The following is a 71004-nucleotide window of genomic DNA, read 5'->3' on the forward strand; positions in this document are numbered from 1 at the left end:
AAAGGTATTTTGAGTCTTTCACCATTTAAGAGTTTATTTCTTTTTAATTTATTAAAGGAGCATGCTGACTCTTATGGAACTGACAGTCCTTTCACCTTCCTCTAAGCGAGCATTTTTGGTTTTGTCTAGCTGTACTCAGGGAAGTGAAGTAGTAGACTTTTAAAAGTAGGATCTTTATTTAATGTGACTTTTGGGGGGTGTTTTGGTTTGTTTTAGAGCAGGACCTGAGTCTGTGTTGTTGATCAGGCAGCTTGAACAGAGGGAAACATTAACGTGCAGGACAGAATCATAAAGGAATCAAATTCTTTCATGTTACAGGCTTTGATGTACATGTGTTAGTGGACCAAAGTAAAGCTGTACATACACCTGGAATGTCACTGTGCTCTTATTTGGTTCAGCCAGGTCAAGGGACAACAACCCCGTGGGGCTGGAGAGCTGGAAAAGGCCCTGGGGGTGCTGCTGACAGGGGCTGGACACGAGCCCAGGGGTGCCCAGGTGGGCAGGAGGCCCCTGGCAGCTGGGCTGGATGAGGAATTGTGTGTCCAGCAGGAGCAGGGCAGGGATTGTCCCTCTGTGCTGGGGTCCCTCAGGGCTGGGGTCCCTCAGGGCTGGGTCCAGTTCTGCTCCTGCAGGAGAGCCCTGGAGGGGCTGGAGCGTGTCCAGGGCAGGGAAGGGAGCTGGGAAGGGGCTGGAGCCCCAGCAGGGGCTGAGGGAGCTGGGAAGGGGCTGAGCCTGGAGCAAAGGAGGCTCAGGGGGCCCTTGTGGCTCTGCACAAGTCCCTGCCAGGAGGGGACAGCCGGGGGGGTCCCAGGGAACAGGGACAGGATAAAACGGCATCGAGGTCAGGCATAAAATAAACATGCTAAACATGCTGTGGAGTTTCTTTATTCTTGTTCTCACTATTTGCCAACTCTTCTGCACCCCCAGCCAGTCCTGTTCCCACCTCGGGGTGCGCAGTGGGGATTCTCCTGTCTGACCATCACCAAGTCCATTTCCAGCACTGAAACTCCACCTGGGAGCCACGGAAAACCACTGGGCAGAAACCCAGGGTGGACAGGATGACACACGGACAAGGTAACACCAACATACGTGGGAATGTGGCACTGTCTGCAAATCCACTCAAAACACCCAGTGCCTGCAAGTTTGTCTCTAATTGTCAGATTATTTAACTTCTGACAGCGTTAAACTGTTGGGTCAAGCCTGGGGAGGTTTAAATGGGATATCTTGATGATTTTCTTCACTGAAAGGATGGGTAATCCTTGGAAGAAACTGCCCAGGGCTGCGATGGAGTCACCATCTCTGCGAGCGTTCCAGAGCTGCCCGGACGCGGCCCAGGGTGTGAGGCCGCGCGGTCCCGAGGGGCGCCGGGCGCTGCCGCCGCCTCTCCCCCTCAGAGCCGCCGGGGCCTCCCGCGCCTGCTCCGGCGCTGAGGGCGGGGCCGCGCAGGCGCGGGCGGCGACCATGGCGACCTTCTTCGGGGAGGTGGTGGTGGCCCCGTCCCGGGCCGGCCTGGACGAGGAGGAGGAGGCGCGGGAGGAGACGCCCGAGGACCGGGAGATCCGCAGGGAGATCGAGAAGAAAAGGTACCGGCAGCGCGGGAAGCTCAGGCTGGAGATCAGGGCAAGGTTGTTACCCCAGAGGGTGCTGGCACTGCCCAGGGAATGGGCACGGCCCCGAGGCTGCCAGAGCTCCTTTGGCCAGCCCTGCCAGGGATGCCCAGGGTGGGATTGTTGAGGGATCTATGCAGGGCCAGGAGCTGGGTTTGGATGGCCCTTGTGGGTCCCTCCCATCCCGGGTTGTTCTGTGTTTCTTTTCCCAGGGAGATCGAAGTCCTGTGGAGCTGTGCCGCGGAGCCCCTGGTGTGCTCCAGGTTCATCGTGGCCATCGGGAGGAACGCTGCGGGTGCGTGCAGAGCCAGAGCTGCATGGTTCGGGGCATAAATGTGGGGAGGCAGAAGGTAACAGGGAGGTGTAAATGTGCCAGGACATTCCCTGCTCCAAGCCCCAATGTCCAGCCTGGCCTTGAGCAGTTCGAGGGATCCACGGGCAGCCACAGATGCTCTGGGCACCCCCACCCTCACAGGCAGCAATTCCTTCCCAAAATGCCATCCAATCCTGCCCTCCTTGAGTTGAGTTCATTCCCCCTTGTCCTGTCATCCCATTACCTTTTGAGAAGTCCCCCTTCAGCCTTCTTTAAGCCCCTCTATTTACTGAATGTGCAGCTCCTCATTTAGCAGCAGAGGTTAAACCTGGAGGCAGCCGAGTTGTCCCAGAGAAAGCAGAAGTTCCTCTGTGCATGTAAAGCACAGTTATTGTTACAGCTGTTTGCTCCTCTTGAAAATGGATGTATTTTCAGTTGAACAGGAAAAGTGAAGTATGTTTTAGTTTGGGATTTTAGTTAGGACAATCTCCCTTTTCCTTTACCTGGCTTTTATTTGGTAAACTCTCTGGGATTGTTTTATTAATTGGCAAAAGTTTTGATCTAATAGTACCCAGAAGTCTTGCTTGCATGTAAGTGACACTTAGGTGGCATTTAGATTTGACCAAAATTAACTTTGTTAATTTATTTGAGTTTTGTTCAGTTTTTTCTTAGAAAAATAGTAATAGGTATTTTGGATCTGTCTTCTGTAGCTTTTGACAGGAATCTGATTTATGAACATTTTTGCTACACTCTTGCCTCTGTTTTTTCTAGAATCAGTGTAATGGCTCTGCCTTGCTGCTTCAGTGATTTTTGTTTTTCATCTGCTATGTCAGAAAGTATCAAGAGACTTAATATCTCACATCCTTAATTAATACTAAAGAAGTTGAAGTTGATTGTAATGCTATAATTCCTAAGAATAAGTGATTTTTGTGTTAGGGATCTGTATATGTTGAATATCTCTTCATCTTTTTAAATTTGAGTACAGCAGGGCTAATCACATTGCTGATGTTTCTTAGATTTGGTCAGTAAATCTAAGTTGATAAAAATAAGTTATTCGTCCTTCAAATTGCAAAGGAATAATCTAATTTAGTCCAGCTATTTATTTGTAAAACAGAGGTTTTATTCTTTATAAATTAACAGTATTTTAATGGGTTTTGCAGCTTTCCTGTCATCGTTTATCCTGGATTCTGTGTGCTGGGAAGTGATTGGAGTTGTGAAGCTGTGGAATGAGTGGTGCAGAACATCCAGCACCACAAATGTCCTGCCCACAGACTCTTTCTGTTTGTTCTACAGATTGATAGCAGACCCCACAGTAAGTGACTTGAGCATTAATTCCTCTGTGGTTTGGCTTTCTGAAAAAGAGAGCTTTCATCCACCCCCAGACAAGGCACTGCAGGATCATGGCTTAATCTCATAAATGATCTGAAGGGTTAATTCTCAGTAAAACTGTGTGAAGTTCTGTCTGGAGCTCAGCACAGTGATGTCGCAGCCTCGTGGCTTCACTACATTTGTGAGCAAAAAATCCTCATTGATACAGAGTTAAAGAAACCCAAAATAACTGAACAAATTATTGCTTGCACCCACATCACCCTTACAGGTGATGCTGAGCTGCTGTTGTGCCCTTTAAACCACTTGCTTACACAAGATTTTGCTTTTTTTTAGGTTTTATTGTGCCAGTGTAGTTGCTACGTGGCTGAGGATCAACAGTTCCAGTGGCTTGAGAAGGTAAAAGTGGCAAGAAAATAAATGGAGTAATAAAACCTTGAGGGTGGGAATCTTCCTCTCTGATACTTTAACCATGACAGTGTTAAATAAGTTTCCCCCGTGGTTTTCTTTTATAAAATATTCAAAAATGGATAAATTTACTCTCTGCAGGATCAGTGAAATCCCTTTTTAGATGCTGCCAGCTGTATCTGCTGTAAGCTCTCAGCTGAGTGCAGTCACTCCTGGACAGTTTCAGTTTTGTTGGCTCTTAACCACTTCCCAAACCTTTTTCCTGCTTGCTTTTCGTTTCCCATGGATTCTTTCAGCTGCATTTCACCTCTGGGAGAATCTTTCCTTTAAAAAACCAACAGCAATTTGTCCAGCTGCCAAAGGATCACCAGACAAACCAGTTGTGGAGCTCCTGGTGGATGATGTCAGCTGCTGGGTGTGTTCTGTGCCTTTCCCAGGAGGGAACTGGAGGGGAAGGTGCCTCCTAAGCAGCATTTGTCCCATTTCTTCCCAGATTTAACATTCCCAGGGCCTCACCCAGCATCATCCAGGTGTACAGGAGCACTGCTGGCCCAGGGAAGTCCCTCCAAATATCATCATTTTGATTTTAATAAGATAAAGCCAAGGGGTGAATGTTCCTCCTCTTGATTTTCCTGATGGATTTGGGTCACTGCTTTGCCTGCAGGAAGTGTGGCTTTTTTTGTCTTGCTGTCTGTCTGCTCTCTCACTGCCTGCCTTTAAATCTGCTCAGCTGATGGACCAGCAGGGATTCTAAAGCTGAGCTTAGAGATAAGTACAGCTTTGCTGGGGGATCATGGCTCATTTGGAAGTTTAAAAACCCTGAAACCTCAGATGTTTTGCTGTATTCCACACATTGCTGCACTTCATTTCAAGTGGGATTGCAGAAGTAGGATGGCTGGGGGTTGTTGTCTTCCCTAGTTGTTTGTGGATATGTGTCATTTCCAGCGTGGGTGTTCCTGAACAGCAGGAGTGTGGTTGTACCCAGTCAATGTTCCTGAGTATTTTTAGATTTTTTGGTTATTAGTATTTTTAAGTGTGCAGCAGAAACAACGTGCTGCCAATCTTTCTGCTTTTCATGTGAGTGGCAGCCCTGTTCTGTGTGTAAATCCTGATTTACTGAGCATCTCCTATCTCCCCAAGTCAGAGCTTTACATCTGGGTGGGTTTTATCTCTAAGGATCACTGACACACCAGAACACACAGGTTGGAGTTATGCAGCCATGAATTCCAGCCTGTGTTCCCAACAAAGCAAGTGGAAAATTTGTGGGCTTCTGAATATTTCTGTCAGATTTCTGTCACGGTGGGAGGGCACAGGCAGCTTCTCTCCTGGGATTGGTACACAGACAGAAAAAGGCAAGTTTCTGCCACAGTTTCCAAATTATCTATTTCCTTTTTTCCTGTTGGTATTTTGTGATGGTCAGAAGGTTTTGTACTTCAAAACTCTGTTCTTTGAATATGAGAAAGAGAAGCCTAAATTTTCTTTCTCAATTCAACCTAAATGAAATAAAATCTGTGTATTTAAAATAAAGTCTCTTACAATATTGGAGGACATCTGGGGAGCACAGTTTTAATTTCAAATGTTATTCAGCTCAGTGAACTGCTTGTTTTTATTTGGAATCCTTTTTCTTCTTACAATCAACATTAATTAAAGCAGTAAATCTTATTCTATTGAATACAAAGTGCTGAAAACCTAAAACCTCTCCAGAAGAGCACTTGACTTGGTAAATATGTCAGCTGTTATTTTGGGGTTTTTATCTCCATCCCAGGAGCAACGCCTGACAAATTTCTACGTGAAGGCTGTGATTCAAACTGGTTTTGGTCCTGCAAACCTGAGTTCAAGTGCCCTTTGCTTTGAAATTGAAATGATTCCTTGATGTTCCTCTGCTTTTATTGTGAGAACTTTTGCTGATGTATATTTTTTAATTCCAGGTTTTTGGCTCCATGCAGAAGAAAGGCTTGCAAGTCACCATCCTTTCCACATGTCCTGTAGCTGATTATAAAACTCAGGAATCCACTCTGACACTTGTATCTCCATTCCTGAAAGCCTTGAAGACCAAAGAATTCCAGGAGCAGGTCTGCTGCCCGCTGCTGGAGCAGCCCAACATTGTGAGGGACCTTCCTGCTGCTGGTACTTGGCAATTTCCATTATTTACACAATTCCCCTGAGCAGCATCCCTCTGCAATTAGTATTTTTGCTTAATTGTGGGAACTGGCTGAAAATTCAGCTTTTTAAAAATTAATTACTGACAGATTCACATCTTGCACATTGCCCTGGAAAATAGGGACAATTTTCCAAAGCAGCCACAAATCATTTTACCAGTTATGTGTGGGACAGAAGTACTGGGAAATTCTTCAGTAGAGCCTTACAAAGCATATTCTACAGTGGGGTTTTTTAGGAATTTTACTTAGCAATTAAGTAAGTTTTTTAAGAATTATTTTCAACTGAGCATCCAGAATAAAAGCTCATTAAGTCCTTTCTGTATCTAACAGGTAGGGAATCTTGCACAGGTCTACTGATCAACCTCATGGAAAAATGAGGTTCAGTTTTATTATGTAATTTAATAAAAACCTTGAGTTTTTCATTCTAGAATCCCTAATGGAAAAGCTTATCTGGCAGGAGCTAAAAGTGGATTATTTTCTCTTGTTCACATTCCTTTTTATTGGTTTTTGGAGGTTTGTGGGGTTTTTTGCAGATGTTGCTATTATTTTTATGTATTTTATGTTTTAATTAAACATTTAATAAATTTTAAAAAATATTTGTATGTACAGCTTCCAAGTAAGGTATATGCCAGGAAAAAACATCTGCATTTAACTAATTTTTGATTTTAACTAATTTTCCTTGTGTAGCTGGGGGATGAGGAGTGGCTGCTCCAGCAGTCAGCATCCTGAGCTAGTAATTAAAGTCCCATGGGTTTAAAATTCTGATTTTTATGCACAGAAGAGAGAGATTCCTTCTGTGCTGAGTTTAACAGAGGTTTCCTTTTGCCCTGTGTCAGTTCTGAGTTACTGCCAAGTGTGGGGGATCCCTGCAGTGCTGTACCAGTGTTACACTGATGTCATCAAGCTGGACACTGTGACCATTGAAGCCTTCAAACCTCTGCTCTCTTCTAAACTCCTGAAGAGTTTAGCCAAGGTAAAATTCCATCAGTAAAATTCATGGGAGCTTTTGTCTGGTTTCCTGTGGGGATTGCATCTGAAAAGGCAGAAAAATGCAGATTTTAATGTCAGTGCTTTGTACCTGCGGTAACATCTGTGTGGCTTAGAAATAATGAATCTACAGCTTCCTTCAAAACTTCATTTTGAATTTTCAGGCTCTTCTAATGGTATGAATATATCAGGGAGGGGTTTCTTGTGCTTGTGCAAGCTGCAGTTTCCTTTGGAGTTGCCTCATTTAAAACTTTTAAGCTTTTTGTTGTGTGGTTTTTTTATTATTTTTACATTTTATATTCATATACCAGATGGCTCTGTTCTAGCTCTGTATCTGCCTCTCTTCTGGCATACAGGAAAGTTTCTTAAAATAACCCATTTTGACCTCTAACTTCTTTTTGGAGCTAAAAGGCCAAATTTCTGAAGAAATTTTTACACTAATCCAGCAGCTGTAAAATCCAGCCTGGCCTTGAAAACTTCCAGGGATGGGACAGCCACAATTTCTGTGTGCCCCCACCCTCCCAGTAAATCCCATTGCTTCCATAAATTCTCATTGCAGCTCCTAAAATGAATGTTTTACTCTTTCTGAAATGTTTTTAATTCCATTTTTTAGTTGGTTGGGAGCACTTTGAACCCAGACTTAAATGCCCGAAGAGGTCTGTGTGTACTGAGGTGTTTATTTCAGTTCTAAAATCAGTTTTCAGTGCAGCTTATTCTTTTCTGCTGAATAAGTCTGAGTAAGACATAAATATTTCAACTCTGAAGGAGAACAATGACAGAAACTCTTCCCCTCATGTCCAGGCAAGGAGGAATGCAAAATAATAAATCCCATTGTCTTGCTGCACTGCAGATTCCTGTGGATAACTTCATTCAGAAGACCTGAGTTTTGCTCAGTTAATATCTTAATAAAAGTGATGTTAATCTTTAATTAATCTAATTAAATAATAGATAATTATTTCCTTATAATACCTAATAAAAGTTAGTTAATATCTTAATTAAAAGTGATGTTTAGAGTAATGAAAATGGGGCCAGAGGCCAGTGGGGCTCTTGCTTTGTTCCCAGCACTGTGGGTGATGCTGATCCTCTCTTCCTTTCCCCAGGATGCCTCTGAGAGCACAAAGATTTTGAAGAAGTTCTTGACAACCAGTGAAACTCACAATAATATCTACATCTGACAAGGACAGTTCTGCTGCACTTTTGTAAACTCCAGTTTCTTCTCTAGAGGACTCCTGGGATTTTTTTTTTTTTTCCTTTAAAAGTAGAATAAATTCCAGTAGATTTTTACTTTGCCACTCATTTTTGTTGCTTTTGACTTCATCACTGAACACCCTTCTGCATGGCTTGGAAGACTTTCTTCTGGAGTGATTTTAGGAAAGATCTTGGATATGAAAAGCAGCTCCTTTTTCTCCTGCTGCAGGGATTGTCTTACCTGAAAGAATTCCTTTTATATTTCAAAGGGGAAAATACAGATAAGGGATTCTGTCTGTATCTAACAAGACCTCTCGCTTTTTTACTTTATTTTGAGATCTGAAGATTTTTTAATATTTGATGCTCTTCATAGCTGTGATCAAGAGAATGCACTCTTTGTCCTTTTCCATCCACAGAGAATTTTGCTTATGTTTATTTATGGCTCCACATGCCCTTTTTAATGTATATATTGATACAAAATGCAATAATTAAAGTGTGGTAAATGCCTTTAAAACTTTCTAGTGAAAAATAACCTCTCCTGGTCAAAGGGGCTGGCAGGATCACAGACTGCTTCAGCTGGATTTGCCAGGGCAAGCTGATGTAATCCACTTTAAAACACCAACATTTGGGCAATGGTGGGAATAATAAAAGATCTCTTAGGCAGAGCATGTGATTTTTAGAGGGAAGCAAAAGGTTTTAAAGTGTCTCAGAAAATTCTCTGGAAGCTGGTAACAATTTCAGCAGTTTATTTCAAGTATTAGCTAGGATTGAGGTGCAGTTCTGAGCTGTACTCTGTTTAATTTAACATTTTGTTTAAGAAAATGGTGTTAAAGTATTAATTTGCTCCCAGGTAATGCTGTTCTCTGCTGGGTGCAGCTTTGATTTACACTGGATGCTCAGTGGATATTTCTGAGCAGTGTTTTCCTTCACAGAACTGTCACTGATTTAAATTTCAGTTCAGGTCATTACAGATGAGCACATCTTGCCTAAAGTGGTGCTGGATTTTGAAACTGGATTGTGGAACAAATGATGAAGCTTTGTTGGGGTTTTTTCCCCTATTTCTGTCCATCCTTTTAATTCAAAAATTGGTTTTATGTGTGATCTGAACTGAGAATTCTGCTGTTTTGCAAGTTGGCTGCACCATTTTCTTATTTTTACATGTTTGGTTCATAATAAATAAAGCAGATAACAAGAAATCTCTTTAATAGTAAATTTTGCAGACCCTCAGAGGAATTGTGAATGTATTTCTGGTATTGGTGTGGTCACCCAGGCAGTTTGCAGTGTTTCAAAACTGTTAATATATTTAATTCAGTTTTTACTGCCTGGCTTTATGCTGGGGTGTGAGAATGCTCCTAAACACCTTGAATAAAAGTGGCAAACAAAACCATGGCAGCTTGGGAGATGAAAACAGACTGAAACCTGATGTTCTGGCAGAATTCCTCAAGGGTTCACTATTCTTGCTTGAAAGCTCTCCATAGCAGGAAATGTTTGGGTAGGATGTAGTGGGGAACTACTGTAGGGCAGTGAAATAAGAGATCTTAATTTAAAATTTGCCTTTTCCCATAATTTGATGGAGGAAGCAGCTTATATTCAGCCCTTAAATATTCTGAAAGCCTCAGAACTAATGATAAACTGTGTCTCTCATCAGATGTGAGTGTTGACTGAAGATTTTTTTCCACATTTGAATGTTGCTGCCTTTTTTCATTTTCCCTACTGTGCTCTCCAGTATCTACCAGGAGCCTGCAGTGAGGCTTTCTTGTTTCCCAACAGCTGCTGGGTGTAATCCTTGTAGGAGTTCACAAACTTCAGACTTGTCAAATGTGGCAGATGGCTTCAGAGCTTTGGGGGGAGAAGTTTGAAATGAGATTGTGTAAGATTTGGTTTCCTGAGGTATTTTCTAAATGCAGTTTGTGAAACCAGAGTAAACTGTGAGACTGGAAGAGGGGTATTTTCCCCCACTTTTTAAAGACATTTAAGTCATTTATTACCTTTTTTTAGATAAGACTGATGTGTCTTTTGCTGAATGCCTTCCAAACCAAGGGCTCTTCTCAAGTCCACTCTGCTTTGTCACACTGCAGAATTTATCTGGTGGACAGAGGTGTTTTCCCATTCCTGAAGGCTCTGACTCCTTGGTGATGTGCCTGACCTAAAAGTCCTGGATTCAAGGTGCATTTTATGGAGGCTCCTTTGCTTTTGCCTTGGAAGCTGTTGGAGTCTGTGCAGTGCAGGCCACAGGTGTGAGAGCAGGGCTGTACAGAGGTAAAGTCCAAGCCAGGTTTGGGCTGGGAGGAACCTTAAAAATCATTCATCCCATCCCTGCCATGGGACACCTCCCACTGTCCCAGGCTGCTCTGGGCCCCAGTGTCCAGCCTGGCCTTGGGCACTGCCAAGGACCCAGGGACAGCCCCAGCTGCTCTGGGCACCCTGTGCCAGGGTCTCCTTATCCTCACAGTCAAAAATTTCATCCCAAGATCCCACCCAGCCCTGCCCTCTGGCACTGGGAGCCATTCCCTGGCTGCTGTCCCTGCATCCCCTGGGAATTGTCTCTCTCCAGCTTTCCTGGGGCTCCTCCAGGCCCTGCAAGGCCACCCTGAGCTCAGCCCAAAGCTTCTCCTGTGCAGGTGAGCAATGCCAGCTGTGCCAGCCTTTCCTCCCAGCAGAGCTGCTCCAGCCCTCTGCCCATCCTGGAGCCTCCTCTGGGCTCTCTGCAGCAGCTCCAGCTCCTCCAGGGCTGGGCCAGGGCTGGGTCAGCTCTGCAGGTGGGAAATCACCTGAGGGGCACAGGGACAACAATCCCAATCCCTCTCCTGCTGCCCACCCTGCTGTGGATGCAGACAGGGTTCACATCATTCCCATTCCTCATCTCACTGCACAGCTCCAGGAAACAATTTAATTTTTTCTGGATTCCATGCTCACATTGGTTCTACTCTGCAAAGTGCTTTGTTGCCAAAGCTGCAGAGGAAGGACATCACTTCTGACACGTAATTCTACAATTTTTGTGCCAAAAGAAATGAAAAAGGCAAGTATTTTGTTCTACGTTGTTCTTTCTGATTTGTTTAATATTTTGGTTTCTGTCTAAAACATTGACACATCTAAATGAGCTAAAAATAAAATGAAAGTCATATTCATTATTTTACTTTTTTTTTGCTGCCATCAGATCTGCACTTTTTTTTCCCCTTTAAATATTTTGGACTGAAAGTTTTGACAGCTGCTGCACATAGCAGCAACCAGCACCTACAGGCACCTCCTTGAGCCAAGTGAGATCACAGCTCTGACTGAGGTCAGGCTTTTTACTTCAGAGAAAACACTGAGATCCTGTTGAGAGCTCTCCCAGAATGGCTGATGAGCAGAGGTACCTGAGAATTCCATGCAGTAAATACTGCAGGAAACCTTTCACTCACATGGATAAAAATGCAAAGCACTCGTTTCACTTTGCTATCAAGGCATCCTGAGATGAGGCAGGGCCACAGAATTCAAATTGTGTGTGTGGAAAAAGGTTAAAGTCAAGTTTTTTCCTTTCAAACAGTTGTATAACAATGTTTAAATGTTCTTTGGATGGGAAATTTGGGCTGTTGCTTTGAAGTAGGAAATGTTTCATGAGAATAGTGATTCACCTTCAAAGGACAATTTCCATAAAGCATTTATTGAGGAGAACACAGGTTCTTCCCCTGTGTTTGAGTCAGAGAATTCCAGCATGCTTTCATTCACTGAAAACCATATTTCATGTTCAGCATTGATATTTTAATTCTTCTTTTAGGTTTGACTTGGATCCCTTTTCATTCAAATAAAAGCAGCCTTTTTTTTCTGTCAGTTCCAGAAACTTTAAAGCTGCTTCATGGGGAATTAACAAAAGGGGAGATGAAAAATAATAATAATTAATAGAGTCACAGTCACTGAAGGCAGCAGTTTGATTACTGAACAGATGAACAGAAAATGTACAGCCTCAATTTAAAGAAAAAAAAAAAAAACCCAAAGCAAACCTGTGGGAGGAAAGGTTGGATGAGAACAGCCACTACGGAAAGGTGAGAGCACAGCAGAGAAAACCTCAGCATCCATCATCCTGTAAAATTAGAGTTTGAAAGGGTTGTGGTGGAGCCAAAGCAGGTTGGGAGGTGGGTTTGCTGTTCCCTTTGTGCTGCCCCACTGAACTCACTTCCAAACAGGGATTATAAAGATATTTTTGTGCAGGATAAGCACAGTGGGAAGTACAGAATGCTCTGCCTGACTATTTCCTCCCTGTCCTGGTTTGAACAGACATGTGCCTGCTAAGGAAGGCAGGAGCCTCCCTGAAATGGAGAAAATGAACCCCCCACCCCCCTCCAAATTGCTATAAATTTTAAATTAAGAGGCTCTCAGACAACAAAAAATAAAAGTTCTTTAATAAGAAAGAAATTAAAAAGAAAATAAACAATGCAGTAAATCAAACCAACACCACCAGAGTCAGAGCACACCTGACACCTGTGGGTCAGGGTGCTGGCACAGTCCCTGTGGAATTGTGGCTCAGCCCTCCTGCAGTGTCAGGGCTGGCTCTGCTGGAGCAGGGATCCTGCAGAAAGGTGTATTCTCCCTCTCAGATCCAGTGGGAGAGGCAGCTGCTGTTCCTCTGGGAATCTAGTGGAGAAGCTGTGCTGGTGTTCCAGAATCTCCAGATTCTATCCAGGCAGGAATGCTTGGCTCCTCCCTCTGGGCTCACATCTCCCAGTGGATGCTGCAGTTCTTATCAGCCATGCAGGGACATTCAATGGCCTCTTATCAGCAGGTGTGTCCCCAGAGGGAGGAGTGGGTGTGGAAGAGATAAGGAAAACTGCCCACTTGACAAAAGCCAACTGCCACACAGGTGGTGACAGAACACATCTTGCCTTGCAGTCTGGAACACATCCTTAAACCCTGGAGGACACTCGCAAGAACCCCTGTGGGTGCTGTCAGAAACAAGCCAGTCTTTTCTTCCTTCCTTAGAAGGTGCTGGTGCAGAACTGTTCCACCTGAATCTGGAATTAAGGCAGCCCAGTGGAGCTCCATCAGGGTGCTGTGGGGTTTTTCCAGGTGGCAGCAAATAATTTGGGATCACCTGGTAATGCCATGTGTAAGGAAATGCTCTGCTACAGAGGATTCAGTGCCAGCCCTTTGAATTTCTCCTTCTTTGTGTTCTTCCCCTTCCCTATCAGAGTTTGTGTATAGAGGAAGATTTACTTTTAACAACTATGAAAATCTAGTAGGGTTTTTATAAATAACCTTATTCCCAGGTATTGTGGGAGGCACATTTCTTATCTTTATGGACAGGAACCATCTCCTAAAGATCTCTACACCTCCTGCAAGGCTTGTGGTAGAGATCTTTGGATTTAAACCCAAATAAGAATCCCCACACTCCCCAGCTGACACCCTGCCTGGCAAGGAAAGGAATTCTGGAGGTGCAGGTTTGTCTGAGCATAAAGTTCAGTGAAGATTTTGTTGGTTCTAGCAATTCCTGCAAGAATTTCATCACAGAAGAGGTTGTTAAATATTGTCAGGGGCTGCCCAGAGAGGTTTGGAGTCCCTGGAGGTGTCCAAGGATAACCTGGATGTGGCACTCGGTGCTCTGGGCTGGGGACAAGGTGGGGATGGGGCACAGCTTGGCCTCCATGGTCTTGGAGGTCTTTTCCAACCTAAATCATTCTGTGGATGTTCTGTTTTGTGTCCTACTGGACAATAATCCTTTTATTTGCTTTCCTGAGCATCCCAGTACAGAGCTGACTGAGGTCAGGCACTCAAAGCTGCAGCTTGGTTTGCCCTGTGGTGCCCATTTGAGGCCATGAGGCTTTCCAAGGCTCATGTAAATTTTAATTTTTTCACTAATTTTTTCAGTTTAATAATTGTCTGAGAAAAATCTGGGCAAAAATATTTCCTCCTGTCAGTGCTGGAGGTCAAATTTGGTATCAGCTCAGTTTTGAGATGGGTTTTGAATCTATTCTGATTCAGGCTCAGCTGTTTCTGGAAGTTATTCAAATTAAAGCAGTAAATCTTGTACTTCACAGAATCACAGAATAGTTTGGGCTGGAAGGGACCTCAAAGCCCATCCCAGTGCCACCCCTGCCATGGCAGGGACACCTCCCACTGTGCCAGGCTGCTCCAGCCCCAGTGTCCAACCTGGCCTTGGGCACTGCCAGGGATCCAGGGATGGAATTCCATCCCAGCCCTGCCCACCCTGCCAGGGAACAATTCCTCATTGCCAAGATCCCACCCAGCCCTGCCCTCTGGCACTGGGAGCCATTCCCTGGCTGCTGTCCCTGCATCCCCTGGGAATTGTCTCTCTCCAGCTTTCCTGGGGCTCCTCCAGGCCCTGCAAGGCCACCCTGAGCTCAGCCCAAAGCTTCTCCTGTGCAGGTGAGCAATGCCAGCTGTGCCAGCCTTTCCTGCCAGCAGAGCTGCTCCAGCCCTCTGCCCATCCTGGAGCCTTCTCAGACCTGAGGAGCTCAGGTGGTGCTTTAGGTGCTTCTTGAAGTAGTGGCATCCCTCTCTACTCCATGGGACAGAGGGAATTGCTGCAGGAACTTCTCCCTTGCAGCAACACAGCGAGTGCTTCCCTTAAATAATAAGAGTTTCTGTGCTAAATCCCACTTTCTGTGCTCTCCAGAGCAGCCCAGCAGAACCACAGGCTGCAGAAATGGGTTTTCCTGCTGCCTGTCCATGTCCTTCCCTCCAGCTGGGACCCAAATTCCCAGAGCTCTGCACCACTGAGCACTGCAGGCAAGAGGTTCCCCTGCATTCCTGACAAAACACCTCAAAACAGGAGTAAATACTGAGGGTTAACAGTGAAAAGCAAGCAGGGCTTTTAAATATCATTTTTATTTCATTTTCCCTCGTTTAATTTTCACTTTTTGAACAAAGACACAGCACCAGCTGTTTGGCTCTGTGTGCCTCAGCCTTCACTCTGCACTGCAGTGAGTGCTCCGAGCCAGATGTGAAAATTCAGCTCACTTGGAGGAGGTCTTGACTTAATCAGAGTGGGGTAGAGAAAGTAATGCTGTAATGCTGATAGAAAAGGTCACTTGTCTGAGAGGAGAGCAGCCTGCCCTGGCTTTTCCATCCCCTCCACCCTGGGGGTGCTGTGGCTGCAGCTGGCTGGGCTGTAATGTTTGGGAAGTGCCTTTGATTTTGGGACTTCCAGGGAGCCAGCCTGGTGTTCTCTGGTGCTGACATGTGGCTTCCAGACCCTCAAATCCAATGCTCGTTATGAAAATGAATGAGTGTTGGATTTAAACCATATTTTAATAATTTGGCCACCTGCACAATATCCTAATAACCTTAGGAGAACTTGAGATGCTCTGTAAAATTATTTATAGCAGATGTTAAATCTTTGGTGTATTCTACACATTTACACACTGGGGGACAGACACTAAACATTGCCCTTACCAAAATAACCCCAAAGATATTTATTTCAAAGAATTAGAGTGGGTCATAGCAGGAAGTGGATGCAGGAAGCTCCATCCATTGTTGTGGTTTGTTTTAAAGGTGTGCTCCGAGTGAGAGGATTTTAAAAAGTTTTGGTTTTTACTACAGTTGGACAAAATTATTTGAGTGTTTAAAAGATAAAAAGCCTTTTATTATATACATTTTGTTCCAGTAAGTTTCTCAGCTGCTATTTTTCTGGCCCAGCTTTCTTTTTTTTTTTTTTTTTTTTTTTTTTTTTTTGTTTCTTTTAGTACACTGTAACTCCCCAGCTTTAAAGATGTCATTACAGGGCACTAAATCCTAAGTGCCAAACCTGTTCTCTAATGATTGAAAAATTACCCTTTTGATCAGAATTTGAGAGCCAGAAATGCAAAACCTGCTTGAAAGGGGTAAAAGTCCTCCTCTGATGTGACTGGGCAACAAATCTCTTTAAGCAGCCAAGTGAATTAGTTTTTAAAGGGCTTTTAAAGATGAAAACATTGCTGGCAAGCAAATGCATATATAGATATATAAATATATATATATAATATATGTATATATATATATGTTTTTATAGATATAAAAATATAATCTCCATTGGTGTAGGTAGCTCCAAGTGTAAGTAGCTGTGAGTTGATTTTAGAATCAATTTTTTTAAAATTGAGTACAGTTTGGGGTGGTTTTAGTTGCCTCCTGAGGTTTTTATTTACCCTGTAACTATGAGGGCTGGATTTTCGTTGTGATGAAAAGTTCTGGCCAAGTCATAGAGTCACAGTCTCAGAATGGTTTGGGTTGGAAGGGATCTTAAAGATCATCTATTCCCACTCCCCTGCCATAGCAGGGACACCTCCCACTGTCCCAGGCTGCTCCAACCTGGCCTTGGGCACTGCCAGGGATCCAGGGGCAGCCCCAGCTGCTCTGGGAATTCCATCCCAGCCCCTGCCCACCCTCCCAGGGAGGAATTTCTTCCTAAAGTCACCAAATTTTTAAGAAATGGTTGTAGAGGCTTTAATGTTATTTCTCCAAAGACAGTTTGGTGATAACTTGTGGCCAGCCTGGGTCTGACTGTGCTGTCTCACCTGCCTCAGCCTGAGGAACTGCACTCGATGGTTGGAGTGGGTCCTTCCAACTCTGAACACCCTGTGACTCTGTGAACTAAACCAGAAGGGGGAAGTGAAAAGGCAGGTGCTCAGCCTTGGCCCAGAGCTGTGTTTTCCTTAAAGAACAGACTGGAATCTGGGCTAATCAAAACGAGGAGTTTTGTTACATTTCCTGAGCACAATTGAGGAGCATCACTCAGGGAACTCCTTCCTGGTGTGTTTAGGGGTTGCCATTAAAAAAGTGGTTGAGGGAGTGAAAAGTGTGAGTTCCTCTGCTGCTGGAGCTCATAAAGACACACCTGGCTGGCTTTTCCAGGTGTAGTGTCAGCCTGGATGTGACCTCTCTGTTTCTGCAGGAGAACAGATCATGGGAGTTCAGCAAGGGAAAAAAAATATCTAATATCTGCAGCTGTAGACAGGGATGGGGTCCTGTCCTCATTTTCCTCTTTTATCATAAATCAATGCAAAACTTTTGTGATGATTAGAATAAAACAGCATCATCCTGTAGCTTTGTGGTGCATGAGGTGCTGTTGAAATGAGTGATGCCCACTGCTTTATCCTGAAATAAGCTAAAACTCATCCCAATGGCTGTTTAGTTTTGTTCCAGATGATGGCTGTATGTGTATATGTGGACTTAAATAACCTCTCAGAAAATTTTGACATGCAAATATTGATTTACTGAGTTGCTGAGATCGTATCAAGAGGCCTTTAGACACTGACAGCTTCTGATCTTTTGGTGAAATAAAGGTTATTTTTCATTTGAAGGCTGGTTTATTTAGCCAGGTAGAGCATCACAAGCAATGACTGAGGTGTCTATTTTGATTTCCTGGCTATGTAGCTCAGCATTAAAGTTATTTCTTAGGACTTGGCATTAAAGATTCCTGAAGAAGAAAAGGCTTTGGGAACACCCAGCTTTGGCCTTCCACAGTCAGAAGGAGATGACAAGAGAGATGGAGAGGGACTTTTTCCAGGAGTCTGAAGTGACAGGACAAGGGGGAATGTCTTCAAACTGACACAGGGCAAGGATGGGATGGGGTTTTGGAAAGGAATTGTTCCCTGGCAGGGTGGGCAGGCCCTGGCACAGGGTGCCCAGAGCAGCTGGGGCTGCCCCTGGATCTCTGGCAGTGCCCAAGGTCAGGCTGGACATTGGGGCTTGGAGCAGCCTGGGACAGTGGGAGGTGTCCCTGCCATGGCAGGGGTGGCACTGGATGGACTGAAAGATCCTTCCCAGCCCAAACCATGACTCCAAAGACCATTCCATGACCCAAGCATTCAGGAGTGACTCCATCTCTGATAAGTGTGTGGTTAGTTTGGGTTTCTCTGCCCATCTCTCTTCTCCCTTCTACTCTGTTTTCCCTTAAATATTCTGGATTTGGTGCTCAAACCCTCCAAGCAGGGCACTCACAGGCACTTGTGTCCTGACACTCATGGGTCCAAAAGGACAGGCCATGAAATTCTCCCAGAGTCAGCTCTGGGTGAAGCTAGTGTTTTTAGGAGCACCAGCCTCAGGAGCAGAACCAGGAAGGATGTGGGGTAGGAGCACCCTGGACTCTGCCAGGGACACTGACCCAAGTCTCAGTTTGGGGCTGCCCAAAGCTGTCATGCAATAAATTCCTGTTCCAAGAGGATTTTCCTCAGAATCTCTGTAAACACTGTTGGTTTCTGTGGGCTTTGGAACGTCCCCCCTTGTGCATAAGTCAAGCATGAATTTAATAAACACCAAACCACTGCTTTGGTCTCACAGTGACTGAGGACATGCAGTGAACGTGGAGAACTGCAACGGAGCAGTGAAACACTTCCCACACTGTCACCCACCACTGGCAAAGCTGTAAATCCTGAGCAGTTAATGTGGAAAAGCTGATGCCTTTTCCACGGAAAATGGCTTAAAAATCCCTGCTCCCTGTTTCTTTCAAGTCATAAAATCAAGAAATGAAAAGTTAGTAGCCCCTGAGGTGAGAAAACAGACTGTAGCAGCATAACCTTTGTTTAGTCATGGGCTCTGACTCGCTGGATGCTGCTTTTCCACAAAATGCTCCTGTTCTGGAAGCATTTCAGCAGCTAATGAGCAGTGGGGAACATGGCTGTGGTCACTGTCAGGTTCCTGGATGGACTGTGCTTTGACATGGTCAATTATTTCCTTCTTTTTCTGCCCTTGGACTCAAAGCAGTGTGGATAGTTCTTATTTTCCCCTTCACTGACTGAAGCAAAACATCCTCAGAAAAAATGGCTATTCTAGATCTGGGAAAACATGACTAAAAATCTCAACAAAATAAAAAGGAAAAATGGAATTTTCAGGGTTTGTGTTTTGGTTTTGTTTTTGTTTTTAATTGACTGAGAAGTTTAATTTGTTTTCAGACTAAGAGTTCATTTTCAAAATTGGTTGAGTTTGGCTTTTCTTTTAATTTCATTTTTTAAATCCAGACAAACTTGTCCTTATTTTTTTGTAAGCCATCATCAAAACCCTGCTGTTTAAAAAAAATAGAAATATAAAGGTGTGAGCGCATCCCAGTCTAAAATATCCAAAAAGTGGAGGGAGAAGGTTGGTGTCTCCTTGTTCTTCCATCAAGACAATGGATAAATTTGTGCTAAATCTGGGAATTCAGGGAATTCTGTTGGCTTCATTCCTGTGTGATTATGTGCCACAGCCTCCCCTGGGTGGTGTCACTTGTGGGTGGGGCTGAGCCACCTGGGTGGGGCTGTGTGGGTGGAGCTCTGATGGGTGTGGCACTAGGGGATTTTCCCTTTTCCAGGGTTTTATAGTCCCTCAGATCCATGGGACCAGCTGCCAGGCTGAGCTGGGAGAGCTCTGCCCATGACAACGATGACCATCGCTTCCCTGTCTCCAGTGGTGTTTTCCCTCCCTGCCTCCCACATCATCCCAGCCCTTCTGGAATGTTCTCCATGGCAGCCATTTACCAGCAGTTTGCTGTTGTGGTTGGCCCAGGTTTCATCCAGGGGAAAAGTGAAGCTCTGCCTTCCCCGCCGGTGCCGCGCTCGCGGATCCTGCCCCATCCCGCCACCATCTGCTTTCCATATGGGAACATGCTGCTCTCGTTAGCCACCTTCGGAGCCGCCCGGCAGCCAGGGCCCTGCTCTGAAACAAATAAATTGTCTGCTGTCTACTGGATTTCCTTTCAGGCCACGCTCCCCACTTTAAACTTGGCAGTGTTTCAGAGCAATCAAAATCCAATCAGCGGCCGTGCTAACTCCGTGTGTTTTATTTCCAGCAGGGCAGAGGAAGCTGGGGCTGGTTTGGGCCGAGGGGGACACGCCACAGACCTTGTGCACGTTCCTCCCTGCCTGGTACCCAGAGCCCTGCTCGGGTTTCCTGCAGAAAACCCAAGCTCTGTGGATCCAATTAGCTTTCCTGGAAAGTGGAGCAGCTCTGATGGAGAGTGAAGCGAATGTAAACTACAATTAGCTCGATGTGTTGGAAATTCGCCGGAGTCCTCCGGGGCGAGCCTCAAAATATAAGCAAACTTGACAGGTTGCCTTTCTTTAAATGGTGTTTGGGACGTGGTGATTAGCCCTGTCATGGGGCTGCTGGTGTGCTCTGCAGGGCTGTGTGCTGGGGTCTGTGAGAAATAGCTACTCTTCATAGTTTAGGAAGGTTTATTAAACCTTATCAGAAATACAACAGAAGACTGAATAAAGAAAAAAGGTTGCGGCGCCAAGAGCAAAAGATTTTCCCTGCCATGTGCTCAGCTCCCCCACAATGGAGGGTTTTTTTTCCTTTTTAACCCTTTAACCCTTCCCAAAGTTTTGTCCATCAACTCCTTGTTTGCTGTCCAGTGGTGGAGATCTCCTCAAATCCTGACTGGAGGTCAGGTGTTCCATAGTGACAAGCCAACCCTCCCAGATGTCCCAACCCCAGCTGTCCCTTGATAACCATGCGAGGGGGTACAACAAAACTATAAATCTATAAACTTTTCTTAACCTATATACATGACATTTATCCATTAATTGTGAGAATCAATCATCACATTACTCATCTATCACAAGTCCATCAGTCAGGCTCCTTCTGCCTCTGAGAATGCTGCAGCCTGTGTCTGAATATAAAACACGAGTCAGGAGGAAATGTGTGTGAAGGAGTTTCTCCAGCAGAGCTGCCTGGAATCCTCTGGGATCAGGTTTCTCCCTGTGCCTTTCATAGAATCACAGAACCACAGAATGGTTTGGGTTGGAAAGGACCTTAAAGATTATCAGAACCCAGGAAATTCCTCTGGCTGCCCTGGAGGACTTGAGCCCCTGCCCAGGGGGCTCAGAGACCTCGGCACAGAGCCCAAGACCCCTGTGCCTTTGATTTAGCCCTTGGAAAAAACAATTACCAACCTTTATATGAAGGATTACAAGTCAAGAGACATTAAGTAGAATGATAGTGAATTTATCACGGGGTGAAAAAATAGATTTTTGGGATTTTAGAATGGGGGTTCAGGGGGCAAGATGGAGGAATCTGGGCATGTCCAGCCTTTCTCCTTCTTCTTCTTGGCCTCCATCTTCTGGGTGATGTTGGCACTTTTAGATTGGTTTAGAGTAGAAGCTCACTGTCTAACATAGGTGATGGGTATTGAGAAGTAATTGTAAATATTGTACATATAGTTTTAGTATAAAGATAACACTGCCATGGGGGCAGGCAGAGTGCCTCTGACTGTCCTGCTGAGCGGACCTCAGCAGGCCAGGAGAAAGAATTTTATAGATAACAAACAATAAACAACCTTGAGACCGAGAAATGAAGAGCTCTGACTCCTTCTTCAAGCACTGGGAAAAGGGACTTTCTGACATAGGTGACTCTGAGCAGCTCCAGTCTCGAAAAAAGATCATCTCATTCCACCCCCTGCTTTAGGCAAGGAATCTTCCAGGATCCCACAGTTGGATGGAGCTTCTCAGAGCTCCATCCAACCTGTCCTTGAGCACCTCCAGGGAAGGAGCAGCCCCCTCTTAGCCCAGATCAGGGCAGAATTTATTTTGCCCTGATCTGAGCTAAGAGTTGGACCCAGACACTCAGCCCTGACAACTGCAGGGCTGAGTGTCTGGGTCCTGTTGGTGCCCGTGGTCTTGCAGCTCCCCTCCCCAGAGATGGCTTTGGTCCTCCACGAGGCTCCTGACCCTGCAAGGAGGGATGCAGAGCTGAGGAAATTCCTTGATGGAAAGCTGGCAGGAGGTGCAAGGTGGTGTTGGGACTTGTGCTCAAGTCTCTGGAGCACACAGACCTGGAGCCACTTCTCAGAAATTATTCCTGCTCAGAGAAACACTCATGTTATGGGAGAAAAGGTCAAGTGAACCCTGGAAGGTAAGGCAAAATCATCCTGCACACAGGAAAACCAGTCCTGATCCCAAAGGGATCACAGCTCTCACTTAGGGGAGTGCAGGGAGAAGAGGAAACCAAAACTCATGAGAGAGTGGGTTTGGGTTGATAGCAATGTGAGCACAAGTTTTTCCCTGGGCCAGCCATGCAAGTCAGGAGTTACAAACTGATTTCCCAGAGGTTGAAAAGCAGCAGCAGCCTCATCTCCCAGCCTGTGATCCTGTTGTGCTGCTCCATTTCCCTCTGGCTGTGTGTTGAGAGTAGAACAAAGGCCTCCATTTTCGGATTTTTTAGTGAGAGCTGTTGCCCCTTCCACGAGCATTCCGTGGTGGGGAGAGCTCTCTGCCAAAGTGCAGGAAGCACCAGCAGAGCTGCTGAAGGTTAATCCAATATTTAACATTCAGTGGGTTGCCAGGAGTTATAAAACCCTTCATATGGTTTGATGGCTGTGTACAGCTTTCCATGGTTACTTTACATGTGCCTTGGAGAGTGATGGATTTGAAAGCACCACCAGGATGTCTCAGGGAACACTGTGAGGCCTTAGGATGGGCAATAAACCAAGATTTGTCATTGTCAGGGAGCTGGCTTGAAGGATGCTTTGAAAAAAGCTCTCTGCATGACCTGAGAGTGCAGAACAAAGCCAAGCTGCAGGGCATCAAAGCAAGGCCACATGTCAGGAAAAGCCAACAGGTATGGGAAGCCTGGAAGGTGACAGCCAGCATGGGGCAAATGTGCAGATCAGTGCTGGGGAAGTGAGCAGGAATGTGTTGGTAGCTTTTCCACAGGACAGGACTGCTGGGAGATGTTCCTTGAGCTTTATTGCAGCATCAGCCTCATGACATGGCTGAGACAATTGACAACAGCTCACGTCCTGCCAGCAGCAGCCCAAGATTTCTTTGTTACAGAGCATTTGAAAAGCATTCTAGCCAGTGGCATATTGATAGAGCTCACAGGTAATTGCTCTGGCCAATCACTAAAAGCACACAATGCTGGCTTGTCTTCTTTCTATAAACAATACACAATACTCCATCATCAAGCTTAAAACTTTCTACTGTCTTGCTACGAATGTTTTTCTGTAGTCTTAAGGTCTCTCTTAAAACTCAAGCTATTGTTTCCTGTCCTTGCTTGCTGTACTTTTGCAGCTTTTCTACTTTCAGACTTTGCAGCTGCAGCCAGCTCAGAGTTTTCTGTTATTTCTGTTTCTAAGGCCTGCTTTTGCAGCTTTCTGGAAGTTTTCTTACCTTTGCTGTTTCCCACACAGCAATATTCCAGTGAAAACAGATGTGGTACCATTGTTCTGTGGAGTTGATGCAAAATTTGGCTGAGTGTGGGGGAAGCACCTCACCAGCAAAACTCCCAGATCTCCCAGGTTGGGAAGGATGAAAGTTTGACAAGAAAGTCTCACAGATATGTGTGCTTGGCAGAAAGATTTTTAAATGTAGAGTCTGATGAAGGAATAGAGATGGAAACTCTATTGTTTTGATATAGAAAAAAAGAATTGCTGAGCCAGTCTTACTGGATAACCAAGGAGGCAAAGGGTGTGTTAGTTAGAAGGGGTTTTTATGGCTTAGAGCAAAGGATAAACCCACCTCAAACAAGAAGATGTTCTTACCAAGCAGGAAGAGAGCACAGGCAAACAAGGCAGCAAATGTGGCAAGTAGAAAAAAGGTCTCAGAATTTTCCACTGCAAGAAAACTGAAAAACATCTTCTAGCTCAAACTGTAATGTACTGACTGTGAGTGACTGGAGAACAGTGACATGAATATGGTAATTACAGCAGTTATGACAGGCTATAGGTAAAAGTTAAGGTATAGATTGATTCTGTTGTATTAAGGTGCTCAGCAAAGAAAAGTATAAAATGCAATGTAACCTAAACTCAGGGTGTCCAGGCCTGCCTGCAGCTGTCAGCTCTCCCAGACCCCACTCCTCTGGAAGGGAAACAGGGTGCTGCACACACACCTTTCCTGATGGGAGATGGGAGATGGGAGATGGATGGAGGATGGTGCAGGAGCTGTTGGTGCTGACACACCTGGAAGGTGTACGAGGAGGAGCCCATGGGCTCTGTGTTGATTCCTGACCAAAAAAAGCTCTGGGTCAGGTCAGAGGTGAGGGAGAGTGAAGAAATATAAGGTGGAGTTGGCAGTTTGGGGATCCACAAATTCAGAAAGCCACAAGGGCTCCAACAGGGCTTGTGCCTAGAGCTGCTGCTGCAAATTATTTTTCTTCCTTTGGAAGAAGAAACTTCCTTCCAAAGGGATCAGCACACAGCCAGTTTTTAGGAGGGAAACCTTTACCTTTGAAGTGTGAAGGTGTATGGGACAACTTTCAAAGGAGGACAGAAGTCCAGGGAAGTTTGGGGCACGTGAGCACCTGGGACTTGGGTTTGTCAGCAGCAGTACCCAGAGCCTGATTTAGGGGAACATGGAAACAAAGGGATTTATTTCCTTGTAAACCCCTTTTTTTCTCATTTTGTTACTCAGTCTTGTTCACCTCCTGGGTTCAATAAGCCTTTGCAAGCTTTCTTTTTTCCCAGCACCTTTTGAGTCTTTCCAATGTTTTCTAAATCCTGGCCCAGGCCCTCTCTTTGTGGAGATTTTTCTGTTCCTTCCTCATTACTGCTGTTATTTGTTTTTCTCAATTGCCTTGCAAGCTGCTCCTTCCTTCCCTCCAGTTTTCCTGGTTTATTTGCACATCTCAGATTGTTTTTCTTTCTGGAAGGAGGAAACCACAGAGGCTCAAGTAAAGTGTGACACAGAATCAAAGGCTTCCATCATCATCTTTGCAGCATCAGAAATCACAGAATCACAGAATGGTTTGGGTTGGAAGGGACCTTAAAGATCATGTCATTCCACCCCTAGCCATGAGCAGGGACATGTCCCATTAGACCAGGTGAGTCAGTAATTAACTTCTTCATCAGATGCTTAATTAACCCTCTGGGCCATCCTGTGCTCAGGGATGTGCAGGGAGCAAGAGGTGTCCTCTCCTCTCTTCCTCACTTTCCTCAGTGGCTTTGTTGGCCCAGGACAAGTATTTCAATGGGAGCAGGTAGGAACAGGTCATGGGGATTAATATTTTAATTTAATTCTGATTTATTTTAAAATTTACATTATTTTATTTTAGATTTTAATCTGGCCAGGGTTAGAGAATTGCATCTTTCCCTCTCTGCTGTCCCTAAAAACAGAATGCAGAAAGAACAAAATTAGTCTAATGCAACAATCCATTTCCCCTATACTTTCAATATTTTCCATTATGTTTAATCTAATGAAAAGAACGGATAGAAACCATTTTTATTTGTGGGGGAGGAGAGGTGTCAATCTCCTCTGCCGTGTCCCAAGGGAAAGGAGGAGAGGAAATGGCCCCAAATGGCACCAGGGAAGGCTCAGGTTGGAGACTGGGACAGAAAATGTCCCTGGCAGAGTGGTCAGGCCTTGGGCTGAGCTGCCCAGGGAGGTTTGGAGTCCCTGGAATTGTCCCAGAGCAGTCTGGATGTGGCCTTGGGGACAGGGTTTGGGGTGATGCTGCTGGGGCTGGGGAGGGCACTGGATGGTCCTGGAGGGCTCTTCCCACCTTGATGATTCTGTACTCCTGTGCTTAATTATAATAATTTACTATTTTCTTTTTAGTTACTTTTAGTCATTAATTCACTTATTAAGTGCTAAGCTTAGGTATAAAGCCTGAAGCTGAAGCCAGAAATCAAACAGTGGATTTTGAGGTGATTTTTACAGCTCTGTGTTTTCCCCCTGAGAAAACCACAAAATTAAAGGTTTGAGCTTTTATCACCCTCTTTTCCCTGAGGAGCTGTGTCTGTACCGCCTGCACAAGTTGATTTGAAGAGATTGAAACAAACACAGAGCAAATCCCTGACTCTTTTGTGGTGGGGGAAGCTGCTGGGACATCTCTCAGCTCCGTGTGTTGAGCAGAGCAGAGGGCAGAGATGTCTTGGAAGCAGGAGGGCAGTGTTGCCACGCTGAACGAGTTTTACTGTTCTGCATTTGAGTTTCACTGCTCTGCATTTGAGTTTCACTGCTCTGCATTGGAGTTCACTGCTGTGCATTTGAGTTTCAGTGCTCTCCATTTGAGTTTCACTGCTCTGCATTGGAGATTCACTGCTCTGCATTTGAGTTTCAGTGCTCTGCATTTGAGTTTCACTGCTCTGGATTGGAGTTTCACTGCTCTGCATTGGAGTTTCACTGCTCTGCATTATTCGGCTTGATTGGAGATCACTGTCTGCATTGGAGTTTCACTGCTCTGCATTGGAGTTTCAGTGCTCTGCATTTGAGTTTCAGTGCTCTGGATTGGAGTTTCAGTGCTCTGCATTGGAGTTTCAGTGCTTTGCATTGGAGTTTCACTGCTCTGCATTGGAGTTTCAGTGCTCTGCATTGGAGTTTCAGTGCTTTGCATTGGAGTTTCACTGCTCTGCATTTGAGTTTCACTGCTCTGCATTGGAGTTTCACTGCTCTGCATTGGAGTTTCAGTGCTCTCCATTTGAGTTTCAGTGCTCTGCATTTGAGTTTCAGTGCTCTGAGACCCCTCAGAGCCCTGTGATGGGGACACCATGGAGCAAAGCCCCAGAGCTCCCAGTTCAGCCTCAGATCCCTGCTGGGATCTTTGTGAAATAAAATCGTGGTTCATCACTCACCTCCACCACTCACAGCTTTTCTTTCTGGCAGCATTTGGAAACGGGGCCGTATTTTGTTTTTGTCTCTAGTACAAAATGACATTTTTTTAGTCAATAATTTTGTTCACATTGAATTCTTTGTTTTACAAATTATGCTTTTGAGAAACACTGCTGTTACCATGAGTGTGCTCTTTCCTGTTGTTTCCAAAATGAATTCCACAGAATCCCAGAATGGTTTAGCTTGGAATGAACCTTAAAAATCATCTCATTCCAACCCCCTGCCACGGACAGGGACACTTTCCACTATCCCAGATTGCTCCAAGCCCCATCCAACCTGGCCTTGGACATTTCCAGGGATGATTTAATGCAGAAAATACATGTGAAATAGAATAGGATCTACTTCATTTATATGATTTTGCCAGAGGTTTCATTTGGGGAGAAAAAATAAATAACCTGCTGTTCAGTGACAGCATTTTAGCTCACTTTAAAAATAATACAGGAATTCAGCTAGCAGACCTCCAGCCCGAGTGCAGACACATATCTAAGCACATACCTGCTATGCCAAGGCATATTAACCTGATTTATTGAATTATTTTGTTATTTTTTTGCTGGCTGCAAAGTGTCAATTTTAAAATGATTCACTTCCTAGAGAAACAGAGAGCCAATATTTGAAATTATTGTTGCTGTCTTCCTGCCTCGATTCCCCTCGGTGAAATCAGGAAGAATTTCTGTTTGCCCCCATGATCTGGGGTTGGGCACTCAGAGATCCCATGGACCTGGCTATAATTTCCTCACGCCACACAGGCAGACCAGTCCTGCACCTGCTGAGTGAATTTTGTGGTGGGCATGAAGAATGAACTCGGAGTTGAGGTGGCAAAAGGTAATTTTAAGTTTGGAGTGACTGGCCTGGCAGCCAGGGGCTGTGAGCAGAGACCACTGGGGGCTGTGGCAGAATAAAACTGTCTGAGGAACTGGGAAATTTATACACAGGATACTGAGAGAGACCAAAGTCCATTAAAATCCCAGGGTGCAGAGAGAGCAGGGGAGAGAGGGGGAGAGGCAGCACAGCAGCTGGATTTCACAGAATCACAGAATCTTTAGGTTGGGAGGGACCTTTGGGAAGGAGAATTTCTGGGCAGGATAATTTCAGGCCAGAAGAAGATGCAGTGGGAAGGGCAGGGGTGCTGGAGAGTGTGCAGAAAAGGGAATGGAGCTGGGGAAGGGGCTGGAATTTGTGAGTTATGAGGAATGGCTGAGGGAGCTGGGAAGGGGCTGAGCCTGGAGAAAAGGGGGCTCAGGGGGGACCTCGTGGCTCTGCACAAGTCCCTGCCAGGAGGGGCAGTGAGGGGGGGTCGGGCTCTGCTGCTGTGTCCCAAGGGAAAGGAGGAGAGGAAATGGCCCCAAATGGCACCAGGGGAGGCTCAAGTTGGAGATTGGGAAAGAAAATGTCCCTGGCAGAGTGGTCAGGCCTTGGGCTGAGCTGCCCAGGGAGGTTTGGAGTCACTGTCTGTTCAGGAGCAGTCTGGATGTGACCCTTGGGGACAGGGTTTGGGGTGATGCTGGTGGGACTGGGTGAGTTTGAAGGTCTTTTCCAGTCCTGATGATTCTTGTAATTCACTCTTTGTGCTGCAGGCACTGCCTTTCCCACAGGCCCTCAGACAAGTGTGTTCATTCTCCTCTGCTTGTGTCTCACAGGTTTGAAGGTCTCAGTGTCTGTGGTAACCCCAGCATCCCTCATTCCCCAAGGTTCCCCTTCCCTTCCCCCTTGGCTGCTGTTTGATGTAAGCACAGTCTGAACCCTTCCCTGATCTGGGACCTTGCCCTGCTGGAGATGATGGGTGGCTCCACTGAGTGTCCCTGCAGGGCTGATCAAATCCCACCATCCCATGGGAGATGCTGCGCCCAGGGGAGGAGCCAAGCATTCCTACCTGGATCCAATCTGCCCTGGGAACAGCCCAGCAGCCTTTGCCCCCTGCATTCCCAGAGGAGCAGCTTTCTGCTGCCCTGCATTCCCAGAGGGAGAGCAGGCCCATCTCCAGCAGCCCTGGAGCTGCAGAGGAAAACTCCCCCTTGTGCAGGATCCCTGCTCCAGCAGAACCACAGCTGGCACTGCAGGAGGGCTGAGCCCCCCTGGGATGGGACTGTGCCACCACCCTGAGCCCCCCAGGGATGGGACTGTGCCACCACCCTGAGCCCCCTGGGATGGGACTGTGCCACCACCCTGAGCCCCCTGGGATGGGACTGTGCCACCACCCTGAGCCCTCCTGGGATGGGACTGTGCCACCAGCCTGACACAGAGGGGACAGGGCATGCTCTGACTCTGGCAGTGATGTTTTGTATTACTGCTTTTTAATTTTATTTTTATTTTTTCCCTAATAAAGAACTGCTTTTCCTACTCCCATATCTTTGCCTGACAGTCTCTTAATTTCAGAATTATAATAATTTGAAGGGAGGGAGTTTGCATTTTCCATTTCAGGTGAGGCTCCTGCCTTCCTTAGCAGACGCCTGTCCTTTCAAACCAAGACAGCAGCCCTTCCTTGTTGGCGATGGAGAGAAATGAGGAGACTGCTGGTGATCAGGATCTGATTTTTTTGTGGGATACAAACACTTGCATACTATTTAGGGAGACTAGTAATGTGTACTACAATGATTAGGTTACAATAACACACACAAATTTTTGCAAATAACAACATCTCTTGCTTGCAGAGTTTAATGGGATTTTCTTTTTCCAGTAAACCTGGCTGACTGAATCTTCTTGCACTTCAGGTCTAATTTTCAAAGTTCCCTTTGCTTCTGCCAAGGAATACTTTATCAAATCTCTGATGTTACCCAGGTCCAAAGTCCATCATCTGTCTTATGTCCCCAAACATTCCAACACTTCCTTATTCTGCACCCTGAAGTAAAACACAAATTCTGTGTCTCTTTCCCATGAGGACCATGCCAACAATTAATGCCCAGAGCAGCTGTGGCTGCCCCTGGATCCCTGGCAGTGCCCAAGGCCAGGTTGGACACTGGGGCTGGGAGCACCTGGGACAGTGGGAGGTGTCCCTGCCATGGCAGGGGCTGGAGCCCTGGCTCCTCTGTAGGAGCTCACAGCCTCTCTGATGGCTTTACTGTATTTTTGTGTGTGTTCTTTTTGGTGTGACCAGCATTGTGCCCATGGGCTGTAAAAAAATATCATGGAAATAATGTATTCCACACTGCTAGTTATTACATTTTGGTGCCTAACATCCCCTGCTTTGAATAGCTGTGGTATTTTTGAAAGTGTGTCTAAAGAAGGGTGGGGAGACACCTCATTTTAGATCTGCAAATTTGACTTTCTCTATAGAAAGAACAAACAGCTCCACCTTGCAGCTGTGGAGGATGGGACGTGCTGTGCAGTGAGGTTTGGACTGATGGGATGTGGATGGACAGGAGGACATGAGGAAGGCAGCTGGGAGAGTTTGTGAGTGCTGCTGCTGGCTGAAACCCAATCTGGGGACCCTGCACAGTGTTTTGCTGCCTCAGTGTTCCCAGTGAGGGTGGTGGGACTGGTCATGCAGATCACTACTCATCTGTGATCACATTTCTCTGCTTTTTGGTACTTTCCCAAAAAAATTGTGAATGCCCCATCCCTGAAAGTGTCCAAAGCCAGGCTGGATGAGGCTCTGAGCAGCCTGGGATAGTGGAAGATGTCCCTGCCTCTGGGAGGGGGTTGGAATTTTAAGATCCCTTCCAACCCAAACCCTTCTGGGATTCTGGGAAATGGACAAGATGTCCAAAGGGCTTCATCATCCAGAAACAGGAAAAAACACACCATAAGAAAATGAAAGAGAAAAGCAAGCTGTTAATTTGTTTAATTAATATAAAATATTATCTATAAAATCATAGAATCACAGAATGGAGGCTGATGAATGGGTTTTAAATTCTAATTCATCATCCTAAAATTCAACCTGTGCTTCCAGGGCAAAGTTTTATATTTTACTGGTAGATCTTGTCAGTCAAGTGTTTCAGAGGCCCTACACCAAACCAAGGTGAGGGACTGAGTTATTTCTTTTCACAGTTGCCATTTTTCTCAGTTATGTAGTATTTTATTGGGCTTTGTGAAAACTCCAGTTCTAATTCCCAATTATTCTAAAGCCTGACCTCATCTTGTGCTTCTGCAAAGTCATAGAAACAGCATAAAATTCACAAAATCACAGAATCATTTAGGTTGGAGCAGCCCTCCCAGCCCATGGAGTGCCAGCTGTGCCCCATGGCCACCTTGTCCCCAGCCCAGAGCACTCAGTGCCACCTCCAGGGGACACCTGCAGGGATGGGCACTGCAGAGCTCCCTGGGCAGCTCCGTCCAATGCTTGCCCACCCTAAAATTGTTCCAAATTCTGTCAAAATCAGTCTCCAAAAGGGAGAGGTTGTGCCACCAATCCTCCTGCCTTTGAATTGTTAATAAATCACTTCTTGGGTGTTATTTTAGGAGACTCAGTGTTTGGGTACACGCTGGAAGAACAGAATCTGCCGTGCAAGCACAAACGCTGAGGGAGGGAGAAAATAACGTGCTGTAGACTGGCTGATTATTTGTCACACAAGCAAATCTGTATTTAGAGAGCTCCATAAAAAATATAGTTTCCATAGTGAAAAGTGAGAACACCCACCAGCGTTAGGCAGTTGGGAACAACCATTTTATGTGCAAGGAGGAGAAACATAAAGAATACCCTTCAGTTTTCCTAACCACTGTTTTCCTTGGACCATGAGGCAGGCTGAATGTTCCTGGGAAAACTGGAAATTTTTGTGCTGGAGGATTCAGATCCACATCTTTCATTGTCACTGGCTGAGTGCACGTATTTACTCACAGGGCACTTTTATACAGTGTGATGGAGACATCAAGCTGGAGCCTGGGCCAGTGTTCTCGAAATAACTCACCATTTGGGAGGAGAATAAAGGGTGTTAATCTCAGCTCCTTGGCTGGAACTCCCAGTAAAGTTTTTACTTCTCCTCTCCCCAAGAATAGGAGCAGTGTTCCACAAGAAATAATTCATATTCAGAGTGTTACTCCATATATAAAATTTCAGTGCACCAGCACACAACTAATCCTTAGAAGGGAAGGCTGCCCTCAAAAATCCAGCCAGTTCCATGGTGCTTAATGCACATGGACTTGAATGATGGGCAAAATGTTGAAAGAATTAAGTTAAATGTATTTCAAGGGGGGGAAAAAAACATTAGGAAAACTCTTGGGCAAATCTTTTGCAGATGGCAGACGGCTTAATTGCTGTGGTAAACTTGTCTGAGATTTCTGGAAAAATTTGGGTGCTGCAGTAATCCATGGAACCCAACAGACCCAGGTTCCAGCAGCTCAGAGCAAAGATGTGCACGTCTTCATCTTGCTTAAATTTCACCCAGGGGAAATTTGGGGGCGGGTTTTTCCTGCCTTTATTTTTTTTTTTTTTTTCCATTTAACTCCTTTTAACCAATTAAAAAAGTTGTGTTTGTATTTTTTGGGTAGGGAAGAAACAGTGGGCTTGAGTGAAGCAAACAAGGTTATGGGATTCCTCTCTCCCAAATGTCTCCCTGGAAAGCTTTGTGCTGTCCACAGCTGGACAAAAATAGGAAAAAAACTCTTGTTTTCTCATTGTGCAGGACACAACAGCAACCAGAGAAGCAGACTGGGGGAAGTGGAAAGGGTCTTGTGTGACTTCTTAGTTCACACTCACCAGTTTGGAGACCAACTTGGCATCAAATACCATTCATGTCATTCCCATAATCTCCCTACAGGGAAATGGTTACACCCCCAAGGCTGCCAGACTTCAAGAACAGTTTGGACAATGCTGTCAGGCACAGGATGGGATTTTGGGTCTGTCCTCTGCAGGCAGGAGTGGGACTCGATGTCCTTTGAGGGTCCCTAGCTCTCAAAAAAAGAAGCAACTCTTGTTTTTTGTTTCTCTCAGACATGTGTGGCTTTCAAAAGCTGATCAAGTGGTGGGGATGATGTTCTTTTACAGGTGGGTCCTGTCTGGTCTCTCTCACTTCACGTTCTTCCCCTTTAAGGACAGTCTTCCTGGAAATGAGCAGTTCCCTAAAGGGTAATATGATGTCAAGACAAAAATAAACTATTCAGGGGGCTGGGACAGGGTTATAAAGCAGTGTTATTCCTCAAAGTATATTAAAAAAAAGCCAGTCCTTGAATATTTAATGAACTATCCAGGCAGATCCCCTAGGAGGTGGCATTTTTTGGGTTTTCCCCTGCAGGATGAGCAACTGGCACTGCTTGTTTGCAGGTCAGTGCCCCCACAGGCCATCAAAGCACAGGAATTTTCAGCATCAAAGGTGAATGCTGCATCCCAGAGAAGGGGGATTGATGCTAGGGCACCTCAGGAAAAGGTCTGTGCTGCTTTATGATTTCCTTTATGAAGCTTTGCAGGAGGGCAGCAGAGCTGGCCAGGGATGTGCCAGCCAAAACCCATTATCCTGGGGGCCAGGAAAGGGGAAATCCCACTGTGGGGTGGGCTCAGGAGCTTTGGGGGGTCAGGCTGAGGAAGAAAAAGGGCTCCCCAAGGGGACCCTGTGTGGTGTTTTTGGGGTCCCCTGTCACTGGGAGGAATGATAAATCTGACTCCATGTTCTTAGGAGGCTATAGGTATGTTATGTTATGTTATGTTATGTTATGTTATGTTATGTTATGTTATGTTATGTTATGTTATGTTATGTTATGTTATGTTATGATGTTATGTTATGTTATGTTATATATTACATTACATTACATTATCTTATGCTATACTAAAGAATACAGAAAGGACACTTACACAATGCTAAAAAGATAATAATGAAAACTCGTAACTCTCTCCAGAGCCCTGACACAGTTGGCTGTGATTGGTCATTAAGTTAAAACAATTCACATGAAACCAATGAAACAATGACCAGTTGGTGAACAATGTCCAAACACATTCCAAAGCAGCCAAACACAGGAGAAGCAAATGACATAATATTGTTTTCATTTTTCTCTGAGGCTTCTCAGCTTCCCAGGAGAAAAATCCTGGCGAAGGGATTTTTCAGAAGATGTGACAGTGCCAACCCTGCTCTGTTTCTGGAAGGGACAAAGGTGGCTCACCTTCCCCGTGTGCACCACATAGAGTGAGGGACTAAACTGCCAGAGAGAGGTGAGCTGGATGATGGTTCCCCCAACACCAGCACTGGGAAGGGTCGTTTTCCCACCAGAATCCATGATTGTCCCAAGGAAATCCCTCTGAGGTGACACTGCTTTGGTTGTGGTGGAGCCTGAGCTCTGCTGATGTACCTGTGACATTTGTCTTTAAAAAGCCAAGCAAATAAACAAAAAAACCCCAAACAATGGTTCAAGACAGGTGCTGCCAGCAGGTGCTTTGTGGCTGAAGTAGGAGCAGAATAGGAGAAGCTTTTGCTGTCTCCCCTCTCTTTCCCTGCCTCTGCACTCCCACTCTGCTGCCAAAGGAGAGGAGAATAAAGGGTTTGAACCTGGCTTTCCCCACAGAGTGCACCTGCAGGAGGCAGAGGATTGTGTCTGCCAAGTTCATTGCAGCTCGTGGGCTTCAGCAGTGAAGTTACTTGTCTCTTTATGAACAATCTCAAATAACCAGCACCTTTCTGGGTGTGTTTTTCAACCACCTCAGCAGCCTGCTCATACATCTGCTCATCTGTTTCCAAATGCTCTCTGCCAGGCTGCCCCTGCTAATGAGTTGCAGCTCCAGTGAGAAGAACAGCCCTGGAGATTTTTGTGGTTCTGTGGGAAACAGGTGTTTCTGTTTGAAAATGTCCCTTCTTTGTTGTTGTTGTTTGCCTTTTATCCCTGAACACAAAGCACAGCCTTCTGCAGAGCAGCTGACATGTGAGCCCAGGCACCTGGAATATCTGCTCCTGCTGGAATTTTCCCACTGCCAGAGGGAGGTGTGTCTCTCCAGAAGAAACTGGGATTTCTGCATGCTGATTCTTTCGCTTCTTTTTTGCCAAGGTCGGGATTAAATGTGTGAGAGGGTATTTCTTGCTGGGACTCAGATGTTTATTAGTTATTATCTCTGTTACAGTCTCACAAACCCTGAGTTCTGCAGCACTTTAACAAACTAAAAATGGAGCCCCATCTCTGTCTCCAAGGCCTTTGAAGGATAAACTGTCCAATTCAGGAATGACACCTCAATTATTTTCACTTTAACCCAATACCCAACCACCCATGCCCTCAATGGGGACTTTTTTATCCAATGACACAAAACCACCCAAACCCATGGAGAAGGAGGAGAAGGAGGAGAAGAAGAAGAAGGTGAAGAATGTGAAGAAGAAGGAGCAGCCTCCACCCTAAAACCTCCATCTTGCTTTCTATCTATTACTGTATTCTAAACCCTCAAACTCTGAGTTTCCCACCCTGTGATATCACACACTTCTATTCAAACTGCACACCTGTAATCTCAGTTTTATTATTGAATTCTGGAAGCTTCTCCAGGCCCTCAGGTCACTGCAGTGATCTCTGGGGGTCAGTGCCTGGCAGCACAGAAAGCCCAAAATTCTCAATAACCAGGGCTCCAACACCTGCACAGTTGTTGTGGTCAGCTGCAGCCCTGTCTGCCTGAAAAAGGCAGCAAGACTAAGCTGTGTGAGGGCAGCAAGCATTTCTTGTGCTCCTCTTGCTTTTCCTCCCTCAGGATCTCTACACAAGGATGGAGGAGCTCTCTTGGTTGGCATCTCTGTCCTTTCCCTGCATGCCAAAAGCCAGCTGAGCTCATGGGTGGTGTAAGCACCACAGAGCCTGCCCTGAGAGGAAATTCTGGGGAGAGTGGGGTGGGAAGTGCCAATTTTACCCAAAAAAGGATGAGGAAAGTGCCTCTCTGGCTACCAGGAACTGCTTGATGAGCAACTCTGACTCAGCTGGAGCCCCACAGGGGCTGAAGCTTTCCCCAGCTTTCCCCACTGGGGGAAGCCCTCTCTGATCACCACATTACTCAGGAATTTTGGTCATGTCTGCAATGGGACTGTGCTGTCACAGCAAAAGGCTGCTGTGATGCCTCACATGAAACCCCCTCTCTACTCAATGGAGAGGGACAGAAACTTCCAGAGAGTGATCCCCAGCCCATGGTAGGGGGGTTGGAACTAGATTTTCTTTCATGTCCTCCCAACCCAGCCCACTTTATTATTCTGAATTTCTAACAGCAAGGAAGCCATGACATTATTTGTTCTGAAATCTAAAACAACTTACCCATGTTTAAGGCCTTGTGGGAGAGCAATCATTCTTTACTTTTGTGTATCTGAGGTGAATTTGATTTAATAGTGAGCAGATTATGGACAGGTGGAAACCAGCACATGATCTATTGTAATATCCAAGTAAAAATACAAATATTGTGTTCTTCATTTGTCAGGGGAGGCCAAAATAGCACATCTCTGGATGTGTGTCTGTTGCAGGGCCTCTTAAAGGAAGAAACAATTGATGGGAAACCAGACCTGAAACGTCACAGATGCAGAAGCACTTTGGGAATTCCAGGGCATTTGGGGTCACAGTCACTGCTGCAGCCGAGGTCTGCTGGGGCTGGGGCTGCCAGGAAGCCAATTAGGAAGGATTTTTGTCTGGTTGCAGCAGCCTGGGGATTGCTTTAACCTGAGCTCAGCTGGCTCTGCCTCTCCAGGGAGAGCATTCCTGCTCTGGATAGTGCCAGCACACGTGTGCTGCCCATCCTCCTCCTCACCTGGCTGCTCACAGCTGGCTGCAGGGGCTCCAAGAGCCTCAGGCAGGGAGAGGGAATGGGTTTGCTCAAACAAGGAATTTTCTGGCTCTGTTTGCCACAGAGAGTCAGACTGGCTCTGATGTGTGTCCTGGTTTTACCAAATCCTCCACAATTGTTGGGATAAACCCTCTAAAATCAGCTTTTAAGTGTTAAAGAGCAGGCCTGACTTCATTCTGGGCCAGGGTTTGTGTCTGTCCTCCACACAGATGTAGACACAAAACTTTTTAATTTATCCATTAATAGCAAACAAGGAAATTAATGCTCCTGCTTCTAAATAACTGTGATGCTTTTTTAGGGCCTGGTTTTTGATAGTGGGGGCCCCACAGAGGAGGCAGAAGCTGCTGGAAGCTCCTGCCATGTCCAGCAGAGCCAATCCCTGGTGGCTCTGGAGATGGACAAGCTGCTGGCCAAGGCTGGGCCAAAGAGAGTGGTGGGGAACTCCTCTGTTATAAGGTATTGAAGAAGGAAATCACAACAAAGTGGGGCACACACAGAGCTGTTTCCTAGCCAGAGAAGAGGAGGAGGTGAGAACATGTGAGGGAAACCACATGGAGACACCAGGGTCAGTGGAGAAGGAGGGGCAGGAGGAGCTCCAGGTGCTGGAGCTGCGATTCCTCTGCAGGCCATGGTGACCACCGTGGTGAAGGAGCTGAGCCCCTGCAGCTTTGCATCTCATCCTCCTATGATTTTAAGGCTCAAGGTGTGGGGAACAGCCTGTCCTACATGGACTGATAACAACACAAATAAAAACAACTTATTGGACTGTTCTCAACTACCATGAATTCAATACCATGTCTCATAATCTCTTGGTTTATCACTGATCTTTTTTTTTATTACTTATATGTGTTACATAAGCTGAAACAACAGCAGGTGCTTCTTCTCCATTTCAATAATAGATACAATTTCTGTCGAATAAACAGTGCACTTTAGGAAAACAATGTGTATCAAAGCATCTCCATGACCCCCTCCGGGATTCCTTCAGCAGCTCCACATCCTGATGTTGATCCAGGTGCTGGATGCAGCTCTGCAGGTGGGGGCTGATGAAATCACAGAATCATTTAGGCTGGAAAACCCTTGGAGATCCATCCCAACTATTCCCAGCACTGCCAGGGCGACCCCTGATCCAGGTTCCTTCAAATCCACATGGATTTGAAATCCCTCCAGGAATGGGAGCTCCACCACTGCCCTGGGCTGGAAAACCTTTTCCAGGCTCAGATTGTTCCCAGTTCCTTTGCCTGGCACAGCTGGAGGCCTTTCCCTCTCATGCCATCCCTCGTTCCCTGGGAGCAGAGGCCAATCCCAGATGGCTCCAGCCTTTCTGGGCTCCCACAGGGGCTGGGGCTGAGCAGTCGCTGCTCCCAGGGCACTCCCTGAGAATGAAGTGGAAAATCCATCAATGGCTCGGAGAGAGGAGAAGGAAATCTGGAGACTCTGCCCTTGTGCATCACAAATTCAATTGGAAAATAGAAATTATTTGCTCATTTCACTTATTTACTAGATTTTAGCTTCATTTATGGCATTCTAAATCATCCTTCATATTCTCACTATTCTGCTTCTTCTTTTCTTCTTCTACATATTTTCACATTCTACTTATCATTATTCCTCTTCTCCTATGGATTATAAAATTCTTATTCTTATTACTCTTCTTCTGTGGATTCTAAAATTATTGTTCTTGTTACTATTCTTCTTCTATAGCTTTTAAAATTCATATTCCTCTCCTTCTATGGATTTTAAAACTCTTACTCCTATTCCTCTTCTCATTCTTCTATACAATGCTAAATTCTTATTCCTATCACTATTCTTATTCTTCTATGTATCTTTAGGTTATTCTTTGTTATCTTTGTCACCATTTTCACCTTTTTCTTGTACATCTTCATTCTTTGTTGACTTCTTTGTCTTCATCATCTTCATCTTCGTCTTTGCCTTCGTTGTCTTTGTTTTCTTCATCTCATCATCCCTCTGTCAGGGGGGCAGGTGAGGCACAGAGCATCTCTGTGCATGCATTAGAAAAGACAGCAGAGGTCTGTGAGAGAGTGGCCTGGTCTGATTTCAGTGGGGCAGATATGAAATGAGATTTTGAGTCAGTTTCTTGGGACTGAAAGCCTTGTGGTCATGGTTGCTTTCAGCACATCTTGCTTGCCCAGAGGATGGTTCCATCATCTCATATTTCAGGGATCTGAAGGGAAAAAGTCTGGTGCCAGGCAGGACAAGGTGAAGAGGCAGGACCAACTTCATGTATGAAATAATTAGGTTTCACCTGGGATTGGATTAGCCACGGCTCCAGGCCATAAATGTGTAAAGACGACTGGCTATGAAGTAGCAAAACACTCGGAATACAAAGCCCAAAGGAACCGGTGTTGAATTTGCAGACTTGCCTCCTCAGCAAGTTGAACCTTTCAGGTTTCTGAGGGCTGGTGACGGTGTAGGAACAGTGTTTTCTCCTTTGTGTTCCTGAGGATTCTTTCCATGTTCTAGAAGTGAACCAATGATTTGTTATCCCCCCTGGCATGCTTAGGGCATCAGAGTATTCCAAGTGATGGAGACAAATGTGGACAGTCAATTACAGCTCTTGTCAAACCATGGAGATGGCACAGTGCTCTGCCGGTTTATCTGAGAACCTGATGAAAACACAGTCTGTTGGTCAGAATTTCACTCATTTTAGGAATCCAAGCTTAAAAATGACTGTGTTTCTGGATGGTAATGATGGTATTGCCAAAAACAATCCAGGTTTGTGCCTGAATGCTGACTTGGCATGGTGGCTGCCTTTTCCCACAAGGAACTTGGGATCCTGGGGTGGATTAGGTCTGGAAGAGAAATGAGTTATGCAGTCTCAGCTGCAGGTTAGGATGGGAGCCTCCAGACAGAGCTGAGGGGCTGGTGCAGGCAAAAAGGGATTTCAGAGATTTCAGGGATTTCAGGCATTTCAGGTGCCCAAAGGGAGAACATGATGTGAGACCGGACCAGGACCTGCTGGGGCTGTGCTTCCTGGATTGACTCTCCTTGGCTCATGGGTGGTGGGCTCACAAATATCACAGAGAGAGGGTGACCAGCCACTGAAAGAGGGATCTGTGGTAGGAATCAGCCAGGCTTGGACACTCCTGAGCTGCTTTTGGGTGCTAGCAGTAAAGCAAGGGGTGAGTATCGCTTTCACCATCTGTACAAGGACAGAAACTTGTCACAGCCTTTTCTCTGACCTGCCACATCACAGACTCTTAAATGCCACCCTGCTGAGGGCTGGAGACTGTAAATATTTTCCCTAAATATTATGTGTTTTTCCCTACTTCTTCCTGCCTGCCTGCCTGCCTGCCTGCCTGCCTGTGCAACCTGCCACAGTTCATCAGCACTGTGGAAAAGAAGGCGACGCGCCACCGAGGTAAAGGAGATTTCTTTATTAAACATTTTAGCACACAGCCCTGCTCTCCCTTGGGTGCTGACATGAGAGGAGGACATAGCCAAAGAGCTGAAATCAAGCCAGAGCCATGGCAGGGGGGTCAGGTGACTGCCCCATCGTTTCTTGCTGCATCAGAGGCATCGAAGCGCTGGCTCCTTGTGAGTGAACTCTGGGAACATGCAATAGTAGGTACAGTATGCTAACTAAAAACCTCATGTGTTATTCCTGGCTTTTACACACCTGGTTACCCATGGATAAAGCTATAGGATATTTATTACAGCAGGGCAAGACTGCTTTGTAATCTGAATATGCTGCATTCACACCAGTGGCTTGAACAAAGTGTTTCTTCATTTCTCCGGCCATTAATGGTTTTCTCATAAGAAACCATGAAGTCAGTTTTGTTGTGTTTGTCAGCTGGGTTTTTGACTGTGTGTATTTTGTTCCACAAAGGGGTTATTCAAAACCTCCCCTCCAGTTTTAATTAATTGCAGACCTGGTGGAAGGCGAGCCCAGTGGGGCTGGAGAGGTTCCCGTCTGGTTTCCATTTCGCCCGCGGGCTGTGTGTGGAATCACGGCTGGCTCCTGGGCTGCTCGGCCCTCAGAGTGCTGGGATTGACAGGCACTGCTCATTTATTTATTTATTTGTTTGTTCCTTTGCTTTGATCAGCCTCCAGCCTGCACCCACGGTGCTCACTGGGGGCAGAAAGTAGCTTTGTGCTGGCAGAAGAGGATGAAGATCCCGAGCAACCCCACTGCTTCCACGCTATCTCCTTTGGATAAAGCCTTTGTGCCTCTTTTGGAGACAAACTCACTATTCATAGCACTTAAATCCTGTGCTTTTTAGCTGTGCCTGCTTTCAGCTCTTGGTCTGTTCCAGGATTTTGCCTCTGCCAAGGTCTCCTAGCAGGGAACCGCTCCAAGCGAGGGGATTCACGGCGGTGCTGCCGCTTTGGAAATGCCACCGTGTGTTTTACTGCAGCTGGGAAAGTCAGACGTGGAACACTAACATTCCCTGTGAAATAAACCCAAACCCCATCCTTAATAAATGTGCCTAGTGTCTGAGTACCCTGGCTGCCTTCAACTCCTCAGAGCCTCTACCTACCCTTTGAATTTATGCATTTCATCTGCCTGCTGTAAATATACCCAAAGCCTGGAGAATGCTTCTGGTTCCCCAGGGGGATATTTTCTATTGAGCTTGGCTGTGCTGAGCTCTCTTTGGCAGATGAGTTATGAAGAGCAGGCTCATAAAAGCAGGAGGCTCTTCCAAGCATTGCACAAGGGTTGGGATGAAAGGTGGGCCCGCGGTCACGCTGCCCTCACCAAAAACACCTCACTGCAGAGCAGCATTGAAAAAATCCTGCTGAAATCCTTCCAAAGGAGAGATCCATGGAAATGCCATCTCCCCTGCTGGGTTGTACGTGTGATGCCTTTTTGGGCTGCCTAAAAACAGAGGCCAGACAAAATTAAGGGAGTGAAAAGCGGTTGTATTTATTGAAGGGCCTTCAGGAACAGATGAAGCAACCCCAGGGGCTACACCCAAAGTGGACATGGGTTTTCATACTTTTGGTCCATTTGCATATTGGGGGTTAATGTTCCAATTGCAGCTTCAGGTAATGAAGTTATTTACCCCAAGTTTGCTCCCCCCAAAGTCAATTTTGTTTCCATCTCTCAGGGCCTGAGGCAGTGAGGTGTCCTTGATCCCCATGCCTGGAGAGGAATTGTGTCTGACCAAAATGGGAAAGCAGCAGCTCACACTGTCTATGGAGTTTAGAGTTGTACACTAAAGAATTGTAGGCTTACAAATACATGTCATATATAAAAGCTAAAATCCTGAGGCATCACTTGTGGGGAGAACCAGGTATGAAAATCCAGACTCCAAAAGCAGGTGGGAAATCCAGCTCCCACCACACCCAGCCCCTCATGGATAAAAAGGCCTCGTGCTCTGCTGGGTTCCAGGCTAAGAAACAAGGGAAAATGTGCTTTCTGCTTCAGGCAGCTTTCAGGGTAGTAAATTAAAAGTCAGACATAAAAAAATGCCTCAGGAAATGCCAGGGATGGTCCTGGCATGGCACAGCACAAGAGTTTGTTATTTGGCATTTTGGTGCCACCTGCACAGACAGACAGGAGGATTTCTGAGCATTGCTGCAGCATTTCTGATGCTGTACAAAGGATGAAATGACAAAAAGGACTAGAAATTATCCCAGCAGGTGAGGGGACAGCAGAGACATGGCACAGAGCTGGATTCCAGGTTGAAATACTTATTCCAGCACCTTCTTCTCCCTATAGGGGAGAAGGACATGGGAAAATTTGCCCATGCTGGGTTGGTCTCACAGCCTCCCATCTCACCCAGTGGGCAGAGGGCTCTGGCACCAGTTACCCCAAGCCAGTGAAAACTGTAAAAAAGCTGTATCATCCTGCAAAGGACCTAAAAGGATCAGCTCCTTCTGTGGGAAGACAAGCAGGAGATTATTCCTGCCACGTGGCCGAGGGAAGCTGAGAGGATTTTGGAGAGCTGTGCCTGCACATTCCTGCTGAGCATGAATGGAACAGAGCACGAGGAGCTGAGGAAAGGATGCTCAGCAATGCACTGGTGTGCCAGGTGGAGTTCAGCGAGCTGAGCAGAAAAGTGGTGCTGCAAAAAAACTGATGCCATGTGTAAAAAAAAAACATTTCCGTGACCAGGACCTGCAAGCTTGGTCTGAGAGTATTTTTATGCACATCTCTCATTGTCATTCCAGCTGCTCTGAGTGAAATGGAAAACCTCTTTGTGTCAATGTCTGGGCTGTGCTAATAGTCCCTGCTGTTTGCTGGTGTTGGTTCTGGAAGGAATGGTTCCTGGAGGGGATGGTTATTTCACCCTCTGTAACTCCTTTTTCTCCTCTTTTTGCTCCACTAGCACTCGAGATAAGGAAATTACAATTTCCTACTTCAGCAGTTCAGAGCTCTCTTGGTTTGGTTGCTGTGCCTCAGCGATATTTTCTCTTGTACCCCAGGTGTGGTGCTGAAGGAATTTGGGGTCCATCATGCTGATGCTGCACAAAAGCTGCTCCCTGATTTGGCTTTTTAGGTGAAAGGGGTTTCCAAGAAAAATGGGCTTTCCATCTATTGTCTGCTTCAATTACTGAGCAGCTCTAATTAACTATTAAGCAAGCAACTGCACAAACACCTATTATCATAACCTGGTGAAAAATAAAAAATCTTTCAACTAAAATTCATCTAAAAAGATAAGGGATAAAGTCCTTCAGTACAAAAGGAAAGTGAGGTCCTAGGAAACCAAAGAACCAACAACAGGCAGCAAAAAATGGGAAAACCAAGCAAGAAAACCGAGTCTTCAGCAGAGGAGTGCAGTTTGCCTTCTGTACATGCTGCAGAAAAATATTGAATATCCAAATGGAATTGCTAAGTCCAGAGGGGAATAAAAAGCCTCCAGTCTGCTCCTTTTCCAGGAGTTTTCCAGGAGTTCAGGGCTCAAGCATGTGAGATTTGCTGACTCCATCAAATGATTTTGGGATCTGAGGGGTTTGGGGATCACTTAGACATAAAAATTCTGCCTTGGTCAGCCCTGTGAGTGTGCAGACATGGTGACCAGAAGAGGATGCACAAAAGTAAATCCCCTGTGTGCTGGAATGGTTCTATAGTAAGGCTTTTGCTGTCATAAAAGTGTTGTTACAACAACAGCAACAAAATCCCATCAGCCAAAGCTGACCACAGTTATTAGGCAAAAGATTTATGTGACCATCTAGTTTTAAAAAACCCCTCATGTCTCACAGCCTCAGCATCAATTTTTGGGATGTGCTTGTGAAGGAGTTGTGGCAGGTGACTTGCAAGTCAGAGCAGCTCCAGGGTTTGATGTGAGAGACATGAAAAAGGAGAAGAAAGGATGGAATGGTGCTTTTTAGTGAAATAAAAGGCACCTTTACCATTCAAATCTTTAGAAACCCTACCTCCTATTTTTAGGAGCTTATTGTTGGAACTTTGGAGAAAAATTCCTGAGAATTTGAGACTTTCTGTGCTGCCAGGCACTGACCCCCAAGAGAACACCGCAGTGACCTGAGGGCCTGGAGAAGCTTCCAGAATGGAATGACAGAACTGGGATTGTGGGGGTGGAGTTTGGATAGAAGTGTGTGATATCCCAGGGTGGGAAACTCAGAGTTGAAGGGTTCAGAATGCAGTCAGAGATAGAGAGCAAGGTGGAGGTGTCAGGGTGGAGGCTGCTCCTGCTTCTTCACCTTCTCCATGGGTTTGGGTGGTTTTGTGTCATTGGATAAAAAAGTCCCCATTGTGGGCACGGGTGGTTGGGTATTGGGTTAAAAGTAAAAATAATTTAAGTGTAATTTCTTAATTAAACAGTTTATCCTTAAGAAAACCTTATAGAGAGAGAGATACAGCTCCATCTTTAGTTTGTTAGAGTGAAGTGTTATAGAGCTCACAGTTTGTGGGACTACAATAAGATAAAAACTAATAAACATCTAAGTCCAAACAAAAAAATACCATCTCACCCATTTAATCCCAACCTTGGCAAAAAAGAAGTTAAAACTCCACAGCTTATTCCATTTGTTATTGGGTGTATCTTGTACTGAATCAGGAAGACTCAGGCATGGGGGGCCTCTCTCCACCTCTCACTCAGCTGGGCTGGAGTTGTTGGGGCATAATTAACACTAAAACCACATTTCTCATCAGTTTTCCCCCTTACTGGTAACAGCCTTGAACATTTTAGTTATTACCACATTTCCACAGAAAAAACAAATATTTTGAGAGGCATTTAATGAGGCTTGGGGCACTGCTCTAATCAGAGCTGTTTGGTCTCTGCAGAGAAGGAGAAAAGAGCTGCAGCTTATAAATTCTTCTGAAAATCAGGTGAAGTTTCTCCCAAGCAGGGCAAAGAAATGGCTCAAGCCTCAAAGAGATTGCCTGAGGAGAAGAAAATAACTCCAGAATACACCTGAAAACACTTTAAAGTAGATGTTGAAGTGATAATATTTCAAAATGGATAAAAAGCCCATGTCCTGTTAGCTTCCAATAGCTATGGGCTAGGCTTTTACTGCAGACCACAACACCCAGCACACAGCTACAAGAAATTCTTCCAAGACTGACAGAAAATGGTGAATTTCAGTTCCACAGAAGAAAAAAGCCCAGCTAGAAAACAGATAAAGCAGAATAGTTACTTGTAAATACGACACCCCAGTGTATTAAAAACAATTAACCCAAACTCTGTGATTGTGACAGGTGGGCATTTGCTCAAGGCAGTAAAAGGGAGAACAGAATTATGCCTTCAGGTGCGTGTTTTAGACAACAAAGAGTGCCCAGCTGGAGGGAAAAAAAAAAAAGATGATGGAGCTGAGACGCAGAGGAAAAATTCCAGCCTCATCCACCTACTGCTGTGATCAGTGCAGGATTTGGCCTCCTCTAATGCCTGAGAGGTGTCAGCACAGGCTGAACCTGAAGCCTGAGTGATGTTTTCCTTGACAAGCTGAGTTCACATCTCCTCCTTTCAGACAGATTTAGTCATGTTCCCAGGAACTGAGACAGCACTGAAAGCCTGCAGGAGGTTTCTGTACCAGCCCTACCCTTGAACTGGAGCTGCTTTGTGGAAATCCACCAGGACTTTCTCAGAAGCTGATGGGACATGGAGAACACTCAGCTGCTCACCCAGAGATTTCATAAAGACAGAGCACTCACAGAGTTCCCTTTTCGGCTGTACTGATTTTTATTTTTTTTTTAGGAGTATTTGTGTGTAAACTCTCAGTTTGTCATGCCAGACCTGTCCCCCTACCAGCAGATTTTGTGGTGGTGTCACCTGCTGAATTGTGCAGCATACCTGGTAGAATCCAGCAGAGGTCAAGTAAATAAAGAAATTTTGTTTGCAAACAAGTCCCCTGGAAAGAAGAAATGATGGATGGAAAAATAAAGCCTCAAAGCATCAGCAGGACTTGAGGGAAATATGTGTTTCAAAGTTTGCCAGAGTGTGGCAGTGGTCCTTTAGCAAAGGGAAACACAGTTAAGTTTCAGGCTTCACTGAGGAGTTCAGCTTGGAAGAGGACCCAGACAGCACCTCACAGGACACACTCAGGATTCAAAACAATCTTTGAGACAGCAATTAAATAAAAATATCTTAAACCCCCCAAAACTGCTGCAAGATCTACAGTAGCTTGACCCGAGGTGTGTAAGAAATGAATTGCTAATAAAACCTCCCAAGGAGGAGCAGTTTAAAGGATGCCTTTGACACTTTTCACAATAAAGCAGTTTTCCTAAACACCTCATGTATCTCCCAGGCTGCTTTGGGTGTGCTGCTGCTGAGTGATCCCTCGGTCAAACCCTCCCTGCCCCCTGTCAAATAATTAACAACTCAGAACCTTCCCAGGACAATCCCCCCCTTTGAGAGATGCCCTGGAATGCCCCACCTTGGGCAATGCCAGAGCTGGGAGCCCCGAGGGTTGGAAACCTCCCTGCCTTTGGGAGCTGGGGGAATTCCCATGGAAAATCTGCCTTGTGTTCCCCTCCAGCTCAGCTGCAGGGGCACTGCTTTGGCAGGAACTCTGAAACTGAGGGACAAACACAAGGATAAGGTCCATCCAAGCTCTGTTTGAAGCTGTGGCCTTGGAAATTCTCGGGTTTCTGTGGCTGAAATGCCTCCTGAGTTGTTAGAAAGTCTTTTCTCCCAGCCCTGTGATGGAAGAAGAAGTTGAGATTCCTCAGCTCTGCTTTTCAAGGTTGTTTATTTTCTCTTGTCTATCACATTCTTTCTCTGCCCTGCTGAGGTCTGTCCAGCAGGTTGGGTTGAGGCACAGTCACTGCCCTTGGGGTGCTGTTGGCTTTTTAAACTAAGAACTACATGTACTTTATTTACAATAATTTTCCAATACCTATCACCTACGTTATCCAGTCTGTCTCTGCCCTAAACCAATCCAGAAGTGTCACCATCACAGCAGAAGATGGGGGACAAGAAGAAGAAGAAGAAGGACAGGACACACCCAGATTCCTCCATTTTGCCTCTTGAACCCCCATTCCAAATCCCCAAAATTCTACTTTTTCACCCTGATAAATTCATTGTCATTCTACTCAAACTCTTGTGGCTTGTAACTCCTGGCACAAAGTTGGTAATTGTTTCCATGGGTTAAAATGGAAGGCACAGGTGTTTTTGACTCTGTGCCAAAGTCTCTGAGCCCCCTGCCAGGGTCTGGAGTCCTCCAGGGCAGCCAGAGGAATGTCCTGGGTTCTGACAGGAAATGTCTGTTCAGCCTCAGCCTGGAGGCCCCTGGTGTGCTCCACTCACATGGAAAGGTGAGACAGGGGGACAGGGGGACAATGGGACAGGAGCCACTGCTGCTGCTGCTTCTCCCTGGCCTAAGGATCCCTGTGCTGACCCAAATGGTTCCTCTGGATTTTATCCAGGGATTTTTGCATGTAAAATGGAGAGATGCTGAGCTCTGGGAGTAGGGGCTCCTTCATCTGTGTGATTCTCCTACCCCTGGGACATGGAGATGGGAGGAGTAGTGAGATCAAGGTGGAAATCTAGATAAAGAGCAAAAAGGGGAGCAAAAAGCTCTTCCTGGAGCAGGTGGGTGATGGGTGAGTGGTTCAGTTGCTGCTCTTCCAGGAGGAGCCTGTGTTGAACACAAGCTGTGAAAAGGCTGCCCTGTAACAGGGAGCACACTGCACCCAGTTTGGGTTATCATCCCATTTCTGCTTTTTGTCTGCTCTCAAAAACTCACTGATGGGTTGGTAGGGTGGGGATGTCCTTCCTTGGTGGTACAAAGAGCACCATGTGAGCTCCCAGGAGGTGCTGTCACTGCTCAGGGAGTGTGTGGGGCAAAGAGGAGAGTGCTGAAGGCCCAGGGTCACAGGCTGAGAGAAAGAATCTCTGAATTCAGAGCCAGGTCCACACCCAGCCTGCTCATCTGAAGGTGAAGGGGTTGTTAATTCCATGAATGGGATTGACAAGCACTTCTGAGCCCTGGGACAAGGGGTTCCTCTGCTGAGTGTGTTTGCAAGTGGTTCCCTTGGCACTGGGTGGGATGTGCCTGGGAGAGACTCTGTCCACATTTTAAATGAGGCTTTGACAGGTGGCATGACCTGAACCAACTCTGTTTTCAGGGTGAAAACCCAGTGGAGAGCTTTCCTAAGAAGGAAATATCTGAAATGCTTCTGCTGGAACCCCTTTAACAAGGACAGCATGCAGCAGTCAGCACTGAGCCCCGCTGGTGGGATTTGGGAGAAAATTGGAAAAACAAAAGTAAGAAACTTGTGAGTTGAGACAAAGACAGTTTCATAGGTAAAGCAAAAGCCACATTAGCAAGCAAAGCAAATCTTAGAATCTATTCCCCACTTCCCCAGGGCAAGCAGGTGTTCAGCCATCCCCAAAAAAGCTGGGATCCATCACATTTAAGGGGTGACTTGGGGAGAAAAACACCATCACCCCAAACACCCAGATTCTTTCTTCTTCTCCCATCTCCAGACTCTGCCATATGGTGTGGGACACCCCTTGGGCCATTTGGGGCTAGCTGTGCTGGCTGTGTCCCCTCCCAAATCTGTGTGCACCCCCAGCCCACTCATCAGTGGGGTGAGAGGCAGAAAAAGTATCATTTCTCCTCAGCAATAACCAGAACATCACTGAATTATCAACCCTGATTCCAGCACAAATCCAAACCACTGCCCCACAACAAAGAAAATTAACCCTACCCTGGCCAAAAGCAGCACAGGCAGTGATTCCTTTGTCACACCCTTTGATTGCAGTGATCTGAGTTCAGCTGTGAGGAAGACAGTGAGGAGGAAGTCAGGACTTCCAAAATAGAGACACCTGGCCCTGCAGTGCCTGGCATTTTAAGAAAGAGAACACAAAACCACAGTACTTTAAAAAGCAAGTGGTGAGAAGGGCAGTGGTGTGAGAAAGAAATGCTCTTGGGTGTCTCTTGGTTTTGAGGAATGAGAGGCTGATTCTCCTGCCAGCTCCAGTTGTTTATTCTGAGCTTTACCTCCATGGATCAAGGTCTACTCCTTCCCTCCTGCAGGTGGGCAGACACGAGGCCTCCTGGACTTCCCCTGATGTTGGTTGAGGCATTGGAATGGCAATCACAGCATTAATGTGACTTGCAAGCTGGCCAGCCCAAATGTGAGCACAGCCCAAGTGCCAGGAAAGCTGCACCTCAGGGCTGGGCCCAGTTCTGCTCCTGCAGGAGAGCCCTGGAGGGGCTGGAGCGTGTCCAGGGCAGGGAAGGGAGCTGGGAAGGGGCTGGAGCCCCAGCAGGGGCTGAGGGAGCTGGAAGGGGCTGAGCCTGGAGCAAAGGAGGCTCAGGGGGCCCTTGTGGCTCTGCACAAGTCCCTGCCAGGAGGGGACAGCCGGGGGGGTCGGGCTCTGCTCCCAGGGCACAGGGACAGGAGCAGAGGGAACGGCCTCAGGCTGGGCCAGGGCAGGCTCAGCTTGGCCAGCAGCAGGAATTTGCCCATGGAAAGGGGGCTCAGGCCTTGGCAGGGGCTGCCCAGGGAGCTCTGCAGTGCCCATCCCTGCAGGTGTCCCCTGGAGGTGGCACTGAGTGCTCTGGGCTGGGGACAAGGTGGGGACCAAAGTTGGGATGTGATGATCTTGGGGATCTTTTCCAACATAAATGATTCTGGGATTGTTTGATTCAGTGACACACGGGTGTCACCCCCCATGCTCCATGGCTGGGGTCAGTGCAGGGACAGCTCTGGCTGAGAACTGAGCTGAGAAGGGAAATATCTCCCTGTGCCACGGGGCTGAGCCAGCACGCTGTGAACAGGAGCCTGGCTGAGCATAGATGGCGCAACAGTTTCACTAATCACTGCTAATTCCAGCATCCCAGACTCTCCCAGCTGCTCTCCTTGGACTCCGTGTCTGCACAGGCACTGTTGGAGTTTGGTTACTGAGAATTTCAGACTTTCAGTGCTGCCAGGCACTGACCCCCAAGAGAGCACTGCATTGACCTGAGGCCGTGGAGAAGCTTCCAGAATGGAATGATAACACTGGGATTAGTGTAGTTTGATTAGAAGTGTGTGATATCACAGATAAACCTCATGGTCTCAAGTATAGTAAAGGAGGGCAACCCCAACAAGGGGAGAAATGATGCATCTGACTCCATTGATATCAGGAGGCTAATTAATTACTTTATTATACTAAATTATTCTATACTATATTACACTGAACCTGCTCAAGCACTCCACTCAACTGCCCAGAATCTTGTGACTGTCAGCTGACAGTCCCAACACACACATGGATTCAATTGGTCAATGAATCCAAACACTCACACCAGAATCCAATCAAGCAAATTCCTTCAGGTAAACAATGCATTCCACTTGCTACAAAATACAAGAGCAGTAAATGAGAATTGTTTTTTCTTTCTCTGAGGGTCAGAGAATGTGAATCCCAGAAAATCCTTGGGAAGTTGTGCCTTGATTTTCTCTGTGAAGAGAAATGTGACCACACTCAAGTGCCCTCAATCTCAACAGAGGTAGAAAAAAGAAGCCAAAATCCAGCAGGGCACAACTTGCCCAGGATGTGAGTTGTTGGAAAGTGGCAAGGTCACCTCTAAACCCATGGCAGGTCCAGCCAGAGCAGTGTGAGAAACAACTGCACACTTGAGAATTTTAAAAGGTTTATTAAAATACAACAAAAGACTACATAAGGAAAAAGCTGCAGTGCTGGGAGCTGCCCCTCATGCACACCACATGGCCAGCTCATCTTCAAGCTGGGTGCTCAGTCTTTGAGACCCCTGGCCCATCCCAAAGTCTGTCAGTCAGCTCTGCTTTGCCATTTATCAGTGCAAACTGCTTTCTTGTCACTGGATTGGAGGTCAGGTGTTGCCATGCCTCACCCCCTAAGCACCCCCTGAGCTTTTCCATCCCCACCTGCCCCAGGTAAGGGACACCTGTGCAGCTTCTTTGTACCTGTCCTGGACAGCCCAGGCTGTCTGCTGGCAACAATACAGGGGGAAAGGGAACTGTGGGGAGAGCAGAGGGCATCTAAACTACAATAACATAACTGTACATCACTAAAGCTTTTCTTAATACTCACATGACAGTTATCTTTTAATTGTGAGAGCAAATTATCTCATTATCCATCTATAACAGCAGCGTGTCTGACCATGCCCTGACCACCAGCCTGTCCATCCCTCCCCCTCCTGCAGACACAGGTGTGAAAGAAGTGTTTAAAATCCAGTGAGAGGCTGTCAGAGCCCTCAAACCCTTCTCATTGCTGATGGCAATTAAGGAATTGTGCCTTCCCACCCACCCTGCCATAGGGAAAGCAGGTGCTCTCCTTTTACCCACTGTAAACACATCCATGGGATTGAGTGACTGCACCAAGGTCATGCAGGAAGCTGTGGCTGGACTGGCAATTTTGGTGTGGTCCTGGCAGCCCTGGCCTGCCTCCCTGCTCATGGGCAGGCTGCCTACCCAATAATGATAATAAATAATAATAAATAAGCAAATTTGCATCTTCTTAGTGCCTGTTGTGTTACTGAGCTTGGGGATTTGCATTGCTGCCTCAAGTTCCTGATTTCTATTATTAGGTCTATTATATATCTCTGTGTGTTGAATTTGCCATAGAAAGAGATAATAAAAGATGTAAAGACATCTTTTATTATATCCCCAGACATTATTTTAATGTGACTGTGCAAGTAAGGGTATGAAAGCTGTGCTTAAAGCAGACTATTATTTTAATATATCCATTTCAGCAAGCTCTAAAATCCAGAAAGGAGCTATAACTAGACTACATATCTGCACTGAGTCTCACTGTAAATGAATTGGGAGAAAATTGGGTAGGAACACGGCTGAATGAACAGGGAGTTGGGTAATTCCACTTTGATTTCCTTCCACTTGGTGGATGTGTGTTTCTTCAGCTGCTGTGTGTCAACACGGGGTATTTCACAACTGGTTCTTTACTGGTGTGCGTGCAGACCTTTCTCCTCTGATATCACAGCACCAGGGCTTTGTTTGCCTGCCCAGGTTGTTTGGAGAGTGTCTCACTGGAAGGAGGAAGAGCATGCCACAAGCTCTCACTTGTTGAGCAGGCAGAAAATGTAACTCTGCTGAGGTGGGGCATGGCAGGAAGGAATGGGCACGCTGATCATCCCAAGGTGTTTATCTGAAGGGCATTCATTCTGCAAGTCACTCCTCTTCCCCTAAGAAAAAGAGATACTTCCTCTCTAGTGATTTTAACTCTTAAGATTCCCCTTCACAATTTTTCATAGGGAATATCGAGGAGAAGTTGTCCATTTTACCAGCTTAATCAGGATGGTTCCATTCCACACCAGACATCCCTTCTGATGCAAAAGCAGAATGGATGGTGAAACACCTTTGCTTTCCTCCTTTTAACAACAGTTTTCTTCCTTTGCAACCTCTGATTTCATTAACATGCATGCTGTCCCTGTTTTGGAGAGAATTTTCAGCTGAGGTCTTTCCTAACCAGTTAAAATGTTTTGCCAAAAAAAAAAAAGTGCAAAACAAATCCTGAGGGAAAAGCCAGATCCATCCTAAATAAACTTTGCTGAACAGGAGATTAGATTTCAAGGAGTAACAGAGTTTACAATAGAGAGTATTTGCTCTAAGGGTTGCCAAGGATAAATCATGTCAGGAAGGAGAAAAGCTCACTAGGTAGCAGAATGAATAGAGGAGATCTTGGGAATATGGGAAGAAAAGGAAAGTACCATGTAATGAAGCTGGACAAAGAAAGGAAACACAAATATAGGAAAACAGGACAATAGTTGTGATAGAGAACTGGGTAAAGAGTATTAAACCAAAAATCCACTCATATTTGTGCATTTAATTAGAGAAATTTACTGATCTGTTCTTGCCTTCTATTTGCATGTGCCAGTCATGAGTTTGGCCAGCTGAGCCACAATGCCACCAACACTGCAGGTGCCAGTGCCTGCAAAAACAAATGGAAAAATCAGTGTTAATATTAGCACTGGGTCTACTTGCCTTTTCCTCCAGCCAGGAAATGGAAACAATGGCACACAACTTTATGTGACCAACAAAACTTTGTTGCCAACAGCAAACAGTCCCAGGGAACAGCTGGAGAACAATTGATGGATGCTGAGTGGGAGATTGCATCGCTTTGAGTCACGAAAGTGTGGATGGAAATAGACCTGGTGTTGGTTATTCCAAGGATAGAAAGTCATGGTGTCACTGTTTTAGCTGACATAAACAGGCAAACACCTTCAGCTGGGGGGGAAGTGGGGTTAATGGTGATGTGGAGGGAAGAAAAATCAGAATTTGAAGGATACTGTGAAGGCAAAATGATTGATGGGGGGATGAAACAAGGGAATTTGGAAATCTGGTAAGAAAACTGGCATCACACATCTGTCTGTGCTCTTTGTAAGTGTAGAAGTGCTCAGGGGCTGGACAGCCTGTTGTTTCACTGGTGTGACAGCTGGCCTGCCCCTTCCTCCCTCAGGGATGAACTTTTATGGTGTTTACTCTTTTCCAGCACTGCTGCCTCACTGCATCCTTTTCTCTGCCTCCTCAGACGATGGGGGACTAAAGATAGGAGCTCTTTCCTTCACAGTTCCTTGGCAGCTGGCAGTGAATGACCCCTGTCCCTGCAGATATATTTTTGGTTCAGTTATTCCCTCATTTGTCTTTCACTAATCCTAAGTGCTGCTATCTCCCAGCCTCTGGCTCCCTTCACCTGTGCACTGACTGTGACTGCCCAGGGTTTCCCCTCATTCCAATAGTTTGCCATGCCCTGAATTCTTAGAGGGCCCTTGTGCTTTTTTCCTCTCTCCTCTCTCCACTCCTTTAATTCCTGAGTATTTTCACTGGATTTCTAAGGCCTTTGAAAAGCCCTTCTCTGTGATCTGCCCTGCAGCACTCCTTGCCAGCCCTGCCTTGGAGGTGGGGGACAGAAATGCTGCTCCTGAGGTGTTTTTTGGACAGATTCTCAATGAAAGCTTCCAGAACACTGGGCAAGTGTAGCCAAAATAGTGCAGTTTGTTGGTGGGGCAGTGCATACCAGCAAAACACGTGTGGTACCTCCTGCTGGTGGCTGAAAAAAGGAAAACCACTTTGATGAACTCTTAAAAAGTTGGTTTACTTTTACAGATTCCACAAAAAAAAAAAAAAACCAAAAAAAAAAAACAAACCCTCTCTGCAGCCAGAAACTAAAATACCACTCTGTCCACCAAGGCAGGATTGGCTCTGTTTGACTTGAGGTGTGTAACAGAGGCACCCTGGATCACACCACCCTCCTTCTTGGTCTCTCTCTTGACTATATAGGGAATTTGGTCAGCTAATTTTGGCCTTGAATCACACCCACAGCAGATGACTAATGCTGCCCTAAACAGAGATTTCTACTATAAACCCTCACTGAATGGGCTTGGTGCCCTTCTCTTGGCAGAGGAGGTGCTGGCACTGCCCAGAGTTGTAACTCAGGTGACCCTGGCCAGGCCAGTGTCCCCTCCCTCTCATCCCTGCCACTGCAGGGGAGATGGCCAGGCTAGGAAAGCTCTCCTGGTCTGGGACAGCACAGCTGCAATGCCAACCACTCCTCCCCATGGATTCTTTACTGCTCCCCTCCCTGCCCAGTGGCTTCCCAGGTGGATGGTGCCCATGGGGGCTGGCTGGGGTGTGCTCCTGTGGCTTTTTGGGAAAACAAGTGGTGCAGAGCAGGAGCTCCGTCCAGCTGGAGAGACTGGAAAGAGGGAGGGGAAGGGCTCAGAGCTCTCTGAGGCTTCCCCCCAGCCTGTGGACAGTGCCACCTTAGCTAGGTTTTACCCCAGGTTTCTTCAACATCCACCTTGTATTTCCCATTTTTCTTGCATCCAGATCTTTTACTTATTTGCCCATTTTCCCATAAATAGCTTAATGCTTGTCAAGTCCCAGCCTTGGAGGGGGAAGGGTGGACAGAGCCCTGCCTGAGCACTCACCACAATTCCCAGAGAGGAGCCAGGTGGAAAAAGGGATAAAGGATGGGCAGCACAGCCCCCACAGTGCTGAGGCTGCCCAGGGGGAGGAATCTGAGGTGCCCAATCAGCAAAGATCCCTGAGCAGCCAAGGGTGTCTCCCAGTCACTTCTGGCCCATTTCCCCAGTTAATCTCTTTTCCAGCAGTGTTGTCACACCTTCCCATTCCCCTTTCTCCCAGCCACCTGAGTTTTCCAGCTCTTTGTGGCGGGGATGTAATTATTTAAATTGCTCTCCATAGTTACAGGCAGGCTGTAAAAGCAAGAACTTGAACCAGTGCCCCAGCCTAGATAATGTGCCCTAGAATCTGAAACCCTGAACTCCAGCACAGGTACATTTGAGACCTGTGGCACAGATATGCAATGAAATTTCTGCTGATCCACCAGAATTCCTGAAAAACTTTCTCGTGCACTTGGGTGTATTATCCCCTGCTTGGTTTCTATGGGCAGGGCTGCAGCCAGGTGTCCAAACCCTGTGTCTGACACCTGGGTGGGAGCTACAGGAGAGTGACAGGAGGAGAAGTGGGATTGCTGCTCATTAAAAAAAAATAAAAAGTCCCTTGAGCATGCAGTCAAACCAAGCTTTTGAATTGGAAATGAGTGAAGACAAACAATACCTAGAAAGCCATGGAAGTGTGGCCTGTTCAGAGTTTCCAGCTGTAAAGTGCTTGGAATGCTGAGCCTGGCAGGGAAGCCTTGGTGCTGCTGGAGGGCACACCTTGTGCCAGCTGGGCTCTGCTCACCTGTGCCAGCCCAGCTGCCAAGGGGTTTGGCAGGAATGGGAGCTTAGGTCTTTTGCCAGCTTGTATAAAAGCTATTCCCGACAGAAGAACAATGAAGTTGTTCTTTTTTCCTGCCTGGGAGCCATTAGGGAAAGTCAGAGCAGTCCTTTTACAGCCAGGCTTCCCTTTGATGGCCACCTTCCTTATCAGCACAGCTCTGCCAAGCTGGAGATACTCAGGCTTTGGTGTTTGAGGTCACAGAGCTCAGAAATGACTGGAAGTGTGTAAGAGCTGGGACAGCAACTGCAGCTTTCTTCTTTCCTTGAGTCAGCTGGCACTTTGTCTTTAGGCAATGGCAATTAAAAATTCAAACGGGCAGGCAATTCAATGTGCAAACCCCATTTATTCTGTGAAAGAGCAAAGACCTGGCTTTGGGGCTAGATCCACTTGAGGTTTGGAGGACTGGAGATGGGGAGGTTGTAAATCCCCCCTCCTGCCCCTCACAGCAGCCAAACCACCCAGGAGCTCTGCAGAGTCCTCTCCCCTTTTTCACACTCCAGCACTTCCAGCCCAGCCAGCAGAGGAGATCCAGGCTGCTCTCAAAGCTGGCTGTTTCCACACCATGGCTTGTGAAAAAGCAGCCCTAACCCAAGTCCCTGGCAGGAAACATTTCTTACTCGTGCTCTACTCGAAAGTTACTCTGGCCTGGCAGCCAAGCTGATGGAGAGCAAACACCTCTGCCAGCAGCAGGGATGGGCTCCAGGTGTGAGGGTCTGTGGGTTATGAGCAAACACAGTGCTCTCATAAAGGGAAAGGAGGCTCAGGAGCTACCAGGCTCAACCCTGTGGTCCCAGACAAGCTGCTTTCACTTTGTTTCAGTCTTTCCCACCCAAGAAAAGAGAATAATATTTGCTCACCTCCCTCACTGGGCTGTTGGGAGGTGGCAATGAATGTCTGCACAGTGCTGCAAACATAGAAGGTGCTAGAAAAATGTGGAGCCTCCAGGTTCCCAGCAGCATATTTGAACGTTGCAGGAAAGGGAAATAGGGTGCTCAGACACTTGTGGGGTGAGCAGGACAGGTTTATTGCAGGCAGGAATGTTTAAACTCACAAACACAGGGGGTGCCAAAATGGGTTTATGAGGAGGTGATGGACTGCAGGCACTCCATAAAGCACAGCCCTGCTGACCAGTGGCACTGGGGGAGAGCTGGCTAGCTGACCTGAGCTGGCTGTCACATCTGTCACCCTGCCAGGGGGCTGGGCAGGGCTGAGGGAGTGTGGAAAGGAGGCTGATGTGTCCTAGGAGTCACCTCTGAGCAGAGCCAGAACAGAAAAGTGGGTGCCACAAGCCCTTGCCTGCAGGCACTGATTATCAGGGACGTGTGAGAGGTGTCTGTGCTCCTGCAGGGCTGGTGAGGGCTGCAAGTGCCACCACTTCAGCAGCCTGCAGAGCTGGCACTGCTCCTGGGGACGTGCTGAACCCCCTGAGTGTGCCCTCATCACTCTGCACAGCTCCTGAAAGGTGCCTGTGCTCAGCTGGGGCTGGGCTCTTTCTCCAGCAGCACTGACACAACCAGAGCTCACAGCCTCGAGCTGCACCCAGGGAAATCCAGGTTGGAAAATTAGGAAAATTAAGAAAAAGTTTTTCACAGAAAGGGTGAGAAAGTTCTAGCATGGCTGCCCGGGGAGGTGGAGGAGTCCCTATCCCTGGGTGTGTTTAACAAAGCCTGGATGTGGCACTGGGTGCCAGGGCTCAGTTGAGGTGAGGCTGGGCTGGACTCCATGATCTTGAACATCTCTTTCAACCTAGGGATTCTGTGAATTCTGTGAAGAAGGGAACAGGAGCCATTCCCTGCTTTGCTTTCCTGGCTCTGCAGGGTCACTGTCCCAGCACACACAGCCTGAGGCTGCACAGTTTGGTCCAGGCTGTTTCCCAGGGGAGGTATTCAGCTGGACATGGCCATGTGCACATTCTTCCATGAGTTCTGTGGTGGTGACAGGGATTTCATGGAGTGCGTGGTGTGACAGATGAGTAATGTGATGATTGACTCTCACAATTAATGGACAAATATCATGTATATAGGTTAAGAAAAGTTTATAGATTTATAGTTTTGTTGTACCCCCTTGCATGGTTATAAATGGACAGCTGGGGTTGGGACATCTGGGAGAGCTGGCTTGTCACTATGGAACACCTGACCTCCAGTCAGGATTTGAGGAGGAGATCTCCACCACTGGACAGCGAAGAAGAGGTTGATGGACAAAACTTTGGGAGGAGTTAAAGAGTTAAAAAAGGGAATAAACCTCCATTGTGAGGGGGATGAGCACATGGCAGGGAAGATCTTTTGCTCTCGGCCCGTAACCTTTTTTCTTTATTCAGTCTTCTGTTGTATTTTGATAAGGTTTAATAAACCTACCTAAACTATGAAAAGTGAGTAGCTATTTCTCACAGTGGCACTGCTGGCAAGGGGCAGCCCAACAGCTTTGTCCCCAGGCACCACAGCTCTCCTGAAAGGGCAGAAAATGCTTTGAGGGAAGGGGAGATGCGCTGATGCCTCCCTGCCCCGGGAGGCACCCGGTCAGACACTCAGAGGGACAGGGAGACAGCCAGACCTGGGGCTGTCACAGAGCCACTTCCCTGGGCTCAGGGACCAGCAAGACACTGCTCTCCAGCAGGGCCTGGCGGCCAGAGCCTCCCCATAGCAACAGAGACAAACAAACCCGGGGCTGCAGCGCAGTGATGACTGAAAGGAAAGGGTAAGGGAACAGCCAAACTATTTTTACATTTCCGAACCACGCACCAGCAGCAGCAGATATTTTTTCCTTTTCCGTGCTGAATGGTCATGGTGGTGTGCTGGGTGACATCCCCCCTCCTTCCCCTGCTTGCTCTGAGCTGAAGTCTCAGCTCTGTCTGAGAAGTTTCACGTCTGTGGGTCTCTGGCTCATGCAGTGTTTGTTTCCTGACATTAATTCATAGTGTGAGTGTGCACACCCAAACATCTCCCTGGCAGAGCTGGGACGGGCATGCAGTGAGTGGGGATCCCCTCTCTGGGTTACCACATCCCTCCAAGGGTTGGGGACAGCCTGCCAACACCCAGGCTGCAGGGGATCCAAGTGGCTCCATGCCACCAGGTGCCACCTCGGACATTTCTGCTTCTTGGAGGCTTCTCCCAGTGGTCAAGATTGGGCACAGGCAGTGGGGATGGCAGGGGGGCAAGAGCTGGGTAGGAAATCTCTCCACACAACTCCTGGAGGTGTGGGAATGTCCCCTTTGGGAAGTGGAGACCCCCTGTAGCTCTTCATGAAGTGTGAGAAGGGATGAGAAAAGGGATGAGAAGGGGCAGGGGCTGGACCAGGCTCTGGTGGCTGAGGGCTCTCAGGTGGGGGTGGATTTGACTCACCTGCCTGGGCTGTCTCCATCACCCAAGGCTCCCTTTACTGGCAGCAGGAGAAATGGGTGTGTTTTGGGCATGAGTCAACTGGCCTAATTTTGCTTTCTGTCTTAGGGTAAGGTGAATTTCTCTGGATTTTCCTCCTCCTTTCTGTTGGCTGCTAAGGGACATTAGCTCAGACAAACTGATGCCTTCAGTGGGCTGATGAATGGCCATGCCAAGTTAGTTACTGAGGGTCAGCTGCCCATATGCCCTGCCCTAGCCTGGGCAAACATAACCTCAGTTGGCTTTGCTTATGATGCAAGAAAGCCTGTCGGGATGCCTGAGTTGTGACAACTTATTTTTTATTTCAGTGTGAAGAGAAGACAAATCAGTGGCTCAGAAACCAAAGGCCAGCTGTTAGGAAGCCAGTGCTGCCACATTCCCTCCTGTTAATCTGATTTTTTCTGTTAAAAGGTTCTTTGAGCATTTTAGTGGAAAGAATTTCACAGCAAACCTCAGTAACACAGAGGGAAGTGAAGGAATTCCTTCAGAGGTAGCTGTCTTTTTTCTGCCTTCATTTACTTTTACTTTTCCACCAGATTTACCCACCAGGCTGGAATCCATGGCCAGAAATGAGGGTATCCAGGATTCCTGGAGCTGCAGCTGCAGTTTATTATGGGATGGGTTTGGCTTAGGCCACCTCTGTGTCAGGCAGCACGCAGACAGTTCCTGTCCCAATTCATCACAACAGCAGCAGCAGTTGCTGGTGCTGATCACACGTTTGATGTTTTCCTCCTGGAAACTCCTGGAGGATGGAGCAGCTCCAGTGAGCAGCCACTGGGGCCAGAGGTGAAGCCCTGACCTGGAAAGGAGCCTTTGTGGGGTGGTGATTTATGGCCAAGTTGTGCACTCATCACTGGGGGACATCAGAGCAGCTCCTGTCACAGTCACCTCGCAGAAATCTCTCTTCTTACTGGAAATTTGTTGTTTAAGGAGATGTTGATCAAACCGGCACTCCTGTCTGGGCTTTGAACACCCCTGGAGGTCAAGTTTCAGCATGCAGCCAGGTACATGCTAACAGGCAACTGAATGAATGAATCAAAAGGAAAATTAATGAGGTTTCAAACGTGGAGACAAGTCAGAGCCACGTCTTTACACCTAAATGCAAATTTGGCTCAACCCCCCCCATCCCTGTGTGTTTGCCAAGGGGTTACAGCTCTGGCTCAGGGCTTGTTAAGCAATGGGGTAAAGCACTCTGTGTTCCTGCCTGGTGGCACAGACACATCAGCTGAGACATCCACGGCCTGGTGGTGTTTGGAGGAAGGGCTCAGTCCTGTTTGGGTGGGGATGTGTAGGAAATAGAGGAACAATAAACTCATTCTTCTTCAAATCGGCCCTTTGTTCTCTTCTCCTTGATGTGCTGGAGGAAAGTCACTGCAAGTGCCATTGTTTTCCCAGAGTGTTTTTGAAGGGCTTCAGTGTGTTTCATTCCTCAGCTTAATTCAGCAGATTTATTTGTTTTCAGACTATTTCAGATGAAACATTCCTGGAGAAAGCCAAAATGTTAATTCTGTTTCTCTGCTTGCATTGGGAACCACCTCTGGAAGATTTTGAGGCTCCTTTGTTTGCATTGCAAGAGGTGTCTGAGAATGGTTTGTTAACGACTTCAACCTAGAGAATCTATAAAGAGGCAGAGGTGGTTGGATGAGGAAAATCATCCTTTTATGTCCATTACTCTTTGCTTTGTAGGCCAGGCTGGGGCAGTGCCTGCACTCCTATGGCACTGTTCAGCTGGCCTGCACCACTGCAGCAGGCTGTAATTCAGCAGTTCTAATTTCAGCAGAAGACCAGCAGAGAAATGGAAAGGGTGGTCCTGCTGAAAAGCTCACAGCCACGCTGATATTCTCAAAGGGAATTTTTCTTTTTTGGCTGTAGGTGTGCTGTACATCCGTTACACATCCTAAAGCAATTATAGGAGAAAGAAGCCATAAAAAGGGCTCTGTGCCCAAAACCTCACCTGTGTTTTCCAGCTGTGTTAGGGAACCTAAGAAAAGCCATTTCCTCTTTCCACAAACCATCTTTCTTTGAAGGCAGCTATGTGTGGAATAAAAAGTGGGGTTTTTTCAGTGCTGCTGCAGAGCATTTAAGGAAAATATTAATAAGACAGGTCTCCTTCAAAGGCCAGCTGAAGAACCCTCGAAGAAAAGTCTGCCCTCCACCCTCCCCACACCACTCCAGGGACACTAGAAGTGTTGTTTTGCTCCCTCAAAAGCTGTCTGTGCTGAGAATCACAAAGGATGAGACAACTTTACCCCTCTGGCCATGTTCCTGTTGGCACTGTCACTGCACTCCTGCTCTCCTGGCTGCTCTCACCTGGGGCTAAATCCTCTTCACTTCAGTGGTAGAGAGACAGAGACACCTCTCAGAGAGAGAAAAGCAGCAAGGACTTAGCTGCAGCTGTGTGGAGCACTGGAAAAAGTCGGAAAAAGTGGTTTAATACTTGGGAAGTGATGGGTCCCTCTGTCTGCCTACCCACACAAGCCTTGGCTCTCAGCATAACATAAAACACCTTATTTTTTTTTTCCAAAAAATCAACACTATCAACAAAGTGGTGGTTGCACGTGATGTTGATGAGGAGCAGCAACAACAACAACAACAAAAAGGTTCTGAATTAAAATTTTTTGGGAAAGCTTGGCTTTGAGCTTGGAAGTGGAGTCAAAAACGTGTGTGAGCTTGCTGGGAGGTGATGTAAGGCTGGTGTGAAATGACACCTGAGGTGTTCCCTGGGGACTTTGTTAAGTGCTTCTCGTTCTGGGCTCTGATCTCCAGCAACAAGATCCGCGGGGATAAGGCGGGGCTTGCTTACAGGGGAGCAGGAACGACAATGTGCTTCAAGGAGTATCCATTCAAAAGCTGCAGTGCCTGGAGCGCTGGAGGGTTGGCAAGGTGTGAGGAGAGCGAGCCTGGAGGCTGCTGGAGGGGTGTAGGAAAGTCTTCAGAGATGACTCAGCCAAGGATGAAAGAGAGGGAATTTTGGGGGAGGGAAGGAAATCTGAAACTGGCTTCTTCTCAATTTTCACAGGATTCCAGAGGGGCTGGGTGGGGCTGGATGTGAGGAAAACAGGGCTGGATGCAGAAAATTGGATAAAAAAGAGGAGCCTGAGCTGGACAGTGCTCAGGTGGAGATGCTCTGGCTGCTGCTCATTCCTGATTTCCTGGGCAAGTGGGAAAACATGAGCAGGAGGCACTAATCATGCCATTCCATGTAGTCCTCAAATACACTGGATTACTGGAGAATTCACTAATAGAGAGGTGGGTGATGACTTACAAACAAAGAGCTTTTAGGGCAGGAAGTCCCAGTTGTTGAGTGATAATAATTGAGTGTAATTATTTTAAATAGAACATTTCCAAAGAATGAAAAATGGTGCAATTCCCTCTTGTTGGACAGTGCTGTAGGCATCAAAAAAAAAAAAAGAATGCTGCACAAGGAAAAATGCCTTTCCTGCCAAACCTGCCAGGCCAAGACACTCAAGCTTTTGTGAGTCCATGGGGAAAAATTTCTAAAAATGGTTTATAGAACTATTATCACCACCTTACACCTGTAGGGCTCTGTGGAACCACAGCAAAGCAACCAGACAGATGGGAAACAACTCCTGAGCCTCTTGCAGGTGACTCAGTGGTGAACAGGAAAAATCTGTTGTGCTCAAAATTTGTTGTGGAAGAAGACCAAGGACAGCATGCAAAATAAAAGTATTTGAAGTCTTCACTACTCCCAGTTCTTTCAATGGGGTTTTTTAAAGACTTTGATGTAGTCAGATTTTTTTTCTTCAGTATAAGTAGTTTGGACCTGCCTTTGAAATCTCACTTTCATGCTCTGTGTGCTAATTTATACTCAGAAACCTGAGTCCACACTCTGCAATCCTCTGCAGGCAGGGTAAGGCTTGCAAATGCCTCCAATTATCTTTTGAAAGCAGAGAAAAAGTTGGAGCTTCAAAGCTCCATGTTTTATCACTTATGTTATTGATGCACAGCACTGAGGAAGAGTCAGCTAGGACAGGGGAAGGGATTAAAAAAGAATTGTTGCATCACCTTGGTCAGGTTTATCCTTTCCTTTTCTAACTCATCAAAGAGTAGGTGGATTATTTGACTCTGTGATCCCATAGGGAGCATTTTCCCAAATCTGTGATTTAAAGATTCCATCTAATTTTCAGCCTAAATAAATGGATGGCCAGTGGGTATCCATATGTTCTTAGGAGGAAATGATCCTAGCAGCTCTTCCCAAGTGTTTGTGCCCAGCACACTTATAGGGAACACCTAAATTAGAGAATTACAGGATCACAGAATATCCTGAGCTGGAAGGGACCCACAAGGAAGTGAATCCCACCCCTGCCCTGCCCAGACCCCACCAACCCCACCCTGGGCATCCCTGGCAGTGCTGGCCAAAGGCTCCTGGAGCTCTGGCAGCCTCGGGAGCCTGGGCAGTGCCAGCACCCTCTGGGGGAAGGACCTTTCCCAAAATCCACCCCAAACCCTTCTGAGTTTTTATTCTGCTCTTTTCCCAAGGCAAAGCTTTTAGCAAAAGAATCCTGGTGATGCAGCCTTTTCTCTTCTGATTATCCTGATAACTCTTCCCCACACCAATTTTCTGCCCCTTGGGAGCTCATGCTGGGAACTGGAAGCAAGAATTGTACAGTGGCATTACTTCAACCCTCCCTAGGGCATCCCTAACAGAGGCACCTCTTTGGAAGCATTTTAAGGCTGAAGTTCCCTCTTCACATCTGCATCCTGTTATCATTCCTAACTGCCCTTTCCTCAGGGGAAAAAAGCTCTGTTGCTGCCAGGTGATGAATTCCTTGCTTGGAGAAAAAGAATCGGTAATTCCCAAAGGCATGACCTTGCACTACTGAATTTCCTCCCTTCTCTGCTGCTTTGGATCATGAGGTTTTACTGTAACATGCTCTAACATTCTGAATTGAAGCTGCTTCCCACAGTTTTGTGACATCAGCAAATTTTATTAGCACATGCTGACGTTCTGAGCCAAGGCTATGAGGAAAATTATTGAGTCAGATCAGCCTTGGAAACAGTCCTGGGGAAGGAGCCTCTGTTGCTGACTCTTCTCCCCAGTGCCTGAGGCTCCATCCCTTTAGTTCTGCCCATCCCAGCCTCCTCCTTCTCCAGGTAAACCCATTCCTTGCCCTGCAGCGTTTTTGGAACGGAGAGAGGAAAAATTTATCACAGATCTGATCTGTAGAAATCAGATACCAGGTTTGACAAGAATAATCTGCCCCGTGGTGAGCCTGTCTTGCATCTTGCCACATCCACCTCCTTCAGCTGCATGTTTTATTCCCTCCTTTATTGCAAGGAGGTGAGTCCAGCAGGCTCACAGGTGGACACATGTGTATTTTTACCTGGGGAAAATATATGTGTATATTTTGTAATGTGTATATTATGTAATATATATATTTTATGTGTATATTATGTAATATGTGTATTTTTACCTGGGGAACAACCCAGGTGTGAGCTTGGCTCTGCTCTGGGCTGGGGTCACACAGAGATCCTGCCCTGCAGCTGCACAAATCCCTTTTCCCTGCCCTCCAGAGAGGACTTCAGCTGTTTAATGATCCATCTCCATCATCTCCATCCCTGGCTAGATGGGTGTGCAGGGAATTCCAGTGGGAACACAACCAGGGTTTAAGCACTGCTTGTATCTACTGTGCTTTGCTGGTGCCTAAAACAGCACAAGCTGCATCACTTCCCCCCTCACTGATGAGTCCTTGAAGAAAACTTCAGGTCAGAGATGATGTTTTTCCTTTTAAAAAACAAGCATGAGATGAGTGACTGCCAGTTTTGTCCCTGAACACACATAAAATGGAGAGCCACTACTTTTTTCAGGTAGCATCCAGCACGCTGGTTTATTTCGGTATCAACTCCTAAACAATCCATCAAGGGAGGAATCTGAAGAAATTTACTTCCAGAAGTCTTTTGAGATTCACTTCCAGAATTCTTTTGATTTAAATTAAAAAAAAAAAAAAAAAAAACAAGAAACCAACAAACAAAAAAAACCTAACCTCCAGACTTTACTGTTGCATGATTGGTGAATTGCAGGATGTGACAAAAGATTTTACATAGCAGCAACTTGTTAGAACTTTGACTTTTGAGAATTTTAGACTTTTTGTGTTGATAGGCACTGATTCTCAAGAGAACACTGCATTTGAGCTGAAGCTGCAGAAAAGGCTTCCAAAACCGAATAATAGAACTAAGATTATAAGTCGGTAGTTTGAATAGAAGTGTGTAATGTTACATAATAAAAAACTTAGAGTTTAAATCCACAGAATATAGAATATATTAAAAACAATATAAAAGTTTTAAAGCAGAAGCTGGTCCTTCTTCTTCACCTTCTTGAACCAACCTTGGGTGGTTTTGTGTCATTGGATAAAAAAGTATACATTACAAACCATCGGTAGTTGATTATTAAGTTAAAAATAAAAACAATTTAGGTGTCCTTTCATAATTGGACAGTTTATCCTTAAAAGGCCTTGTAGAGAGAGACGTGGCTCCATTTTTAGTTTGTTAAAGTGAAGTACTGTAGAACCCATGCTTTGTGAGATTAACATAAATAAGAATTAATAAACATCTGAGTCCAGACAAGAAATACCTTCTCGTACATTGAATCCCGACCCAGGGGGGAAAAAAAAAGTTAAAAGTCCACAGCATCTTTTAGCCCAGCAGGGGCACCGGTCTCCTTGCAGCACCACACCCAGCTCCAGTTCCCTCCCGGTTCTTTAGGGCTGCTGCAGAGGCAGACTGAGCCTTTCCCGGATGCTGCTCCAGCACACACAAATTGCTCATTTCCTAAATTACCGGCATCTCCCCGTTGCCCGGTGACAGACCCAGGCTGTTTGTCTGCAGCAGCAGATGCAGAGCAGAGCCCAGGGCTCTGTCAGTGTCCCCATGGCCAGCACGGTGCTCCAGCAAATTCCCTGGCACACAGAGGCTGGCAGAGACCTCAGGGAGCTTTGGAGTTGTTGGGTCCTGAATTTTCCATCCCATCTCCACAGCACCACCCTGGGCACATGGCATGGCTGCAGCCCTCCTTCTGAGCAAGGATTTCATCTGGATCCTCAGAGGGATGAGCAGCTCTGCTGGGAGGAAAGGCTGGCACAGCTGGCATTGCTCACCTGCACAGGAGAAGCTTTGGGCTGAGCTCAGGGTGGCCTTGCAGGGCCTGAAGGAGCCCCAGGAAAGCTGGAGAGAGACAATTCCCAGGGGATGCAGGGACAGGGAATGACCTTAAGCTGAAAGGGTTAAATGGGATATTGGGGAAAAAATTTTACCTTGGGAGGGTGGTGGCCAGAGCAGCTGTCCCTGGATCCCTGGCAGTGCCCAAGGCCAGGTTGGACACTGGGGCTTGGAGCAGCCTGGGACAGTGGAAGGTGTCCCTGCCATGGCAGGGGTGACACTGGATGTTCTCAGTGCTGTTTGATTCTAGTTTGGAAGAAGGACAGAGAAGTACAAGTGATGAAATCATCAGGTCTGACTGGCTACATCACACGAGTCAAATACTCAAACCAGTCAGGAATGAAGAGAAGTAGGAAAAGCTGTTTGTGTCAGTGGATCAGGAATATCAACAGTTATGTTTTTGGAGAAGCAGAAAATAAACACCCTGCTCATATTACTTCTGATTTTTTATAAATCTGTCATACACAAAAAGTTTAGTACATACACAGTCTTTTTATTGCCACTTTTGGGCCACAAAATGCAGGATTTACCTCATGGTAAGGATGTAGCACCCTTTCCAAAGGAATTCACCCATGTCTACACTGAACATCTCCCTCTCCTTTTATCTCCATTGCCAGGTTATTTATTATTAGTATGTGTTACATGATCTACATGTTCTTGTGGCTGAAATGAGTGAAAATGGCTTTATTTTGTAGTTGGCAATTAAAAATGAATCTTTAAGGAGAAGGAGGCTCCCCTGGAGCACAATTGCTTATTTTTTAAGATGCTCCTGGGGAAGGGTGAGTGAGATGAGGCAGCAGTTCTTGCTCACAGCAGCCTGAAGGGATCCTGAAAGTTGGATGTAGCCTTTATCCCTGCTCCCTAAAGCCAGAACAACTGCCAGCTGCCTGCTGTAGCTGTCAGGCATTAACCTACTATTCCCAAATCTCTGAAATGAAATCCAGTGAGTGGGATCAGGAGTACAGGCTTTTCATAATCTTCTTCTACCTGGAAACCTCATCCGCTGTGACTCCAAGCCTTTGTGATACCTCAGGTTTAGCTTTTGTGTTTTTCACAGTTCTGTGCTGCTTTAGTGTGGGGGTCTGGGCTTCATATTATGGGATGGTGAGCTCTGTGCCCAGAGCAGGGAGACAAAACAATTCCTGCTCCAGCTGGCACCAAGGACAAATGAGCCCAATCTCAGGCCAGGAGCACAAACCCCGTGGGCTGGAGAGAGAAAAACAAGCAGGGTGGGAGTGCCTGGGCTAAAGCTGGGCTGGGACAATGAACTGCAAGGTGGGAATGGAGCAGAGCTGATCCCAGGGAGAGACCCCGTGCCCGGCCGGGCATTTTGGGGCCATTTTGGGTCATCTTGGGTGCAGGCCTGGCTGGGCTCTGGTGCTGCCCAAGGTGGGTCCATGGAGGAGATCCTTGGAATCAATCCCTGCTTTGTTCTTTAGCTCTGTCCAGCCTCTGCTCCGGCTCAGCCCTCACAAGGCATCAGTTTCAATGGTGAGGATGGGGTAGGATGTGATGGGAATGATGTGGGAATTATTTATCCCACTCAGCTTTTGGGATTGTTAACCAAGTCAGCATCAAAGGGAGCTCACAGCTATTCATTTGTGACATTGCCAAGGTGAGGGGCTTGAATTGAAAGACAGACAAAATATTCACAGCAACTCTTTATAGTGGCTCACTTGTTCCTGGTAAAGTCCCAAATCCAGGGAAAGGGGCAACTTCCTGCAAAAAAAAATCATGGGATGGACAGCAGTGTGTAGAGGCATTCTTTGTCTACAGATGTTCTGGAGGGCAGATTTCAATCAAAGAGTAAAGTGCAAATGTGCTCCTAGAAATGTGCTTTTCATAGTACAGGGAACACAGAGACTGAGTTTGGATAGCATGTGCACAGGGAGCCTGCAATTCCAAAATGCTGAAGTTAAGCCCTGGGAAAACATTGGGAAAGGTGTCATGGAGCAGCACCAGGAGCAGGCTCAGCAGTCAGACACCATCTGGCAGAATCTGAAGATGTTGCATAAGCTGTAAAACAAGAGGTGGCACCTCAGCAGTCAGGAGAGGCAGCCAAACGAGTGGGGATGCACTCAGCCTGTGACTTATCGATTTAACCCACACCTAGCACAGATTTAGTGTCTGCTGCTGGCTCACCTGCTCCTGCTGGGGGTGGAGGATCCTCCTACTACACTTTCTGTTTTCCAGGAGCTCAGCACAGCAGCTGAGTTAAATCCCTGCCTAAATTAACCCCTTATTGATTCACTGCAGCTGTTGCCATTCCAGACCCAAAGGAAAGGAGATTTAAGAGTTTGTCTTTGAGTGACGTGGTGATAGAACTGGTGATTCTGAAATTTGGGGGTCCTGTGGTGGAGTGCTGTGGGCAATAGTGCATCAAATAAGATATTTAAGCACTTATTCACTCAAGGGGCAGTGAGGATAGGTGGTTTTGGTTTTGATTCTGACCTGTTGGAAGTTTTTTTGGGGTATAGCTGCTTTTTTAAAGTCTGAGCATAGGCCTTTTCACAGGGCCCCCTGAACATCAGCCTGTTGAGTAATTGTGCTGCTGAGAAACAAATAATTTCCTTTGCTGTTTCATTCTGCAGATGGATTCCAGTATTTACCCAGTGTTGCTGGTGAAGCAGAATATTCATGTGACAATCTCAGATTGAAATAGGGTAGAAATTAGGATTAAATGCTTTACTATGGGGGTAGAACAAGTTGTCCAGGGAAATTGTGGATGCCCCATCCATGGAAGTGTTCAAGGTCAGGCTGGATAGAGCTTGGAGCAACCTGGGATAGTGCAAGGAGTGAAATGAGATTATTTTTAAGGTCCCTTCCAGCCCAAGCCATTCTGTGATATGTTTCTATGAATTTCTTCTTTGAAAAAGCTTAATGCATTTATGTGATTGGCCACTGGAACTAATAAATCAAGTATATATTTGAGTTTTCAGAGCTTGAATATTGCAAGGTACCGACTGTAGTAGGTTTCATTATCTAGCTGAGAAGTCCTAAAAAAAATTAAAAAAACCCAACAACTGCAGAAAACAAGTCTGACTTGAACATCTGGAGGACGAGGAGCAGGAAAACAAATGAAAGGGCCTGCTGTCTTCTGTGCCAGGAGGATTTGCAATCCAGAAAGAGATGCAAATGACTAAGGCTGAGCGATCTACTTTCTGTAAGCAATCAGCGTGACAGACTTAACCCCTTTTCTTGTTTGCAAATGATCCTGGAGTAAAGTGCTGCTGCTGCTGCTTACAGATGTGTTTGCTATTTGCATAGACTTTGTGAATAAACTCCTGCTCGGGGCTTAGTCATGAGGCACTCAGCGTGACTATTGCCTGAGTGGGGCTGTTTGCAGGCTGTGATTCATCAGACCTGCAAGGGAGCTGGAAGGGGAAGGCAGCGTGAGCACGGCTGCAAAAATGTGTACGGATGCACATTCACAAATTGTCAGCGTGTTTGCCGTGCTCTTCTCATCTCCCTGCAAACAATCTGCTCTCCAAAGAAAACTTTGTACCAAAAAGAGTTTCGTGCTTCACTTTTTTTTTTTTTAATACTTCCCTTTTAATTTACTGAGGGGAAAACTTCTTGAGAGCATTGTATCTGTCTGGGTACCTCTGGTAATCTCTTGGCTTGATGGCAAAGTGGCCACCAAGTGTGTGTGACAGTGGGTGCCACACACGATGCCTCAGGATTTTAGCTTTTATATATTTCATGTATTTGTAAGCCTGCAATTCTTCAGTGTATAGCTCTAAACTCCATAGACAGTGTGAGCTGCTGCTTTCCCATTTTGGTCAGACACAATTCCTCTCCAGGTCTGAGGATCAAGGACACCTCACTGCCTCAGGCCCTGAGAGATGGAAACAAAACTGAGTTGTGGGGAGCAAGCATGGGGTAAATAACTTCATTACCTGAAGCTGTAATTGGAAGATTAACCCCCCAATATGCAAATGGACCAAAAGTATGAAAACCCATGTCCACTTTGGGTGTAGCCCCTGGGGTGGCTTCATCTGTTCCTGAAGGCCCTTCAATAAATACAACCGCTTTTCACTCCCTTCATTTTGTCTGGCCTCTGTTTTTAGGCAGCCCAAAAAGGCATCACAAACTCTTGAGCCTCAGCCACAGGGGGGATTGATTAATTTTTCTGCTTCCCTGGGGGATCCATTAATTTTTCTTGCTGCAGAGTGTCCTGAGGGATCTTTGCCCTCGGGGTTTGCTCCTGGTGAGGTGAGCGGGGCTGGGGCTGTGGCCCTGCAGGGCTGGGAGAGCAGGAGAAATGGGGAAAATCCTGTGTTTTATGGACATCAATGCCTCAGTGGGAGTGCACTGGATGTGCCAGCTCCAGGTCAAGTTATCATCTGGTTTGCACTGGGAGAAGGCCCAGTGTCCACACAGTGTCCTCAGAAAAGACCCCTCCACCTTCTAGAAAGGAAGGTTTGCTAAAAATCCCCAACCACCAGGTGAAAGCAGAGACACTTGACTGTCCCAGCCTAGCAAAACAGCCCAGACCAAGTTACTGCTGAGAGCAGAGCTGCAGTTCTGCTACTTGAGTGCAAAATAGTGACAAAAGATGAGTTTTCCTGTCACATGGGGGTCATGCAATAAATTCCACGAAATTTACTTTCAGAGCTAATTTTGGTGTCTTTCTAAAAGCTTTGCTCTCTGGGAAATGAGCTGATCTCATCACCCTGATATTATTTTGTGGTGAATCCAAGGGATGTCTCCTTTCCCCTGGCCTGGAGAGGCAGGGTTTGGGGGATCTGTGGGGTGCAGGAGCCCCATGTGTCAGCTCTCCCCTTGTGGGGAAGGAGGAATTGTGTGCAGGGCTGATTTCCCCAAAGGTCCCCCCTGCACCTCACCAGTGCAAGGGCAGATGCAGCTCCCAATCCCTGGGATTTTTCAGCCTGCCTGGGGATGTGATGTAACCAAGGCTCTGGAATCATTACCAACTTAATTAAAAAATAGACAATATTCAGTCAGAGAATTATCCCAAATGCAAACTGTGCTTCAGGTGCCTTCCTTCCCTTAGCCTGATTTTCAGGAAGAAAGCAATCACTTCTTCTTGAGGCTGCTTTTTTTGGGATAAGGACAAGAGGAACAAGAGGCTGAAGAAGAGACTTTCTACTCCAGTTTTAAACCATGAGAAGGCATGAAAACAAAACACATGGTAGGGGATTTATCCCAATTTATCCCAGCCCCTGCAGCACCCTTATCTTCCTTTTTTTTTTTCTTTCTTTTTTTTTTCTTT

General features: G+C 46.4%; 1 protein-coding gene across 1 annotated transcript; it reads left to right on the forward strand.

Moving 5' to 3' along the window:
- The first annotated feature begins 1269 nt into the window (after window positions 1-1269).
- PSMG1 (proteasome assembly chaperone 1) lies at window positions 1270-9185 on the forward strand. The gene is made up of 7 exons (XM_009089547.4): window positions 1270-1583; window positions 1820-1902; window positions 3081-3232; window positions 3583-3645; window positions 5583-5781; window positions 6650-6786; window positions 7901-9185. Exons 1-7 carry the CDS (start codon window positions 1285-1287, stop codon window positions 7973-7975), a joined length of 1008 nt encoding a protein of 335 aa, XP_009087795.2. The 5' UTR covers window positions 1270-1284; the 3' UTR covers window positions 7976-9185.
- Window positions 9186-71004: the final 61819 nt, after the last annotated feature.

Source organism: Serinus canaria, chromosome 1 (assembly GCF_022539315.1).
Source record: "Serinus canaria isolate serCan28SL12 chromosome 1, serCan2020, whole genome shotgun sequence".
In the NCBI taxonomy this organism is placed as follows: domain Eukaryota; kingdom Metazoa; phylum Chordata; class Aves; order Passeriformes; family Fringillidae; genus Serinus; species Serinus canaria.

Coding starts and splice junctions, on each gene's coding strand:
- PSMG1 (XM_009089547.4), top strand. CDS start 1,285: ATGGAGTCACCATCTCTGCGAGCGTTCCAGAGCTGCCCGGACGCGGCC. Junction 1,903..3,080: donor CATCGGGAGGAACGCTGCGG/GTGCGTGCAGAG, acceptor TGGGTTTTGCAG/CTTTCCTGTCATCGTTTATC. Junction 6,787..7,900: donor TCCTGAAGAGTTTAGCCAAG/GTAAAATTCCAT, acceptor TCCTTTCCCCAG/GATGCCTCTGAGAGCACAAA.